The following is a 71060-nucleotide window of genomic DNA, read 5'->3' as shown; positions in this document are numbered from 1 at the left end:
CACCGTGGTAATCCTACTCCCCCATCCCACCCCGCGCGACTCACTCCTCCAAAAAAGAAAATCAGGAGGGGGTGTTTGCACATGTTTTAGATGTTTCAGAAGTATGTTGCAATTGTTTCATCTTGATGTTGCAAAAGTAGATCGGGGGATGTTTGCAAATGTTGCAAATGTTGCAAGTGTTTCAGATGCATGTTGCAAGCATTTATTCAAAATGTTTCATCTGTTTCTAGACGTATGTTGCAATCATTCTGATCTGGATGTTTCATATAATTCACACAAACGTTGCAATAATATGTTCCAAATGTTTCTGTTATTTTAGTCTTATGTTGCAGTAAGTTGTTCCATGTTGCAAGTTGCAAGTGTTTTATTTGAACGTTTTATGTTGTTCGGCTAGGGGCGAGCCGGGGGCCGGCGGACAGGGATGCTGCGGTCGGGGGTGGGGGCGTGCTCGTCGCGCGCGTGGGGCGGTGCGAAGGCGGACGCAGCAGGCTGCGGGGCGAGCTGGGGGCGCGCGGCACGCCGGAGGGCTAGCGGACGGGAGTGCTACATTTGAGGGGGCGTGCCGCGCGTGGGCGGGGGCGAAGGCAGGACGCGAGCGGGCTGAGCAGACGTCCAGACGCGTGCGGCGTCAGAAGTTCAGACACTAGCCGTGCCGTTGTCAAAAGGGACGTACCTCTAGCAAACATTTATTGCCCTTACATTTATGGACATATTTTAGATCCTAGATGACATTATATTTGTGCACAGATAGGGGTATAATTATTGTCGGGACCAATATTAGGGTACCCGAAGAGGATGAGCTAATGACCGTCGAACATTGATTCATCCGCGCAATCAAGAGCATGACTACACCGCTTGCCGGGACTCCTCGTCCGTCCACCGAGACCATGGGACCCCACCTCGCCCAACCCCCGAGGGCTGGCTCCGCCTCGCTCGACATCTAAGGGCAAACTTCGCCTCGCTCGACCACCGGGGGCTGGCTCCGCCTTGTCCGACGTCTGAGGGCAGACTCCGCCTCGCCCGACGTCCGGGGGCTGGCTCCGCCTCGCCCGACGTCTGGGGGCAGACTCCGCCTCGCCCAACGTCTGGGAGCAAACTCCACCTCGCCCAACGTCTAGGGGCAGACTCTGCCTCGCCCGACCCCCAGGGGCTGGCTCCGCCTCCCCGACGTTTGGGAGCAGACTTCGCCTCGCCCGACATCTGAGGGTTGGCTCTGCCTCGTCCGACCCCTGGGGGCTGGCTCTGCCTCGCCCGACGTCTGAGGGCAGACTCTGCCTCGCCCGATGTCCGGGGGTTGGCTCCGCCTCGCCCGATGTCTGGGAGCAGACTCCGTCTCGCCCGACGTCCGGGGGCTGGCTCCGCCTCACCCGACGTCTGCGCGCTACTCCTTCATAACTACACGCGCAGATAAGGCAGGGCACTCAAGTCAACCGCAATACCGAGGACCATAACCTACACATCTGCAGGAAGGTACCGTCAGGATATGACAAGACATGTGCTTTAAGGCCCTTCTGGGTATGTTAGAGCCCGAATAGTGTTGTGTGCGCCGACATTTGTTTTATAGTGTTGTGGGCGTCGCCATTGGCCCTCGGGCACGGATCCTGACGAACCATACGACAACCACTACGGTCCAACTCGTGTCCTCTACAGTGACGGACGTGCAGTCACTGCGTCGTTCGCTCCCTGTAGGGTTGCGGATCAACACACAGGTCCGTCGCGTCGCCTGCCGGGACAGGATGGGACGTGACCACTTGCTGATCAAGCCAGAGCGTGGCATCATCAACAGACAGACGCCCAGCATGGAGCTATCCTTAACACTGTCTGCCATGTCAACAGGGCTAGCTCAGAGGAAAAGGAAGACCCAGCACCTTCGAATGACCTTCTTTGCCTCTAGTTTTTCTTCTGTCTCTCATCTGTAATCCCCGCTTCCCCTTCGTCTATAAAAGGGAAGACAGGGCACCCCACTAAGGGGACCAATCAATAGAACACACCACGCATCACATAACACACAGTTGAGCAGCAACCAAGCTCTTAGCGTCCTTTCAACCTTTCCATCAGAGACTTGGGACCTATCCCTCTCTCGCCCATTTGTAACCCCTACTACGAACCTTTCAGTGCTAATAACACAAATAGCAGCCGCAAACTAGACGTAGGGACGTTCTGCCCGAACCAGTATAAACCTTGTGTCTTTTAGCACACCATCCGGGTCAAATGCGTAATAATATAAATTTGCTCGTTGGTGTTTACTCGAAACACCGACAATTATATTGCCTTATATCTTCATCCAAAACTTATACTCACGAGATACACTAAATCATCCACATTGTTGTTACGATATGCACTAAGAAAAAGATAGAACATAGAAATTTTCACAAAACATAAAGAACATGTTGTCGTAGATTCGGTAGATTTTAATGGCTATTGACAATAATAGCCAATGAATCTATTTTTATAAAAAAAATATTATGGATCTATTTTGCATCAGCACGGATTGAAAGACAAGTTTATTCTAATGATTACAGCCATTAAAAGAAAATTCAAAGTTTGAAAGACTAGTTTATTCTAGTGATTACATCCATTGCAAGAAAATTCAAAGTCAGGTCAGTGCCAATGCCATCCACAAAGTAATATTTTGATGGTGCTAGTGCTTGTCAGTTGTCACAAAGCAGTTAAACCAACAGTGTTTTCCCCCAGTCCCCATACCTAGGAGATAATATTCAGGAATAAGAATGTGCTGATTGGAATACACGATGGTCACTTGTAATTGACCCTTCATGATAAAATAGCCTTGTAGGTAGCTTTATTACCCACTAACACAGAATGATAATGAGCTGGGAAACCGGGCTTCTCTAGTAAAGCTGTGAAAAATGACCAAACTGTGGGCTTAAAAGACCTGTTTTACAACACCCCTCCTCCCCCCAAAAAACAATAAACATGAATAGAAGAGAGAAAGTGTCCTATATGGATCTTTTTTAGGGGAATCTCTCTCTTTTTTTAGAACCAGTGTCTCGAAAAATTTGGCTTATACACTATCCATTTCATTCGTCCTAAAATTGCCTAGAAGTTGTAGAAGCGATCTCATGTTCGGTTGAACTGTTTATCAGCGATAGAACAGTGTTTTCTCTCACAACAAATCAGCATCAGCCGACTTATCAGTCAGAGAAACCATCAGGCAGAACAACACATGTAGTGTATAGCGAGCACCAGTTACTTATGCATCGATCGAGCCATGAACTCATTTGCATACTCCAAAAACCGAAGTTCTGACATAGTTGTTGTAGGAATAATATGCATCACTATAGCAAAAGGTTTATTTTCTCTCTCCAACCTAAATTAAACTAGCAAATAGGAGAACACTGTTCGGATGGTATGGTTCTGGAGGAATTTGGATGGTTTGGAGGAATTCTGGAGGAATTTGTGAGAGGAAAACACTGTTCCGGATGAAAAAAGAAGCGGATCAAGCCGGGTTTAAGGGCACGCGAACGGGGCCAAACTAGTGAAGACAGGTTTCAAGGGCTTTCACTAGCTTCTGGTACATTAGTGCTACATTGCGCTACCGTCTCTGTTCGCCTAAACGTCTGTTTCATCTGTATAACAACGTTTAAATGGGGTCACCCACGTCGTTTAGGTCTTAAACGGTGAATTAAACAGTTAGACCGTTTAAAAACCGTCTAGACATAACGAAGTTAAACATAATTAAATGAGCAAAACAACCATTGAACTCCCCATTTAATTGATAGGAGAATTACAAAAAACAACATTTAGCACCCAACTGATTAACATGGTAAGTATATGAGGTAGAGTGGGATTCAGATTTCTTCCCAAAAAAATATTTGGTAGAATAATTATCATTTTACATGCGTAAGCATGCATGCATTCTAGCATAGGAGTATTTGATTTTGAATACAAAAATATATGCATATTTTAGTACTGTTTAACTTCGTCTAAATAGCCTAAAACGCTAAACAAAAAATGACGGATTGTTTACCGTTTAGAATAAAGCCGAAGTCCCTGCCAGTCCCACCAAAAGAGGCCTGGAACTGGAAGTGAATCATCAGCCTTGAAGGGCTGTTCTAAACTAGGCAAGCTTAACTGGCATATGCACTCATCGCTCAACTGGAACTGGAAGTGAATCATCAGCCTTGAAGGCTCCCAACTCAAGTACTCAACCACCCACCTAAAAGCTTTGCCGCTCAAAGAAACGCCCCAGACGTGGGAAACACAAATAGCTGGATACCTGCGCATTGACAACGTTAGCAACTGTGGCAAGAGATCCAGACGCATGCACCCCACGCCCGCGTCACGGGCTCGTGGCCTCCCGGGATCCCGGGTTGCAGCTGATGGATCGCATCGGCTGCTGCGTCATCGCGAGACGTACGTACGCTATCAGTATCAACAACAACAGATCGATCGAGCACCAGGCGTTGCCTGCGCCGAGATGCAGAGTCAGAACCTGGCATGCATCTCTTGGACGATAATCGGAGATCGATCCATTTGTTTATTTGTATATATATATAATATCTTCTTCAGTTCAGCAAAGCAGGATCGGAGATATTGCTAGAGTATATCAATTTGCAGATACTACAGATTTTGCACGGATAGATTTCCTGCAATCGATCTTCATCCATTAGTGAGAGCTAGTGCCAGCCTGCGATCTCCATCCATTAGCTAGTGAGAGCTAGTAGCGCTGCCTCTTTAGTCCTTACTCAACAATTGCCACATTAACAAATTCCCTCCACGGATTCGCCTCTTTTTTCTCCACAAAAAAGAAGGGGAAAAAATTCATACCGTCAGGCTCATCAGGCACCTCTCTCCTTTGCTCGACTCAATTCCTGCACATCTCTCTCCTCAGCACAATAGCGACCACTGTGAGCGGCGCCTGCCTTTTCTTCCCCTCTTTCCCATTTCCCTGCTCCTTTCTCGCCCCCTGCCTCTTATCTTATATAAAGACCTGACCACACCCAGTTCTTCTCAGCCTCACTCCAAGAGCGGCATGAACAATGCTGTTGCATTTGGTCAGCTACTAGATAGATCAAACGAAAACCCTCCCCTTCACTAGCAAATTCAAGGGAGTGAGATCGACCTTCAGCCATCTTTCGTCGGAGTGTTTGGTTGATAAGATGGAGAAGAAGAGCTTAGAGTTTGAGGTTGCCGATGACCACGAGGTGTGGGTGCAAGACTCCTCCGTGGATCACCGCGGGAGGTCTCCCTCCCGCGCCACCACCGGATCGTGGAAGGCCGCAATGTTCATCATCTGTGAGTAGTTGTTGTTTAGATTGAGTTTCATGCACGGATCAGTTATCGTGTTTTTTTTCTGAATCGGTGGCGTGTGTGTGTTTTTTTTTCATGTCCGTGCAGTGATCGAGTTCAGCGAGAGGCTGAGCTACTTCGGCATAGCCACGAGCCTGATGATATACCTCACCAAGGTGCTACAAGAGGAGATGAAGGTGGCGGCCAAGAATGCCAACTACTGGATGAGCGTCACCACGCTCATGCCCTTGCTCGGCGGCTTCCTCGCCGACGGCTACCTCGGCAGGTTCTCCACCGTCGTCGTCTCCACCGCCGTCTACCTGCTGGTGAGAGCAGCAGCACTGAGCATCGCCTCCTCTCTTCACATTTCAGCAGCTGCTTCACATTTCCCCCTCCTCGATCTCTTCCTCACATGCACCATGCAGGGTCTGACGGTGCTGGCGACGGCGCAGCTGGCGCCGGGGCTGAGGCCCGACCACTCGCCGCGACTGCACGAGGCGCTCTTCTTCGTAGGCCATCTACCTGGTGTCCGTGGGCACGGGCGGCCACAAGCCGGCCCTGGAGAGCTTCGGCGCGGACCAGTTCGACGAGGCCCACGCGGCTGGAGCGGGTGCAGAAGATGTCTTTCTTCAACTGGTGGAACTGCGCGCTCTGCTCGGGCGTCCTGCTCGGCGTCACCGCCATCGTCTACGCGCAGGAGCGCCTCGGATGGGGCGCCGCCACCGTCGTGCTCGCAGCCGTCATGGCCGCCTCGCTCGCCGTCTTCCTCGCCGGCCGCCGGTCCTACCGCTACAGGGTGCCCGAGGGCAGCCCGCTCACACCGCTGCTCCAGGTCCTCGTCGCCGCCTTCAGGAAGAGGCGGCTCCCGCTGCCGGCCGACGCCGCCGAGCTGTACGAGGTCAAGCCGCCGCAGAGTGGCAAGAAGAGGCTGCTTTGCCACACCTACCAGCTGAGGTAAGAAAGAAAGAACTCACGTTGCTTTCCATTCCCCGATCGAACGACCTTTATTTTTACCTTTCACGATTGATCGGCTAAACATAAAGCGATCGCGAAATGCCGATCGCTCCCTAGAATTGACGCAACAGTCGCTAGTGCCTCGTGATGCGATCCGAGTTCATCCATTTTTGCTGCTCCTGGGCCAACAAATCTGGAAGAGATCTCCCAAAAGCAAATAAAAGGAACATATAGTCGAGGCATGAGCGGTGGACCGGTTGTTGAGCGTGACGTATGGTACGTGCTGCAGGTTCCTCGACAGGGCGGCCATAGTGGAGCCCGGCGCCGGCGAGGACGCTTTCGGGCCGTGGCGGCTGGCGACGGTGACGCAGGTGGAGGAGACGAAGCTGGTGCTGGCGATGGTGCCCATCTGGGTGTGCACGCTGCCGTTCGGCATGGCGGTGGCGCAGGTGTCCACCTTCTTCATCAAGCAGGGCAGCGTGATGGACCGGCACCTGGGCCCGCACTTCGAGCTCCCGCCGGCGTCCATCTTCGCGCTGTCCGCGATCGCCATGATCGCCACGGTGGCGGCCTACGACAAGGCGCTGGTGCCCTACCTGCGGCGCGCCACGGGAGGGGAGCACGGGATCAGCATTCTCCGGCGCGTCGGCATCGGCATGGCGTTCGCCATCGCGGGGATGGGCGTGGCGGCGGCGGTGGAGCGGTGGCGCCTGCTGTCGTCGGGGTCGGCGCTGCCGTCGGTGCTGTGGCTGGTGCCGCAGTTCGCGCTGATGGGCGTGGCCGACGGGTTCGCGCTGGTAGGCCTGCAGGAGTACTTCTACGAGCAGGTCCCCGACGGCATGCGCAGTCTGGGCATCGGCCTCTACCTGAGCGTCATCGGCGCCGGGAGCTTCCTGAGCAGCCTGGTGATCACGGCGGCGGACCTCGCCAGCTCCCGCGGGGGGCGCGCAGGCTGGTTCGCCAAGGACCTCAACCGCAGCAGGCTGGACCTCTTCTACTGGCTGCTGGCGTGCATCGGCGCCGTCAACCTGGCATTCTACGCGCTCGTCGCCACCAAGTGCTCGTACAAGCAGACCGTCAGGGCCGGCAGGGTCGGCGACGACAAGTCCGCCGCCGGCTTCGTCGCCGCGTAGGTACGGTGTGGTCATGGAACCAAGCATGCATTCACATGCCACTAGTACGTAGCTAGCTGCAGGATCATCGTGTTGATATTATTATTAGCGGCTAAGTAATTATATCTAGGTAAGAAGTGTATGTTTTTTTTTTTGAAAGATCCGGTTATACCGGCTTGTATTAATAAGTAGAAGATAGAGTTCAACATACATGCGCAAGCTGCGCCATCCCAAGTGGCAGACCGCCACCTGGGATGTTAAGGTTCTATGCTAATTACTCATTGAATTCATCTCAATCCTGAGGAAGTGGAAGGTCCTCCCCCTGCTGACGTCCAATCGGAGTACTCATCCTTGATCTTGGCGAACAGTGCCGGTACGGTGCTATGGTTTTGTTGGAAAACAATAGCATTTCTTTCCTTCCAAATATGCCAGGTAGTCAGCATTGCTAGTGAGTGCGCTGCTTTCGTTCCGATACTTGTGATTGCAAAGAACCACTCTTCCATGTCGCTGTAGTCGTTCCAACCCTCCGGCTGAAGGTTAAGGCAACTGCTCCATGTTGCTACCATCGTCCAGACTTCTCTCGCAAACGGGCATTCCGTGAATAGATGGACGGCAGTCTCCAAATTCCTTTCACACAGAGCACAAAAATAGTTGTTTTCCCATCCCCTCAACTGCAGCCTGGCTGCTGTCCAGACTCGATCTTGCAGGAGCAACCATAAGAAAAATTTGATGCGGGGTGTCGCCCATGCCTTCCAGATCAGTTTTGAAAAATTGGAGAAAGTCTGACTGCAGAACTGAATTTCATAGGCCGACTTGGCACTGTACTCGCCTGAGCTCTCAAGAGTCCAAACAATAGTGTCCTCTTGCTCACATGATTGGTCCAGATGCAAGGTGTGTATAAGTTTCCACAGCTCGACAAAGTCTCTCAATATCTCTGCATTCAGATTGTGTGCAATGTCATGAATAAGCTTACCATCAAAAACGGCCTCGCGCACTGTCCTTTTCTTCCGCTTTACATGCGTGTACAGGCTCGGGAAAAGGGAGGCCGGTGACCGCCCCCTGATCCAGCACGAGGTCCAGAAAGGCGCTCTCCTGCCATTGCCTATGGTTACTTTGGTTGCCGCCGAGAAAAGGGCGATGTACTTCTCATCCACAGGTAGCTGCATCCCAGCCCACGGTCTATCTGTACTGCTCCACGTTAGCCATAACCAGCGCAGTCTTAATGCTCTACTGAACCTCTCCATATCTATGATTCCGAGGCCTCCATGGCGGATAGGTCTTGAAACCAAAGGCCAAGCCACCTTGCATTTCCCACCTGTGATTTCTCCATCTCCAGCCCACAGGAATCGTCTTCTTAGCTTGTCGAGATCTTCCGGTAGTTGTTTTCGACTAGCTTGTAGTAGTCGCGTCGATCGATCGTGTTGTTGCTCTAGTGTGTCGTGTCGTGTAATACAACTCACAAGGATTGTTGTACGAGTACGACTGGCTGGCGCGTCGTGGAATGTACGTGTACAAGTGCTGTCTAGTTCGTTGTAGCAGCGATTTATCACATGCATGAGCTTAAGTGATTACTCCTTCGAAAAGAAGAATGGCAAACGTACGTGCGCGTCGGCACTCATCTCCTGCTCGGCGACGGCGGAACGGCGGAGCACCGTGGTCTATGACGGTGCTCCATTCCCGTATGGCACCGGCACCAGCAATGAAAATTTGCCGCGGGTGGCGCCGCCACCGCGCCGTGGCGGGCGTCAGGTTCAGGACGGGCCTTTGGGCCTTGGGGTGAGAAACTGACAATGGGTTAAGAAGAAAAGGAACCGGAGGAAAAAGGCCACCGAGTCGTTGGGCTGGAACACTCCGTTCATGGGACGAAACTAGTTTCTCAGTTGGACTGGCGCGCGAATTTGCTGAGATTGCTGGGCTGAGTAAAACTAGTTAGAAACTCCAACTAGTTAACGGCAAGCGAGCTCAATTCTTCCGTGAAAGAAAAATGATCTACTTTTTTACCCAAACAACATCTACCTAGGGACGGATCCAGAGGTGGGGTAGGAGGGGGGCTCAAGCCCCCTACCGCTCATCCCATGGAGCCCCCTCGGCCCCCTACAGCCATCAATCCAGCGATGGGGTGGACGAGGCGTCAAAGCTAAAATGGTCCCGACCCCCTACCTCCAATCAAAACCCAAAACCCTAAGTGTCGCCTCGCATTTCCTCCTCTCTGCTCCATTATTACCTCACAACTCCCTCTCTTCTCCACTCCCACTTCTCCTTCTACATGCTTCGCCTCTCCAAGCCGCGTTCGCTCGGTCACGGCCTCCGCCGCCCCCTCCGCAGAACCACGCCGCCGATCCTCGTCACTTCGTTGGTGAGCGTGTTTGCTCGCTTCGTTTTTACTACCACCCTAAATGTAATAGTACTACTACTACTTTGATAAGGGTTTTGGGTTTTGGGCACGGTTTTCCTTCCATGCCTGTCACCCTATGACTCTCACGTGATGGCTAGGGGCGCCATGCTACATGCGAGGATTCCCCCGGATTCCTTTGCCCAGGGGCAGATCCAGCGGTGGGGCAGGGGGCTCGAGCCCCTACCACCAATGATCACATAGAGCCCACCTCAACCCCCCAAGAGTTGTCACCATGGATGCACTGGGAAAGAAGGTCTGAACTCTTGAAGGAGGGGTTGAACTCTAGTCTGAAGCAAGAAGATGACTCCATGGCCACGACTTGGGCTATGGGCTTGCTTCTTCTTTTCCCACACATTCCCACCTAGCCTATTTGATTTGTTATAGCCCAATAAGGCCCATGCATTGTGGGCTTGAGGCATCTTCTCGTGATCCTGGTGCAGCGACTGTGCAAGAGCAACTCCCGATTCCCGTCCTCCTCGAGACTCATGTCATCCAAACAGGAGGGCTAATAGATGAGCTAATTTTTTAAACAAGTCTTCAACTAGTTATTAACCAACTAGCTAGCCAATCTTAACTAATTTGAGCTAATTTTTAGCCCAACTAGTAACTAGTCATAGACTCATAGCTCATCCAACAAGCCCTAAGTTACTAATTTTTGTTTTTTTCTCTGATACGTGCTTGTCTTGTTGTCTGTATTTGTGCAGCATCTGGCTCACTGGGAACGGCAAACATCAGTAACCACGGCACCACGTCAACCAGACCAATCAAGGCCCGAAGGCTAAGCAAAATAGCAAATGCTAGAGAAATTGGCCAGGTATATAAAATATTCAGGGCCGTTTTATTATGGCCATATGCAATTCTCTGGCATTTTATTATGGCCATATGCAATGGTGACAAAGCTGCGTGGCAATTCTGTTGTAATTACTAATTAGCTTCTGGTAATTGCTTTGAGCGAAATTTAGTCCACATTAGCTGAGCGTCACATTTTCAATTGAGATTGTCATTTGTGATGAACTCAAAATGTGAGAAACTGAAAAGAAAATACATTTTCCTCTCCAAATCATTACTTGTTTGTAGTGGTTTGTCATGCCATTGCTGGAGTCATGTGTTGGTTTTGGGTGGTGATGTTGTACAGTGTCTATTGTTTTCTCTTTTTTTTTTGTACTCGTTTACTCCTCCTTTATTAATACATAGACCGGCAGTTTAACCAGCCGGCTTCTCTTCAAAAACATTACTTGTTTTCATATAAAACCGCTATAAACTACTACATCTTTGGACAAAATAGACTTATGTTGGTCTCATCTTGCACTCTTTTAAAGCCCTCCTATACATTTTTTTCTGGATGCATCACTGTCTCCGCCGAAGGAAAAAACCCAACGTGGTCCGGACAAAGCACGACACCAGAATTAGCTAAACACTTCTGCGTTCCTATGTCTTTGAGAAACACGAATACGGAAATATAATACGGCTGGCTAGTCGCGTCGATCGCGTTGTTGCTCTAAGCAGGGTACATGCGTGTCGTGTCACAACTCACAAGGATTGGTGTACGTACGTATACAAGTGCTGTTTGTTTCCTTGTAGCAGCGACCTATGATTTATCACATACATGAGCTTAATAAGTACTAGTAATTAATTCGTAAAGAAGAATGGCAAACTGCACGTCAGCACTCGTCTCCGACTTGGCGACGGTGGACCGGCGCGCGAATCTGGCGAGCCTTGCTGGGCTGGGTAAAAAAAACTAGTTAATGGCAAGGGAGCTCACTTCTTCCGTGAAAGAAAGTTGATCTTGTTTTCGGCCCAAACCTTCTTCCGTGAAAGAAAGTTGATCTTGTTTTCGGCCCAAACTACGATTCCATGGGCCTTCCTTTCCCCTGTGCGCTCCAGGCTAAGCAGTCCCATGCGTCATGCGTGCGTTTGCGCGTGCTGATACGCCGACACGGCGATACGACAAGCAGCTGGACGGTGATCCCCTAAAAGTTTTTTTTTTTTGGAAAAAAATGGAAGAGTTGGACGGAGAGGTGGTAAATTTTATATGACTTTGATCTTGACGAAAATAGGAAATCGAGTAACAAGTCACATGACACTCCCCTCGTGGTTGTGGATGGGGACCCCAGCCAGAACAAGACCACTGACATGCACCAACAGGCCAGGTAACAAGATTTTTTTTCGTTTTGAAAGATTCTTATCAGGGCTCTGGCGAAATTTTTTGGGAAATAGTACTGTAGCACTTTCGTTGTTATTTGGCAATTAGTGTTCAATCATAGTCTAATTAGACTTAAAAGATTCGTCTCGTGAATTTCGTCTAAACTGTGTAATTAGTTTTATTTTTTATTTATATTTAATGCTTCATGCATGCGTCTAAAGATTCGATGTAACGGGGAATCTTGAAAAGTTTTGCAAAATTTTAGAAACTAAACAGGCACCAGATTCGGAGACGCACGGGAAAACGTAAGGCCCTGTTTCCCCGCTAATAGGCTGGATGCAGGTAATCTTCAGTGTCGATTCGGTTCCCTCGATTATTGATGAAATTCGGTTCCTAGAAAATGGTAATTGATCGGTTCTAAAAAAATTAGGAACTGAGCATTTCGGTTCTCGGTTCAGTTTCGGTTCTAACCGAACTAACTGAATTTTTTTATAAGACCTCAAGACAACAACAAATATACGTGTTCTATGGAAAATTTGTGCAACACTATATTTATTTTTAATAATAATAATAATGCATAAGAAAACAATAGCAATATAGTAACAAAAATATATAATAGTTCAAATATAAAACACTATACATAAACTAAACATAATCTTACAAGATATAAGTAAGTGAATTGTAATTCGGTTATTTCGGTTAATTTGGTTAACCGAGAGTATGAATCGAATTTTGTTCGGTTATTTCGGTTCCTCAATATCAGGAACCGAATTTTTGGTTCCGGTTCAGGTTCTTTCGGTTCGGTTTTCGGTTCTCGGTTAAATTTGCCCAGGGCTAGGTAGTATGCCACATCAACCATTTTTTCCGTTTCAACTTTGCTATGTACTCCTTCCTTTTAAAATTATAAGTTATTTATAATTTTCTTAGAGAGTCGATGCATTTCAAGTTTAACTAAAATTATAGAAAAAATTATAAGAACCTATATAAAATAAACGTACTATGAAAATATAATTAATAAGAATCTAATAATATTTATTTGATATCCTAAATGTTATCAAACTTGAGATGCTTTTACTTTCTAAAAAGTTAAAATAACTTATAATTTAGGATGAAGGAAATATATAAATCATAACGACTTATAGTTTAGAACTGAATAAAATATATATTAGTTAACGGTCCAAACTGTATCTCATCTAATTTTTAGCAGCAATTTTTTTAGGTCCGCCGCATCTCTACGTTCCCGCGTAACCACGACTGGTTTAAATTTAACAAATTGATTGAGATGAGGCGACGAACCCTAGCTGGAACGTGGTCCACATGCACATGCCGCCGGGGTGTTTATTTCTTAAACTTTGCATTACGGCTGCTAATATAATGCCAAGCAGTGGTGGGCAAAGCCATGGTGGCAAAGGGAATATCCCCTCCGACGATCGTGCGGACCGGAGGAGCACGATTTTCTTGCCTCCATTCTTCAGGTCAAGTCAAATACGTACGTAGTCCCTCCATCTCAAAACAATACAATTCTGAAACAATGTCATATACAGACAACTTTGACCAATTATAAATAAAAAGATATAAATATTTATAATATTAAATAAATATCATTAAATTAATTATGAGGTGTGTTTTTATAATAAATTAATTTAGAGTCATAAATGTGAATACTACTTACTATAAGTTTAATCAAATATGACCCACTTTACGTGACACGCAACCGAGAGTTATACTTGTAAGCGTTCCGTCCTGTGTGGTGATTTCGGTTAAAGAGAAAAGTATTGTAAAAGCGAAGCAAGTGGAGGAAGGGAAGGACGAAGGAGCACTGTGGCTGGAAAGGAAATTGGGAATGCGGGAGTATGTGGCCGTCCATATCCTCTCTCTTGGCCCTCGTTTAGTTCGGCGTGGAATCGGCGCCGTCAGAGTTACTGTAGCCACAGTAGCTACTGTAGCATCCGTTTGTATTTGATAATACTTGTCCAAACGTTGACTAATTAGGCTCAAAACGTTCGTCTCGTAAAGTACAACCAAACTGTGTAATTAGTTTTTGATTTCGTCAATATTTAGTACTCCATGCATGTACCACAAATTTGATGTAACGGAGAATCTTCTTTTTGCATAGTGCTAAATTCTGGAAATTGGGGAACTAAACACCCTTGGTTGCAAACATTTCCTCGTCGCCGCGGTCCCGTTCCCCGATCTTCTGCGCGCTCAGCTCAGTAGCCTCCCGTTCACGTTGACGTTGCATGGAACTCTCACGCATGCATGCACAGTTCCACCTCATTTGGAAAACCCGTGGATTTCCTAGAGCCGCTTACCATTAGAAAATCCAATATCTAAAAATACAAGTATGTTAAGTCGTTTACATGACCCGTTTCATTTATTTTTATATTAAATAAAAACATTTAAACAACTTTAATTTAGCCTGCTAACTATGGATTTAGCTTAGATCTTAGAGCTAGAGCCATGCCAAATGAGGTTCAACCCTATGAACACACGTACACCACTCTCACATCCGAACAACTGAGTTGATATGTCTCGAGATTGAGAGAGGTAGTAATTAGTTCCATGGATAGAACGGTCCTAGGTTCAAAGTCAGCTAGAGACAGGATGATCTCATTAGGGATACACCCTCCTTGTGATCTTGCCTCAACTCGCCCCTAAAAATCTCGCGGATAGAGTCGTCCCAGGTGGGACAAACATTGCACGCATGCTTGAGAGGAAGAAACAGGAGTGCGAGCTACACTAGTGGTGCTCCGGGAGTCACGAGCACATGGGGGAGGGAGAGCCGCGGGGCGATGTGGCTGCATTATTTCGCAATGGGAGAAGGAGAGGGAGCCACCACCGATCCGTATGAGAGAAAGAAAGGGAGCCACGAGCGCGGGGAAGAGGGAGCCACAACTTGCGAGAGCAACACCGATCCGTTGTCGCCAATTGGTGATTCTCCTGTGTGGTGAAGAAGAAACCAAAGTTGGGATGAGAAAATAAAACTCTGGCCGACTAGTGGTACCCATGCATTAGGTGTCTAATCCACTTTTGTTGTCTTAAACCAAACATAAAATAGAGACGGGCCCATTCCACCTAACCAAATATTAGATTGGATTGTTCCATCTCTAAAAACTAAGACATGACCGTCTTATGCCACCCTATTTCCGAACTAAACACAACCAAAGTCACCACATGCGCTCCATCTAATACAACATAATTCAAGCTAACATAAATATATGCCGATTACTCCCTCCGTCCTTAGATAAATTAATTCTCGTAATTGTCTTAAGTTAAACTTTTTTTGTGTGTTTGGCTAAATTTATATAAAAAAGTAGTAAATATCTATGACACTAAATGAGTATATTATAAAAATATATGTTATGGTGTATCTAACTTAATGATACTAATCTTGTAAATTTGTGCATTATGTTTGATGCAAGGCAGTGTCGTGTGGCCGCCGGCGTAGAAGATCGGGATGAGTGTTGCCATTGCCACTACAGCAAACATGGATGGAGGATGGACAGGTCGGCATGGGCCCATGAAAGTGGCGCTTTACTTATTTCCCTCCATCTTATCATCGGTGACTCATCTCCGCATGTGCACGGCCACGACACTCGGACTTATCATCGGTCACCCTATCTTGGTGGCTCTTTTGCGCGTACCCCCTCGAGTTTCAAATTTTTTATCCTCACATAAGGGCACCTCCTTTATCTACAAATCCAGAATGATGGAATGAGGCCCAGGTTTTAAAGAGTTTCATGGTTTTGTTGTTCCATTAGGGCGAACATTCGCCAAACCAAGGTGCAAGACAGATAATTTTACTTTATCTTTTTTTACGAAATACAATACATACACACACTCACCTTATATCATCTTTACTCGTACGTCGAAAGATGAGATGGTATTGGTGATGATATTAATAAAACGATAATGATACTGTCCGAGCGTTCATTCTGTCCGGACGAACCCAAACAACTCGGACCGACTCGTCCTCATCCACTCCCGCTCCATCTCCTTCATCCTCATCCCCACTCTGCGCCTCCGCCTCCGCTCGCTCCCTCATCCCCACCCCGGCTCACTGTCGTGACGCGCTTGACAGACGCCACGCCTGTGCCAGCTCGCTGTCGCCTCGCCCGTCCACGCTCCCTCCCTCCCCCTCTGCTACCTCCATTGCCACGTGTCACTAGGTTAGCGGTGCAACGTTCGGTGGTCACGGATCTTATGACTTATGGTTGCAACACTGTTGAAAGACAAGCAATTGTGAAAAAGACGGGAAAGAAAAACACCATGGGAGAGGAGAACAAGGGCGAACAAGAAACATAGGCTCTGTTCGTTTCTCTTGTAATTCGGTTTTTTTGATTTTTTTTAGTCACAACAGTGTTTTTCTCTCACAACAAATCAGCCGGAACAGTATTTTGGTTTCTTTTTCCAGCAAAACGAACGGGGCCTATAGATCGTGCCCGGCTATATTTTTTGTTTATTGTGGTTGTGGGTGTGGTGACATTTAATTCTCTCTCTAGCACTGTAGCTACTAAGTACTTGGCGGTGGCTGATGCAATTAGGGGCAGCCGATTATACTGATAAAACGTAAGTTACTCCTTGCCATCATCATGGGATAGACCAGCTAAGGCCCTGTTTAGTTTCCAAAAATTTTTACCTCCTATAGTAAAAGAGCATGTTTGGATATATGCATGGAGTACTAAATGTAGACGAAAAAAAACTAATTGCACAGTTCTCGGCGAAATCGCAAGACGAATCTTTTAAGCCTAATTGGTCAATGAAAAACCTCAAATGCTACAGTACCCACATGCGCTAATGACCGATTAATTAGTATCATTAGATTCGTCTCGCAGTTTCCTGATGGGTTCTGTAATTTATTTTTTTATTAGTATCAAAAACTCCTCCCGACATTCTTTCGACACATCCGATATGACACCCAAAAATTTTCAACTCCCCAACTAAACACACTCTAACCCAAAATTAAAATTTAAATAAACATATGCATAACAATCGTAGTAGAGGGTTTTTTCTCCAAGTTGTCTGTTTATCTGCCACCACTTGCTCGCTAATCAGGGGGCGGCGACCCAGGGGCGCGTGGGGCCCTTGTCCCCTTGCCTCTGTCCGCTGTCCGGACGGGAACGGGACGGTTTCTATAAAGAAGGCTTCTATTAGCCGCGTACAGATAGACAAGCAACTCAGTCCAACCAACCAAGAACAGCAACCTGAAGAGAAGAGGAGAGGAGGCTCCCCGGTCGCAACCAATTCTCGCAGAGAGAAGCAATCAGACATGAGAACCCAAGCGCTGTTCTTCCTCACATTCGCCCTTCTCGCCGTGCTCGCGCAGTCCAGCAACAGGCACCACCACCACCACCACCACCACTCCCATGTTCAAAGCAGAGGTAGGCGGCCCGATTCCTCCTCTGCTCTTGCCAAAAAGTCCCCTCTTATTTGAGGTTTTCCGACCAGTGAATCCAAGATTTTTTTGGGTTTTTTCCCCACTGGTTTCGGTAGGAAAGCTCAAGATTCGCTCTTTTTTGTTTTCCTTGTTGTTCAGTCTGGCTCACGCGTTCCGAATCGATCTCTGGTTTCAGGGCAGGGAGCAGGAGGAGGAGGAGGAGGGGAGCTTGCGAGCCGGGGCAAGGCGGCGGCGCGAGCGTGGCCGTGCTGCGACAGCTGCGGCGGGTGCACCAAGTCGGAGCCGCCGCGGTGCCAGTGCCTGGACGCCGTCCCCCGCGGGTGCCACCCGGCGTGCAGGGATTGCGTCAAGTCCAGCCTCAGCGCCGACCCGCCGGTGTACCAGTGCATGGACCGCGTCCCTAACTTCTGCCAGCGCCGCTGCACCGCGCCCGCCGCCGCGCACTGACTGGCCGGCCGCCCAGCCGAGCCGACGACTGATTTCTGCTTGCTCTTACCAACCGCTCCAACCTTTTACCCACCCACCCGCCGGCGGATCCTGTGTCTCAAGGCCAGCTGTGGATTAGGATTTTTGTGTGTGTAAAGACTACATAGAGATGAGGAATCTGTAACCTGATGAGCGAGCAACCAAACCAATCTTGGACGCTTCACGTCTGTGGTGTCCTTTTTTGTGTATTTTGAGTTCTGCTCTGTATCTGTATGGTTGACTCTTCTTGTCTATGAGGAGCTGAGCACGGTGAATCACCGAGATTGGAGAAAAGACACTGGCTTTTCTTGCCGTTTATGAGCTTTCGACAGGGAACACTCGACACCGTCCACGGCTTGGTGTGGATCTTTCGTCTGGATTTTTTTTTTCGAAAACATGCCTTGGCGTGGATCTTTCGTCTGGATATTTTGGGAGGCTGGGGGCGCTCGTGCCTGTAGATGATGGACCTGGACGCTAATCCGGTTTCCGGCGGCAGGCTCATCCACCGATACAGGAAGGTTGCTCTGCACCTCAAAAAGGAAAAAAAGAAAAAAAAAAGTTGCTCTCACTGATCCATGCCCGACGACAAACAATGAAACAAAGCAGTCACTGAAAGTGGACTGGTTGTGGAGAGGCTCCAGCAGCGACTCCGCGCGAGCGTACACGCGGCGCAGGGCGCACTCACCCTTCTGGGTCAGTTTCACAGATGCGCATTTCTCACGCGGATATGCGGCAATTGTACGCCGTCTCAAGTTGCAGAGGCAGGCTCACGGAGCCAGGGAACATCCCAACAAAAAGCCTTCTGGTTTCTGAACAGGTATATTTCGTCGCTGAAGAGTGAAAAGCGCTTGCCTACTTTTTCAATGAATAGTATTTTTTTCTCCCAACAAATTAGACCACAGTGCTTTCAGCCATGGCCAAGCGAACAGGGCATAGTGCTCTACTGCCTGTATGACATCAAAAGTTCAAAATCTCTCTTTCATTATGCCTAAAACTTTCTGATGATCGATATCCTATGTTCACCTTCTAGTCTAGTAGATAAGATTTACAACACCTAATCCCCTAACTATTTGCTTTTTAATTCCAACCAAGCATCCTACGCACGGCAGTACAAATTTATAGTTTAGTGACAAGAGAATTTTTAATTTAGTGACAGTAAGTTATTTATTTTCAATTTATTAGTGATGAGAGCTGAATAGCTGATGGTGATGGCAGAGCTCAGCTGGAGATTAGCTGCTGGTGCTCGGCGCTGGAAGGCGAACAAGGTGGCGGCGTCGTGGCGGCGGTGATCTCGAACGTCGTCGGGAACACGTTGACGAACTCATCGAACGTCTCGTAGCATCCAAAGATCCTGCCGCCGGCGCCGCCTAGATCCTCCGGCGGCGTCTCCGGCACCGGCGCAGCGCCTTCCAGTATCTGCACCACCTGCCTCATGCTTGGGCGGCAGCGGGGGTCCGGGTGCGAGCACAGCAACCCGAGCTTGAGCACCAGCTCGAGATCGTCCTCGTCGCACTTGCCGATCCGAGGGTCCCTGGCGTCTTTGATCCTCCCTGCCTTCCAGCGCTCGAGGACGCTGTCGACGAGCCCCGCGGGGTCGCCATTGTTGCCGAGTGACTCCATGGGCCTCCGCCCGCAGGCCACCTCGAGCAGGAAGGCGCCGAAGGCGAACACGTCGGCGCTGGGAGTGGCCTTGCCCGTCTTGATCATCTCCGGCGCGAGGTACCCCAGCGTCCCGATGACGTGCGTCGTCCGCGAGTCGCTGCCGTGGTCGTGGAGCCGCGCGAGGCCGAAGTCGCTGAGCTTGCCGTTCATGTCGGCGTCGAGGAGGACGTTGGCGGACTTGATGTCGCGGTGCACCACCACCTGCTCCCACCCCTCGTGCAGGTACAGCAGCCCGGCGGCGACGTCCCGGACGATCTTGGCGCGCTGCTCCCAGCTCAGAGCCGGCTCGTTGCCGCCGGCGCCGAACAGGTGCTTGTCGAGGCTGCCGTTGACCATGTAGTCGTAGACGAGCAACAGCTCGCCCCGCCGCCGGCAGTAGCCGAGGAGCTGGACCAGGTTGCGGTGGCGCAGCCGGCTCATGCTGGCGATCTCCGAGACGAACTCGCGCAGGCCCTGCCGCGAGCCGTGGGACACTTTCTTGACGGCGACCTCGACGCCGCCCGGCCGCGGCGGGAGCACGCCGCGGTACACGACGCCGAAGCCGCCGCCGCCGATGACGTCGCAGAAACCCCTGGTCGCGGCGTGCAGGTCCTTGTAGCTGATCCGGTGAGGGCCGTACTCGACCTCCCAGTCCTGCTCCTCGGCGAACCGCCGGCAGCGCCAGACGACGAGTCCCGTGACGGCCGCTGACGCCACGAGGAGCACCACGACGGCAAGGAGGACGAGTGACACGAGCAGCGGCAGCTCCGTCGCCTTCTTGTGCCCAGACGGCGGCGGGAGCCGCGGCAGCTTGGACAGGTCGAGGTCTGGCGCGCGGCCGCCGCCGAGGCGGAAGCTCCAGCCAAGGACGTAGTGCGAGCTCGAGGCGGCGCCGTTCGCGGCCGAGAACCCGACGTACGTCTGGTCGGCCACCGCCGACGAGAGGTTGACCTCGCAGGACACGAGCGGGACGCGCGGCCTGGGCACGCCGACTGCCGCCGTCGACACGGTCACCTCGAGGCGCGTGGTCGCGCCGTCGTACTCGATCCAGACCTGCAGGAGCTTCCCGCTGGCCAGGGTGACGTCGACAGACCCGCCGGTGGCGGTGTCGACGTACCCCGCGGGCTTGGACGCAACAGACTTGAGGCTGTGGACGTCAACGCCGACGTGGTTGTCGTTGATGTCGTCGAACTCCGCGTCCAGCGCCGTGTCGAGCTCAACGGCGACGACCTGGCTCGTCGTCCCGTTGCCCACGTTGTCCGACGTGTTGAACAGGCCGAGGTACTTCCCCGCGACGGCCCGCGCCGGGCCGGCCGCGGACGGCGCGAGCGCGAAGGCGAGCCCGTGGCCGTGCGCGTCCGGGTACCGCGGCAGGATGGCGGCGACGAAGGTGGTGGAGAAGGAGAGCGGCGCGCCCGTGGCGGCGTCCTTGAAGCGCAGCGGCGCCGGGTAGAAGGTGTGGCCGAACACCCAGTTGGTCGCGTTGGTGAGCTGCAGGAGGCCGGCAGAGGTGACGGCCGCGCCGCTGGTCGTCACGTTCTCGCGCGCGAAGCCGGTGAACGTGAACTCGACGGGTGCGGCCGGCGCTGACCCGCCGCCTCGAGCCAGAGCGAGCAGCAGGACGGGCACCAGCACGCGCACGGCAGTGACAGCCGCTGCCGCCATGGTGGAGCTGGAACAGGATGGTGATCTCGCAGGTCAGCGCAGCACAGCAGCCGGCGAACTCAGGCTGTGCTCGGCTTATAGTTATGGCTTCCGTGCCGGCTGCAATAAGTCATGGATCGGGGTCTACAGCGGTGAGCTAGCGCATGGGTTTCTCGTGCGCCCGTGTAGGGAGGGCAGGGGCGGTCCGCGCCGCGTGCGGGGGAGAGGGACGTGGGAGTGGGAGTGGGAGTGGGAGTGGACGGCGACGGGAACGGCATCGGAGGGGCGCGCTGGTTGGCTGTGTTATAAAACGTGTTGTCAGCTGTTAGGATATTTCTCAGTCCGTCTCTTATCGTGAACATGCTAAATGAAAGTAGAAGAATAAATAGATATAAAGTAGGGAGACTATTTATTATTTCTCTAAATATTGGTGATTACAACATAGATCTCTTACGTATATATAGTCTTACCACGGTCTAAGAGTTTAGTAGGAGCCCACATACAAACGGATTAGGATTAGGATTTCTCCTTTTCCTTTCCTCGTAGGATAGAGTCCGTATGTTTTACAACACTCTCCCTTGGACGATTACCATAATATGCACATGCCTCATTAAAAACTCCATCCAAAAACCCAGTGAGAAAAAATGGTTTTTGGAAAAAAAGAGTACATCGCATTCGTTAATTGCATTGCACATGTTGTCTCATTAAAAACCTTACGTGAGAAACCTTCAAGTAAAAACTCACATAGGGAAAAAGAGTACAACATTTAATCTTCTTGGTCATGTATTCTTCGGGATATTCTATTCTTCATGATAGATATTGATCTTCATGATCTACGCATAAAATTTAGTGTTTTAGCAAATATGATCTACTTGATTTTTGTAATTCTAGTGGTTTACCTTCAAGGTAGATTCAATAAAAACATGCTCCCTCTCATAAAGCCAAATTTTGAACTTCACTGTTCAAACCACACTTTTCATAAATATTTGCTTAATTAATGGTATGCAGTACCACAATACTATATCTTTCAAAAGTTGGCTCATAATTCTTCTATGAATTATATGGGAATAAACAAGAGCAGGTTTTCATAAAAAGTTGGCTGAAGAGTGAAAAGCCGTTTTTCGTCCTGTTCGCTTGGCTTATAAGCCATACTTTTTCAGCCAACGAATAATATTTTTCTCTCACAATAAATCAGCCAACAGTATTTTTAGCCATGCCTTATCAGCCAAACGAACAGGGCATTTATTGGAGACCACGGATTCATGGCAAAAATCGACAAGCCGGTGGGCTTTTGTCTTCAACTAGCAAAACTTGTTGGAATAAGATATTATATCATTGTTGGATGTGAGTGAGTTGTAGCATGTATTGTGAGTTTGAGTCAAAAATTAAATTAATTTAGTGGTAAAAATCTTTATTTCTTATAATAAGGAGTGAAAGATGAAAATGGTTCTATTGTTTGTTTTTTACTCTTATTATATTTATTAGAACACAAAAAACCAGGTGGAGAAAACCATGAAAAACAATGAAAACAAATTCAGAAAAGACGAGCCGGTGTAAATTTACGTTGTTGATGATTACAATTATGTAACTGATTTTTTTATTTGTTTGGTTTTCATCAATAGCAGATATTAATAGTAACAGAGCACGTCAAAATATAGTACTATATGTGGATGCATCTTATTTCTGTAGTACTACACCAAAACAACTAGAAAGTAACTTCAAACGCATACCTGAACAGGATTTGCTACCACTAGCAAGCCGACAACACGGCCACCAACAACATGACCATCTCGGGTCGCAAGAGCGCTCACCCCACCTTATCGACTTCATGCTCTGCTCCTTTCTGTTGGCATAAAGGACTAGACAAGGACATGAACTCAAAGCGTCCCTACAGCCAAAAACAAGGCATGAGATACATGAGGTCCTGCTTTCTTATTTTTTTTTGTTTGAGGGGGGAGTGGGAAGGGGGGAGGGGTCATGAATTATTTTGTCACTGGCTAATATGCAATGATCATATATACCAATAAAATAGAAGCTGAAGAAACACTATCGAACTGACGGAGATTGAAAAATCCAACACCTGAAGCTTTGGTGCACACCTAAAAACCAAACGAGCAACTCCTAATAAAAATTGAAAATGCAGAGCAGTAGCTATAGAACAATTGTTCTAGAACTAAGGGCCAAAATGAAAATACACTAGCCCTGGTACTGTTGGTTTAACCAGAGCTATATATGCAGCCATGCAGTCAGTCAGAGAAGAGGATACTCGTTTTCGAACACCACATCCATGCATGCCTGACGACAATACAAACTGACTGACACTGAATCGAATTCAAGTTTGAAAAAACAAAGCCAGCTAGAGGAAACAAGACAAACAGAGTACATCTATTCCTAGAGAGTTTGAGTAATTAGAGAGAAACCATGATCTGCATATGTATGATATCAGAATGACAGTAGCATGACAGTAAGTTCAACCAAAGCTATGTTCATGAAAGGTAAGTGCAATTGGTTGATTGACCAGCAACTAAGCCTCACAACAACACCCTTTGGAGAAGAGGAGCAGCTGTCAAGCATTCATGATTACTACCATGGTTTCTTTCAGATTGCAGAATGTTAGCCATTCTCAAGTATAATAAGGACACATGCAGAAGACAAGGTATCAGGCATGTAATTCTTAATAAAGGGTAGGTATGCTTATCTCTATTAGGCATGTAATTAGATCCTTTTCAGTGAAAAAAACAGCTCATACGTACAAGACCTGAAAACATTAATATCTACCTACTACTACATAGTTTGAATGTTTGAATTGACATATTTAGAACAAAAGTGTCTATCAGAAAATTATCTAACCGATATGGATTTCAGTTCAGCTCACTTAGCCATAGGTGCCTCACCGACATGCAGATGCTTGTTGATCGAAGAACCCTAGCTTGCCTTCTTCCTAGGCAGGTGTGTGCACCAGTGATCTCCGTCTTGTGCACATCCAAGAACAGTGTTCAGACTTTAAATCTCCGTCTTTTCCCCTTCTAATTTTAAATTGAATAGATTTGAAGGAATGGGTGCAGTACTCCAACTGCTCCTTATAACAGGTGCTTTGGCAACTTGACACAGATAAGGCCCTAGCATGACAAATTTACTACTTATAACCATCTTAGGTGCATCTTAATGAAGTTTGTCTAGCTTTGAACATTACAAACCACAAATAGGTGGGTGTAGTTAAACTGATGACATGCATAAAGGAGGTTCCTGAACAAAATCTAGTCCAATAGTTAAGCACCCTCACATAATCTGCAAAAATAGAAGGTAAGACTTGAGTTGGTTCTAGCACCCTCACATAACTATACTGTATATGTATATGTATATAATTAGAAAATTCGATGGCAGCAGACTTGACAAATATACACAATAACAAACTAGCTCTAGCAGCAAACAAGGATTCCCTAAGTATGGAAGATTAGTAGGGACAGTGACAATCTACAAAATAGTACAAATCTGATCTATACAAGAAGATCCTGCTAACCATTCTTGCATGATCCTGTCTATATGTACATGTATGAGCTAACAGAAGCACATCCTTCCTACATCAGTTGCGACACCAGATGGCTCAATCAACCCCCCCACACACATACACCACACCGCATCCTGCTCCCCAACAATATACTAAAGGACCAAAACTAATGCAATAAACTGTAGAGAAATGGTGCAAAATTAAATACCCATTATCTAACAGATAGCTCGTGGTCTTAACAAATTCCACACATATTATCCTAGGGGCTAAGGGTATTCATCTCTTGTGAATAAAAGATAACAATTAATCAATAGATACAATGCAGATAGTGTTGACACTTTTAACCACCCTACAGTAGACAACAAAGAATAGCAGCATCCAGGTACTAATAATGGTGGCCTGACCTGTCCTAATTCCCCTTTTGAGGAAAATCAGTACTGATGTATGCTAAAAACAATACCTATCAGATTGTGCATAGAAATTTTATATCAAATAAATTATCCTTAAGAAGCTTGGTAGAAGTGTCATACTAAATTTACTGGACTAAAATATATGTTCATTTCCAGAGAGTAGGATGCCATGGCACATGAAACTATAGTCTATATATCATCAGCAACCACACTGGTTCATCAATAAAAAGACAAAGTGCCCATGGACAAAATGGAGCCCAAACTTTACACCCCTGAAAAATCAGGAACACATTCAAACTGAAAGTGAACAAGCACTGCATCAAAATCAGGCACTACATGTCTCATGCACCTGCTACAGACATTGAATACTTTCATCCATGTAAATAGATTAGCTAGCAATGCTTCTAAATTCATTCAGAGAATGGGTTGTAACTGACTGTAAGGTACTCAAATCAACAAGCACTGCATCACAAAACGAGATCTATAGATAGAACGTGGGGGCGCAAAAAATGCCCTGGCAGTTCCATCCGTGGTGCTAGCGGCCTCATCCAAACCTTGCCATGCTAGATCCCAGCGCAGAAGCAGCGAAGCAGGTCTCAACAACTGCTCGCACAAGCACCAGGTCGCTCGGCGTCTACCACGGCCACGAAAAAACGATAGGCCGACAGCACCAATGGCCCGTGCAGGTGACGCCGACACGGACAAGGTTCGTCGTTTTGTTCAGTGGGGATTGTGATGTGCTCCACGAAATGCCTCTACAGAAATCATGAAACAGTGCCGCTACTCCACTGCTGACTACCACTAATCCGACCACGCAATCCGCAATCTAGCAAAGCACCCAGAGAGAGCACGAAGCGGGGAGAGCGGCGCCCGAGTTCCTCACCTGCCCGATGACAGCAGCCAGGTGAAAGGTCCGTGTTGGTTTTGGTAATTGAGTGACAACCTAGGTGGACTAATTGTGTTTATGTAAGATACACAGGTGATTAGTTCACAGGTACATGTGTGTGAGCAACATATGCCATGAAGGTGAAAATGGCTTAGAGATGTTGCAAAGCTCACACATGTGATGATGAAGGAGCTTATTGCACATGAGACATGACATTGAGTCATATGATCAAGGTGGAGAAGATCAAGACATGACTTGGCTTGATGGACCGGTTGCAAGCGTGAAGGGCAAGTCGAAGGCTTTGGAGTGATGGACCGCGTGGCGGTGAAGCTTGAGCAAGACTTGGCGCCGATGGACGATGGCAACGGTGAAGAGCAAGTGGAGTCAAGATCGATGAACCAATATGATCATGTGATGATATGAAGTGGATCATATCATTGTTGATCGTGTTGGTGCATGTGTTGCATCGACATTGAAGGAGATGGAATGGAATGCGCAAGGCAAAGGTATAACCTAGGGCATTTCATTTCACCGGTCATAGGTGTGTAGAGAAGTTTATGATCGGGTTTAGGATAGATGGCCGTACTATCAAGAGGAGCAAACTTGTTTGCATATCGGTCATCTAGTGCCACTCGAGTGATCTAACTTTGCATTGTCGCTAGGATCGAGTGGCGTGGCAAGTTGAGTGGCTAACATCCTTTGGGAAATGATTGTGAAAATACTAACACACATACACATGGTGGTGTACACTTGGTGGTGTTGGCACATTTACAAAGGAGGTGGTGTTTGCAAGGGTGAGATGGGTTTGGGTCCCTCTCTCCCTCCCGCCGAGCTTGGCGGGTGATGCCAATTAGCCGCCGAACCACCAAGTGAGCGGTCGACACAACGGGGACTAGCGTGTTGGCAAACACGTGAACCTCGGGAGAAAAATCATCGTGTCAACCTTGTTCTTCCCGTTGGTTTGCATCCCCATTACACAAGCTTGCAATTACTTTTATACATATTAAGCTTGTGTAGTTGCTCTTGTAATTAGATAGCTTGTGTAGCTTGCTAATTACCTTCTTGCTTGTGTAGCATAGAAGTAGCTCCCTTGCGTGGCTAATTTGGTTTGTGTAACCTTGTTAGTCACATTACTTAGTTTGTGTAGCTAAGTATTTGCGCTCTCTAATTAGGCATTGGTTGCATTGTTATTGAGCTTTGCTAGTGAGCTTAGTTGGCTTTGTGCTTTTGCTTACTAGCATGTGTAGGAGCTCCCTTGTTGCTTAAAGTACTAGTGGCATAGGTTTGTGTGACCTTGCTCCTAGAATTGTTTAGGAGAGCTCTAGCTAGCCCGGCACCTTAGTTGCATAATTGTTATCTTTGCAAGGTGCTAGTGAACATATATAGTGGGGTGTAGTCCTGGCTAGACCGATAGTTTTAATTCCGCACTTGTTTCGGTTAGCCAACGTGATTAAGTTTTAAAAATGACTATTCACCCCCCCTCTAGTCGCCATCTCGACCCTTCACCAGGGGAAGTTCTCCCTCCCGTACTCGCACCGCTCTTGGCCGCGGATGGGGCTGGCGCCGTTGGTGGACTCGAGGACCCCGGAGGTCACGAGTGCCGCGGCCGCGAGGCGGGAGTCCCGTAGCCAGACGTTGCGGGAGGGGACGGGGAGGGAGATGGTGGCAGTGGCGGAGGGGAATGAGGTAGCGCGACGGGGCGGGAGGTGCAGGAGTGAGTGGAGAGCGCGGTGGCCGTCGCCATGGTGGTGGTGAGGGCAAGACGACCGATAGACACAGGGAGGGACGGAGCGGCGACGTCGCCACTGGAAATGAATCGATGTCTCCGACCAGGAGAGCTGCCGGAGGACGAAGGCGATGACGAAATGGGGATTCACAAATTGAAACAGTACTCCTAGAGCGGGCCCAACAAGTCAGGGACAAAAGAAAGCTGAGCGCGAGGAGACGTCGATTGTTGATCGGACAGACACAAAATTCGTGTGTTGAGAAGGGAAAAAACACACGTGTGACGTATAGCATTTCTCTAAAAAAAATATAGTAGTATACATCTTGTGTGGTGTGTTGTTTGGCCAGGCTATTATTAGCAATTATAAGAATTATATAGTAGTATACCTACAGAGGGGCCATTCGATTTTTGGGGGCCTGGAACGACAAATCCCTTCCTGTGCGTGTTCAAACTCTGAGGTCTCCCAGTCTGATACGATATTAGGCCTCGTTTAGTTCGTGGCAAAGTTGACGTTTGTACCGTGTTCGATGTGACGGCGAACACTGTAGCACTTTTGTTTGTATTTGTGAATTATTGTCCAAACCTTGACTAATTAGGCTCAAAAGATTCGTCTCGTAAAGTTCAACCAAACTGTGCAATTAGTTTTTGATTGCATCTACATTTAGTACTCCATGCATGTACCGCAAGTTTGATGTGACGGGGAATCTTCTTTTTGCATAGTGTCAAAGTTGGGAGTTTTGGAGTAACTAAACATGGCCTTAATGTCACTCCACGTTTTCAGCTCTGCTTTAAGTTTTTTTTAGGTAAACAGGTGTGGAACTGCTCCATAAACTCTGCTACGTAAACTTTACCGCGAAGCAGCTCCACAGAAATAGGAGTTTGTGGCGCATCTCTTTACGTGCTCTCACAACTCCATCTTTTTTTTCACGAACAGAGTGCATGGAGCTAAAACCGTTTGGCTAAAAAACGTGAAGCAGAGCTGAAAAACGTGGAGCGAGAAAAAAATAGAATTGTGAGAGCAACTAAGGGGGTGTTTGGCATGGCTCTGGAGCTGAACTCCAGCAACTCCAGCCAATTTTTCAGCCAAACACCCCAACTCCAAAACTCCATGGAGCTGCCAACTCCATGGAGCTGTAGTGCAAATGGAGGTGGAGTTTTGGAGCACCTCTTTTGCAGCTCCGACTCCACCTAGAGCTGGCTCCACCTAGAGCTCCGACTCCACCTAGATCTGGCTCCACCTGGAGTTCTGGAGTGGAGCAGCTCCACTCAGAGTTAGAGCCATGCCAAACAGGGCCTAAAGGGGTGCTTCATAAACTCTAGGTTTTTGTGGAGCTACTCCACGATTTAGTTTGTGGGCAGAGTTCGTGGAGTAGTTCCAAACACAACCTATATATCCGTTATTATACCAAATCAACCCAATACGAAACTACCCGATGATATCAAATCTCGATTACTGCTCACGCGTCCGTCCTATCTAATTTCAGTACAAAGACCGGACCCCACGCGGCCGCGACCAATACAAAATCCTCAGAGCTTATGCGTCTGCGTCCAAATACTGAGGTTTAGTAAAAAAATCATGATCTCGGTGCAACGCACGGGCATATATCTAGTCCATAATAATAAAGAGGTAAAAATTCCGGCTATGTTTTTGTCCATCTCCCTCTAGCTATCGAACCATAGAGAGTTTCTTCTATCCGGATTTATATATATAAACCGTTTAGAATAGCTCTTGTCTAGCGTGATACGAAGTCCGACTGCAAAACGTATTGGATAGTGTATATGACCCGGGTTCATAAACCGTGCTCATATGTTCGTCCTGATATATGATTAATTAGTGTCAACGAGTTCAAATAGGAGTGCGTGTGTGGTGCTATTTTAGTCATTGAGACAACGTAGGATTCCTAATCCAAGATTTCTCTTATTTTTAATAGTCTGAATGGGAATCCAAATCCAAACACAAATAGAAAAAGACATTGAGAGAAATTATTATTATTATACTCTAATATTAAACCACAGAAATTTGTTCCTAATATCAAACCAAGGTAGTTTTTATGTCTTTTTTTTCGTTTTTTATTCTGTGGTCGTTTTTTATCGGGGTACACGATTCGAACTCTGTTTTCCTCTGATGCATTTTCTATTTGCTCCTTTTCCTATTTTCCATGTCCACTTCCGGTCTTTTCCTTTTTTTCTGTGTCTGTTTTTTCCCGTGTCCGATGGAGTTTCTGGTTGCTCCGTTTCTGTTTTGCATGCGACCATGTACGCTCCCGATTTTCTTTTCCTTTTTCTGTGTCCGATGCGGTTTTCCGATTTGTTGGTTATTATCTTTGGTTACGCACGTCCTCTCTTCTGGTTTTTTGTTTTTTTTTTCTAAATAACAAATAATAAATATAATATTATGAGCCATTTGAGCTATTGATTCTTTTCTAAAAAAACAGAGATTACTACAACTAAATTATTAATGTAGTTTTGATTAGAAACAAAATTTATTTTTATTAAAATTTGGATCAGTTGATTAATTAAATGATAAACTGAAATCTTGATTACATTTGTTTGCAGTGCTATTTTAGTTCAGATATGTCCGCTACTTCCCTTTTTTTGGTCTGTGAGTCTACTTAGGAGTTTGTTGCTATTTTCTTTTCATATTTTATTTTGCCTGCAAGTCAAATCCAACTCTTAGACTTCTTATTAAGTCGGCTACTTCCGTAATTCTTCACTCCCATCGTTCCTTCTTCAGAAAAATGTAACGTGGACAAAAAAAAGGACGCAAAGAAAAGGAAAATTTATAGTGGAAAAAAACATACGTGCGAAAAAATAGAGGAAAGAAAAAAAAAGAAACCAGGATGGACACGGCACCACGACTCCCATAGACGGAAAAAACAACCAGTTTACTATGTATTTAGACATAATGAGTATATAGAAGCGTAGTAACATCTATGTATCTAAAATGTCCAAATAACTTAAGATTTGGAACAATGGGAGTACTTTAATTCATTAGAATTAATAGGACATTGTCATATTATTAACAATATTAACTTTATTGTGGATGTCATGATCATAACAAAATAAATTATAGCCATTAGAATTTATGACAAAGGTAAAATATAAATAGATATATAACATTTTTGTCCTTATGTTCTATTAAGGTCTGATAGTTTTTTCTTGTCCCGTTACAACGTACGAGTATATTTGCTAGTAGTATCTATTCCTCACAATTTTATAGAGTCATTAATTCAGAGGCAGTACCCTTCATCATATATCCCATGATTCCCGCCGCGATTGCATCTTGTTTCTTTGGCTGATCTGTACTAACTATACGTCTATACTAAGAACAAATCGTTGGCCTGTGATGAACTGATGATCTAGCTAAAAGAAGAGTTGTTGTGTGCAGTTGCTCGGTTAGTTTTTTTTGACAAATTTAACAAAACGCATGCAAATGCATAGTTCTTTTTTAACTGCAAATGCATAGATTTTTTTAAACTGCAAATGCATTGTTTTGACAAGCTTGAAACCGTGTCTAAACTTTGGTTAGCAGCAAACGCCGTGCACGGGTGAATATGTTCACTTCAGTGGCCTCATGGACCATATGGGAAATGAAGGAACGCTATATATATATTTTTGTTCTAAAATAAGACATGAGAAGGACTGCCCACGCACGTGCTAAGACAAAGAGCAAAAAGTCTCGCGGCCCTTTTTCTAGTTCGGAGCAGGCCGGCAACACGCTGGATCGTCCCGATCTGTGTTCCCCACTAATGGAATCAACGGCCCGCAAGGAAAACAGCCCAACCAGCCGCAGCCCAGGAGGGGGGGAGGATTCTGGATTCGGCGGCAGAGCGGAGAGGAGCACGGGCACTCCTCCGCTCCGCTCCGCTCCCATCCCACGTTTAGTACCACCTCGCCAGCGGAAGGCAGACGCACCGCGAGCTCCCGCTATAAGACGAGCGCCCCGTGCGACGTTGCTCCATACTTACCTGGACGGGGTCGACGGGCGATCATGAAGGCTCGTGGCCTAGGCCAGTGGCCCTCATTGCACTTGGAGGGTTCGCTGGCTTACCATCTCCCCAAGTGGGAGAGTGGACGTCATAATTTGTGGTAGAGGGGGGTTACGCGTTCGCGCGGCCCCTGCCAAGTCTAATTATTTAAATTTAATGAATTAATTGAAAATTTAGTTTAATTAAGTAAAAATGATTAGAATTTAATTAAATATAATTAAGGCTGTGTTTAGTGTGTGAATCATGGACTAATTAGGTTCTTTGTCTCGTAATTTTTAATAAAATTGTGTAATTAGTTTTTTTTCGTGATGGCTATAACACTTTTTGGAACAAAACCAGCACTAAATAAAAATGAATTGTCTTGTATTAGTTAGATGTCTTTTCAAGTTATATTAATTCACTGTAATCATCTCAGGTTTGGTGCCCTTCTCTGCTAGAGTTAGTTAGTTTTGAATTTTAAATTTCAATATTGTTCGAATACTGTACTAATAGACCAAGTTAAATTTTAACGAGTGATGATAAGGACGTCGCGGTACACGTGCAAAACCACGCGGACGAAGCTGACCCAGTGACCCAGCAATGGCGTCCCTCGGCCTCTTCCCCTCTTCAGTCGCCGCATCCACCGCCATTCGCGCCCCAGCCCCAGCCCCCGCCGCGCCGACCAGCGCCAGCAACCGCCAACCGCCGCACGTCCGCCGCCTCCCAGTCCCAGCCCTCGGACACCGCGCGCCGGCGATGGACGCCCTCCGCGTGTCGGGGGCCGCCGAGCCTCTCCTCCGCCCCGTCGCCGCCGCCGCCGGGGGGCACCCCAGGCTCCGCGTACGCCGCCCGCCCGACCCGACCCTACCCCCTCCCGCCGCGGCTAAACATAGCCCTTGCCCACCCCTGCTATTCTGGGGAGGGAGGCGGCGGCTCTCGATGGTGGTGAAAGGTCTGACGGGATGGAGGATGTGCAGGTGCGGACCCATGCACAGGGCGAGGGCGGCGCCGGGCGTGGCGCCGCGGCGGAGGGGGACGCTGCCTTCTCGTGGGCTCCCGTCATCATCCCGTAAGATATTTTCTCCGCCATCCTCTCGGATTGTAGCGTTCTCTTGGGGGATTTGTCTGGAGTGCGCACTGGGTGTTGAATTAGGATGCGTTTCTAGTCCGATTCAACCCTCCACACCGTCCGATTGTATGTACAATGTTGTGGAATTAGGTAACCGATCCACTGTGAAATTGTATGTACAATGCTGTGGAATTAGGCAACCGATCCACTGTGAAATTGTATGTACAATTGTGGAATTAGGCAACCGATGCACTGTGAATTGCTTGTTGAGTAGATGTTCACTTGTTCAGGGTACTGATGAGCATAGTGCAATTGGCCTGCTGTACACTTCATCTCAGCAAATATGCTAGCATTTTCAAACTGTGATCCTTCCATTTCAAGCAGTCATAGAGTGCATGATGATATAATTTAGGATCTGTCTTATATTTTTGTAAATTCTGAAGGAATTTGTTAATTTGGAGCTTTGCTTCAGCGATACTTGTCATAGCATTGCTGCTTGGTGTAGACATTTGAAAATAAACAAACAAAAAGGCGATAATTGGGAAGCCTATCGAGCTTGCAAGCTCTCAGTACTGATGATCACTGTTTGGAACCTAGGTTCTTCTTCCCTGCGTTGGGCGGTCTCCTTTTCGGCTATGACATTGGCGCAACCTCTGGAGCGACCATCTCTGTGCAAGTTAGTCCATGATTTGGTTGTTTTTTTGTGAGTTTTTTCTAGTCGGCATACGGTCTCACTGCCACTGGTGTATTCCTCTTCAGTCTCCTGATCTCAGTGGCACCGATTGGTTCAGCTTGTCATCTTTGCAACTAGGGCTTGTGGTAATCCAAATTTCTAATTTGCCTATGCTTTCACTTCTCCTTTCATATATCAGTTATCAAGATGAAAATGAGCTTCCTTTCTTTTTTATTCAGGCCAGCAGTTCACTTTATGGCGCTCTTGGTGGCTCTCTTCTTGCATACCGCATTGCAGATTTTCTAGGTGAATTAAAAAGCTACACCTTTTTTAATTGCCCTTATCATTTGCTTGATAAGGATGTGAACAACTATCATCTTGATGCAGGAAGGAGAATAGAATTGGTCACCGCAGCTGCATTATATATTCTTGGTGCTTTAGTCACTGGATTTGCCCCTAATTTTGTAGCGCTAATCATAGGTCGTGTCTTGTATGGGATTGGTATTGGTTTGGTGAGTATCTGCAGATACACGTGCACAGATGTTTTTTATTTTTTTTTCTAGAATGGTCCCAGGTAATTGTTATTAAACGAACCTGATTTAGGAATGCATATAGGAAATGATTTTCTGGGGACACATAGCTATACATTCACTCAAGCTGAGGAACACAACATTCACTGATATAAACTTATAACGCCGTGATGTCTGATTGTAGTTCTCTGATATGTACTCCCTCCGTCCCTAAAAAAAGAGTCGCTATGGGAATCGTGCTGGTCAAACTTTCTTAACTTTGACTAGGTTTGTAGAAAATGCGTGCAACATTTATATCTCCAAATAAGTTTATTATGAAAGTTTATTCAATGATCTACCTAATGATACTAATTATGTACCATAAATATTAATATTTTGTTAAATATATTTGGTCAAAGTTAAAAGTTGTTGACTTTTTGGGAAGCCGAGAATGACTCTTTTTTAGGGACAGAGGGAGTAGTCATTTGCTGAAGTGTGTAACATCAAAACTAGTTGGCTGATGTAGCTTTATGGTCATGTTCTGATATAACTAATTATAGAATAAGTAGATATAAAACATGCTTGCACTTGATTTTTCTGATATTTCGATGATGGGTTAAACAAATATATTGCTGTTGGTTTGAAATATACTGTTTGCTAAGGTATTTAATATAACTTTCTGCTTTAATTTCTGAGGTAGTTGGCACAAGGTTGTTTTGCATGTAGCACTTTACAGTGGCATGTTTTCCACCAACTTTTAACATCCACTAGCATGCAAATTGTCCAATGCTCCATGTGCTTTGTTTAAAAGGGATTGATATGTCTCGATGAAACATGGCCCTCACCTGTGTCACTGATAGTGGCAAATAAGGGATTATGCAAATTGCAATGGTAGGAAAAGGATTTATCCTAGTAACAATTGAAGAGGAATAGAATCCTAGTAACAATTGAAGAGGAATACAATTGCAAAGGAGCAGTGCATATTCAGCTAGGGGTCTGGGAGAGTTGGTGTTATGCCACTGAACCATTATGGTGATCTGTGCCAGGCAATGCATGGTGCCCCTCTTTATATTGCGGAGACTTCTCCTTCACAAATACGTGGAACATTGATATCTTTGAAGGAGCTGTTTATTGTGTTAGGAATATTGGTAATTACCAAATCTTCCATGTGTTCTAACTTCATATACCCATTTCATGCTTGCTGACCATTAAATAATTTTGTGCAGTTAGGATACTTTGTAGGAAGTCTTGAAATTGACAATGTAGGAGGGTGGCGGTACATGTTTGGTTTTAGTGCTCCGCTTGCAGCTATTATGGCTATTGGTATGTGGACTTTACCATCTTCACCAAGATGGCTACTTCTCAGGGCAGTTCAAGGAAAGGCTTCTATGGAGGATAATAAAAAGAAGGCAATTCAAGCCCTTAGAACACTGAGGGGTCGCTCAGCAAGTGACAAGGTTTTGACAGATGATGTTGAAGATACAATTGTCTCTATTAAGGCTGCCTACGCAGGACAGGAAGCCGAAGGAAACGTTTGGGAGGTATTTGAGGGAGCTAGCTTGAAGGCCTTCACTATTGGCGGAGGTCTGGTTCTGTTTCAGCAGGTATTTTGTTCTCCTTAACCCATGTATATGCATCTATATCTTGAAATACGAATGCCTGTTCTTTTTGAGTGGTAGTATGGACATGCTGGATTGGTATTATCGAGCTAAACTCTTATTTGGCAGATTACAGGTCAACCAAGTGTTCTATATTATGCAGCTTCAATACTTCAGGTACCAATATTTTGCTCTGAATTTTTTGGTGGTATGGTTTTTGTATAGAAAGGAGAAGTAGGATACTGTTATCTGCCCTTTGCATTTCTTGAATTCACACAATTCAACATCTCCATCACTAAAGTATGCCATATGTAGACTGCTGGGTTCTCAGCTGCATCAGATGCTGCCAAAGTAGCAATTTTGATTGGGTTGTTCAAGGTAATGCAAAGGATCTACATCAGTACTAATATAATAGCTATTTCTGTATCAAAATGTGTATGCAGAAATCTAAGGATGTTATGTTTCCTTTAATTTTGAGTGTGTGTAACAAATCTATTCTTCTCAGTTACTAATGACAGGTGTTGCGGTATTTAAAGTCGACGACGTTGGAAGGCGCCCATTATTGATAGGAGGTGTTGGTGGAATTGTGAGTATTTATTCCTTCCTTCTACTTTTGATTAAGCTCTACATATTTCGTGGAAAGTGGTGCATACACATACTCAAATTTAGTCTGCAATCCCACTTAACATGAACACTAAACAATACTGGTGTTTTAGACACTGTATTGATCTGGATTAGAATGAGATACCTGGTTATCTTATTAGTAACTTTATGCATGTTCTATCAGGCTTGTATTCCTACGTTCTGACTAAAGTAACCTGATTTTTTCTTTAACTTGTAAATGCAGGCTTTGTCACTCTTCCTACTGGCAGCTTACTACAAGATTCTGAACGGCTTCCCCTTCGTTGCTGTTGGTGCATTACTTCTTTATGTCGGTGCTTACCAGGTCAGGGCTTCAGTTCTGTACAAGGAGCCTGACAATCAGAACCATTTGTTTCTTCAGGAATCCACAAGCTTATTATGTGCCTTTGTATTTCAGGTCTCATTTGGTCCAATTAGTTGGCTAATGGTGTCTGAAATCTTTCCACTCCGAACAAGAGGACGTGGGATCAGCCTTGCAGTACTAACAAATTTCGGCTCGAACGCTTTGGTGACATTTGCATTTTCACCCTTGAAGGTATTGCTTCTCATAGTTGCTACCACATGTTCAATTTCATGATGCTTAGCTCCTTTGAGTGGAGACCCCAAAATAGTAAATTACATAAAAAAGATAAACGTGCCAAATATCCAGTAGTTGTGCCCGTTTATCCTTCGTCATAGAGAAAACTCTTGTACCTCTTGTATGGTCAAAATTCAGCCTCTTGTTAGTCAAAACTCTAGACTAGTTTATTGTGACTATCTATTCAAAATAATGATATCAAACCTTTCTTTTTATTTTGCACAAATATGAGAACAAACTGTACTGCTGTGGTTTTGTCGACAATGAATACTTCTCTGTGTGCCACAGGAGTTCCTTGGGCCAGCCAATATATTTTTCCTGTTTGGCGTCATAGCAGTGCTCTCCCTGGTGTTTGTGATCCTCGTTGTTCCCGAGACCAAAGGACTGAGCCTGGAGGAGATCGAGTCTAAGATCCTGAAGTAAAATCGTGCCGTCATGGCTCTACAGCCCCAGTTGGAGACCTGAAATATCAATGCCGTTTTCAAAATGGATGCTCACTCGTAGGATCAGAGTCCGTCAAAGTTTGAGAACTTGAGTACATATGCATGACACGTCTCGGTGTAAAGCTTGGACATCTTTCTCCTAGCGTAGTTAATATTTATCAACATGCTTAGTATATCTGTAGCTGAGTCATAATCACGTCCCTGTAGTCAATTGTGACCTCGTCCCCTGCTGCTGTAAGTAATTTCAGTGTTGATGTGTCTATCTATGCTGTAATTATCTGCATGTCACTAGTAAAACCTGGTCAGATGCCGTGATCAGGAGTTCAGGACGTCCCAGTTACTCCTACATGTTTACGCATTAGATTGCCGTGTTTTGTGAGTGAGTTTTCCTTGTTCTTGTTTTGCCTTTCTTTAATCTCTTTTAACCCAAAAAAGAACAAAGAAAGGCATGAGCTGTGCTATTCATCTTTTTCAACAGGGAGAATGCGATAACCACTTCACAGATGGATGCATCTGCACCTAGACTTTATTTAGCATCAACATCACTGGACTATACATATAGTATCACAATCAAGGAGCTCATCAAACAGCAATGTGACAGGCAATGGAAGTCTGACCACCACATTTAATACCTGCTTATTATTATTTAGCATTGGTTAAGCTCGTCCATGAGACAAGGGTTTTAGATAGTTTATTTGGGTGGTGACGAGATGGCTTGCCCTGACGCATCTGGCCCATATTGCGTCCTGTGGGGGAACGGGACCGTGCATTGGATAATATACTATATGATCTTCTGATTCATCCAAGTACACCTACATATCGATGGAAGCAACGATAATGCTAGGACAGGACGTCCGTCCGGAAGGCCCCTGTGGACGGGCGGCCTAGGCAACCGCAGCAATCCCTTTCGTCACTCCCGTCTGGATATTTCAACGGCCCAACTCTCCTATTCTGGATTGTTCCGCCGCCCCAACGCGTCTCTCCCGTTCCCCTCCGTCCTCCAGGGCTCCACTGCTCCCCCCGTCTCTGACCCGCGCAACGAACCCGCGATGGCACGCCGCCTCCTCGCCACCCTCCTTGCGGCGTCACTCCTGCTTGCCCGCCCGAACACCTCGTCACCGCCCGCCACCACGACGTACGACGAGCTCCACCTCCGGGGCTTCCCGCGCGGCCTTCTCCCGGCCAATGCGTGTGCCTACACGTTCGACGCCGGCTCTACGGACTTCGCCGTCGACCTCCGCTCCAGCTGCCGCATCGTGCTGCCCACGGGAGGCTACCTCGCCGCCTTCAGCGACCGCCTCACGGGCTGCCTTGACGACCGCCGCATCTCGGGCCTCGACGGCATCCACGTCAGGGCCTTCTTCCGTTGGTGGTCCATCACAGGCACCGGCAACCTCCTTTCGCTGAAGCGTATGTTTCAAGTGTTTCAGTTGTTTAAGAGGTATGTTGCAAGGGTTTCGTATGGATGTTGCAAAAGTAAATTGGGATGTTGCTTATGTTGCAATGGTTGTACACTTATGTTGCAAACGTTTGTTCCTAATGTTTCATATGTTTTATTTAGACGTATGTTACAAGTGTGGTTATCTGGATGTTGCATATGTTTCACACATATGTTGCAAGTATTTTATCTGGATGTTGCATATATGTTGCAATGGTTTTCAAGGGCTTCATGTGTTTTTTTTGCAAGTGTTTCAGATGCATGTTTCAAATGTTTCATCTGTCTTCATGCGTATGTTGCAGGTGTTATTGTATCTGGATGTTTCAAAAGTACTTCGGATGTTGCAAGTCTCTCATCGCCTTCTCCTGCCCCGCCTCAGTGTCTCCTCCTCTTTCTCGATGCTGGTGATGTTCGGGCAGCGTGGGCCCGTATGGGGGCGGGCGGCGTGGGTGGGGCGCGAGTCATGTGAGTGGCGCAGAACCCGAGCGAGCGGGACGTGTGGCACGGAGCAGGCGCAGGGCACGGGGAGCAATAGGCGGCATGGGCCCGCATGGGGGGCGGGTGGCGTGGGTGGGGCACGAGTCGTTAGAGTGGTGTGAAACCCGAGAGAGCGGGGCGTGCGCCACGGAGCAGGCACGGGGCGCGGGGAGCAGCGTCCGGACACAGGCCTATGGCCGGACGTCCGGGTGCTAGCCTATCCGTGGAAACAGTCCAGACCAATAACTATGATCCGGATCTGGAAACGGACATTTATTTATAATGCAAATGCAGATCAAATTTCCAATACTAAGTACTATTCCTACATGTCCAAATTATAAGATCTTTTGGCTTTTGCAGATACATAACATTTGCTATGTACTAATATATATACATTATGCATAGATACATTAATAAGGTATCAAAACATCTTATAATTTGAAACACATAATAAAAACAATATATCTAGAAAGAACAAAACATCTTATAATTCGAAAAGGAGAAAGTACATTACTAGCTAGCCAGTACACGTTAACCACTGTCATTGTCTAATACACACCCACTGACCCACATCCACATGCACGTGTACTGCTACTAGATGAAAGACGACGATGTAATGTACCTGGCCGGGAACATGGATTCGTACGTGAGAGAGAGAGAGAGAGAGAGAGAGAGAGAGAGAGAGGCTCAGCGAGAGAGATTATTCCAATCTTTCGTTCAGCTGCCTGCCATTCAGTTGCGATTCAGCAGAACCGGTAGGTATAGCGAGAGTGATTTTTTTACTCCACCAACAACTCAAGAAGGCAACCAACGAACGAGCGAGGGGACATGCATGTCGTGCCGATTTGGGGCCAGTTTAGTTCCATTTCATTTTACAAAATTTTTCAAGATTCCCCGTCACATCGAATCTTTGGACGCATGCATGAAGTATTAAATATAAATAAAAAATAAAACTAATTACACAGTTTAGACGAAATCCACAAGACGAATCTTCTATGGACACTAATTATCAAATAACAACGAAAATGCTATAGTAGCATTTCGCCAAAAAATTTGCAAACCAAACAGGCCCTTGAATGCCTCTGTCATGACAGCAGCAGCAGCAGCAACACATGCAGTAGTGGTGGCCACTGTACTGGCTAGTATGAAGCGGAAGCGAGACCGGTGACCACCGCGTGAGAGCGAGACCGATCGACGCAGGGATGGATTGGTCGTGGCAGAGACCTCCTGTGCTGTGCATGGCCGGTGGTCATGGTCATGCCAGGGGTATACGTGTTTCTGTGCAGGCCCAGCGACGCCCGTACAGTATGTAATGTATGTGAAGCTTGGACCTGACCATCTGAAACTTCAGTAGCTCTGGATTGCGATTGCTTGCAAGCATGCATGCAAAGGGGCAGCAGGCGTCAGCGTCAGTACGTCCGTCCGTGGACGATGGATCGTCGTCCATCACTAGCCAGCCAGTACAGTGTGTGACACCGACGGCCGACGGGTGAAATGGGTTGGGCGTACTGGGGGAAAGCACAGGCTGACCGGCCGTTTGCACGCAGACGCAGCTGTGGCATGTGTGCCCACTCGCCATTGCACGCTAAGCATGCCTCTACATACCTACTACTACCAAGTCAAGCACTTGCATTGCAGCCTATAACTACAAGTGCATGTGCATGCACCCACAGGCACACGCACACACGCGCTACACGTGCATGCATGCAGACTACTCCAACCACGAACCAAACAATCAACATGTTCGGTTGACTGGAGAAGTACTTCTGGCTGGTTTATTGAAATAGTGTTCATATGAGGGGGCTGGCCAGCCCAACCAGCTAGCCAGCCCCAGCCGAACCCGGCGAATGTCTTCTTCTTCTAGCTTTATTGTTGCTACCAGCCATGGGCCATGGCATTGGCATGCAAGATGCAAATCCATCGCGCTCGCGCGTTGAGACTGGTGGCCCGCCCTAAGCTAAGCATGCATCCCGCCAAATCATACAGCTCATCAAATTAAAGGAACACCAAAGTGACTTACGTACGCCGTTAAGTTCTTAATGGCAGACAATGATCTAGGACAACTACGTAGCACAGTACGTGCTTATTTAGCATTGGCTAGGCAATTAATTACTTCCTCAGACGGGTTCTAATTAATTTTGAATCTACTAGCTAGGACAACTATTTGCTTGGTCAATGGTCATGAGATGGCTTGTGTAATGTATCTGCCCCATATCGCGTCCTGGTGGAGGAATCATGTACAGCATTGGACTTATTAGAGCAAGTATAATAAGAGGCGGCAAGCTGGCTAAATGCTGAGGTGAAGGAGAGAAGGGAGGAGAAGCGGGCTGTAAGCTTACAGTCGGCTTGGACACAAGAACCAAAGAACTCTGTGAGAGAGACAAGTGAGCCATGTATTAACAGTGAAGAGCTAACTACTATATGGGTGAGCTAAAAGAAGGCTGCAAAGAACCTTATATCCAGCAAACCGGATGTATTATTAGCCTTACTCTTAGAGAACCGAATAGTACTCCTCCTAGTGATATTTCTTGATCATAATAATGGTAGCGGTGTTTAAATTTTTTAGAACAACACAATACATGGTACTGTTATCACCAATGGTACGGCGATTAGTGTCTACTCGATTGACAGCCCATCTTTGTTTCTGTTTTTTTTTGTGTGAATTTGTAGGATTTTTCATAGTGTGCCTCATAAGGATTGATTAATAAGTTGTAGCCTCCAATTAGTAATAGAAATAAGATACTTCCTCTATTTTAAATTTTAAGATATTTTGGCTCTTCACGATACATTGTTTTTTTTCTCTATATATCTAAAAAGACAAATCATATTATACTTTAGAATGGGAGGAGTACAAAGATACTACTCGATATATGACCTGTTTATTCTCGAGTGAAAAATACTTCAAATAGAAGAGCACCTGTTCCTAAATGAGAGAAAAAAAATACTTCTAAGTAAGCTATAAATAGAAGAGCAGTTGAATTATTTTTTAAACGAATATAGAAGAACTACCGATTATATTAAAAAGATGAAGTCTACACTAGACAATATAATAGATCAACAGGACCCCAAGAGGGTCAAGCACATGGATGAAACAATAATCCCATCTGCAGGAAGATCCATGGTAGCATGACCAGTAGCAGGAAGCATCAACGAGTCTCAGGTGAGAGCGGGATGCATGGACCGCTCGATTATACCCTATCGGCAATATGTCCCCTATCGGCCACTCACTGGCCGCCATGTTGACGTGGCAGCCGACTGAACGGTAGCGCGTACTAATCGGTTGGAGGATTGCTGACTGGACGCTTCTCGGCACCTGGCAGGCCGATGGTACTATCGGCTCGTGGTGTGCCGACAGGGCTTCACCAACCTTTCCAATGGACTTTCCTTCTTTTTTTTTGAGTCTCAGGACTGCTCGCTGGGCTGCCTGCCCAACGAACGCCGGCCGGCCTAGCTAGATCTCGTCTTGTCGTTGTCGTTCGTCAAGGCCGGTACGGTACTGCAGTACGCCGGCGACCACACCACCGCCCGTCTACGGCCGGTCGGCACGCGTCTCCGCGTTGCGTTTGTAGACTCGTAGTCGTACCCATGCATGCGGGCGGTGTTCTGTGTTCATGCTACCAGGGCGGGCACGTTGACTTTGAGCAGCGCAGTGACTGATGGGTGCAGTGCCCCGGCCCGGTCGAGCAATCACCACAAGTACTCTCTCGTTTTTTTTCACTCGGACAGTGGAAAAATAAGCTAGGAAGGGCTTATCTTCTAATCTTTTATTTTTTTATAGAAAAGAAAATATATTAATATCTCAGCTTCGACCAATGCATATGACCATTCCTTATTACAGACTAGAGTAAAACAACCCAGGGAATCTCAAAAACGAAGTTTTGAGCCATAGCGAGAACAAAAAGCGTTTCCAAAAACCTTATCGCGGCTGCCTCAATAGTATTGCATCCTATCTTCATCATACGACGATCCTTCTCCTTCTGTAACAGGGACCAAGACCTAGTCCAGTAAGTCTCCCCGAATAAAACCTGCAAGTAAGATGGTGCTAAGACCTTGTCAAACACGATATCATTTCGGGTTAGCCATATTACCCAACAGATGGCACTTGCACCAACAAGAATCTGAGATTTTAGTTTCCTATTTATTCCTTCCAACCAATCTGTAACCAAATTATGTACACTAATTGGCGGTATTAAATTAAAGAAAACATGAACAACTCTCCACATAAATTTAGCAAAATGACAGTCAAAGAGTAAATGTTATATAGACTCGTCTGAAGAACAGAAACAACACTTCTTATCGCCTTGCCACTGTCGTCGTTCTAAATTATCCTTCGTTAAGATTACTCCTTTGTACAAATACCACATAAATACTTTGATTTTGAGAGGTAGTTTAAGTTTCTAGATTAACGTATTATGAGGTAAAGCTTGTGCTCCTAATAAGGCTCTGTACATAGATTTAACTGAAAACAAACCATTCTGATGTAGCCCCCACACAAAGCGGTCTCTCTGGTTTATTAGTTGTACATCTGCAACCATAGCCACCATATTGTGCCACGCTTGCAAATTAACACCCACCAGAGATCGATTGAAAACTACATTTGACGGTGTCGTAGATAGCACTGATCTTACAGGCACACTTTTTTTCCTCACAATGTTATGTAGTGCAGGAAAGAGCAATTTTAGTGGGCGTGGTCTGATCCACGAATCCTCCCAAAATCGCACTTGAGGCCCATCACCTAGATCAAACTCGCTGTTGACGGTAGTTAACAACCAATTTAAACCGTTAATTAAATATGTATAAGGGTATAAATATAATCACCAATGAAGGCTTAGGGGTTTAAACTAATAAATTTCACGAGTTTTAGTGAATCTATGTTTCCAGCAGGGTTTAATTAGAAAACCACCAAGGATGACCTAATTGTCAAAAGAAAATACGGAGTTCCGTCACGGTACCTACGTGGGAAGACTCTAGAAGGGTCCAGAAGCCACGTCACCGAAGCGGAGGGCCACCCCCTGACAGGTGGGGCCGCCCGGCCCCCTTGAGCCCACCTGTCATCTGGCTTCGTATGTCGGTCTCTCACCGCCTTTGAGGATGCATCTAGGTCGTTGATTAAGTCGGTTTGATCCAAAGGCTCATGTTGGACCCTTAGGGCTATATAATCCAGCCCCTACCTCCCCCCAGGCATCATAAGTCATCAAGTCATTTGAGAAGGCAGAAACCCTAATCTCCTCAGAGCTCCTCCTCTGTAGCATAGCTAATTAGGTTAGATCTAGAGGGAGGCAAGCATGACTTCACTTGGATTCCCGATGTTATCAAGAGCGTGGTTCAGTATAAACTTTGTACCCTATCTCTCTTTTGTTTCTCTATTATTTTTATATGCTAGTTACAATTGTTATGACAATCTCAGCGTTCATCTTATTCATGTTCTTCATTATGATGTTCAATGTCTACTTTGATTATATACTTAGTATATCTAGTTTATCATTGTGTTTATGCATAAGTTCGTATAGCGCTCACTTTGATGTACACGGGGTGGGTGGTCGATATTGTGTAAGCATGGTGCTTTTACGTTGTTTACCTGCGGATACACCCTATATTCTGGGTCATGTGGTAGATCGCGGATGTAGCACTCCCATTGAGTCCTTTGTAGTCAACTCCCCGAATATAGGTACATGTAGGGTCCGATTACAAAGGTAGAACGAGCTCTGCCCTCAATCTTCCTTAGTAATATCCCTTAGGTGTAGATATGATGATGATCTTAGCCATGATTACTAGGTATAATTGCACTAATCAAATGTATGCTTTGACTTATAATTAAGAATGACTTAGGAATTATTCCTCTCATATTCTACCTGACCATGCTAATGCTATAGAAAGGAGTGCTCTGAGTGATTTATCATTATTATTACTTATTATATACATATCTTATCCTATGACTTATCCTTGTTATGAGTAGAACATTGGTTATGGTTTATTTCTCCTTCAATAGTATAAGTTATCAATACATATCCATGCTAGACCTTCCCAGTGGTAAAAATATAAATAACGATATCTAAAATACTCTCGGGTAAAATGCCACAATGGTATATTATCTATGCGCTTGCGGACACTTTTCATTCATAGATTTATATATATTCTCTCTAGTCATATAATTAATAAAGAATTGCTTAGTGTTATTCAAGTAGTAATACTATGTAGTACCAACAAATATCTCTGCATCAACACTAGGGATGACAACCTAGTAAAGTTAAGGATATAGGTTTATGATAGGTGGCTAAGTACTTCAAACAAGTGACACGTTAAGAAATACCAACACTTGCCCAACGAGAGGAACTCCCCCTTGACCTTCATGAGGCCAGCCCAAAACTGAGAGTCTTTGGGCATGTATTGAACCCGTGTTAAAGTTTTATCCCTTAGATATTTATTCCTAAGCAATTGTTGCCAAATTCTATTTCCATTTAACAATTTAAAAAGCCATTTGCTTAGGAGACACTTATTATGAACATCTAAATTCAGGACTCCTAACCCTCCCTGGTCCTTTGGTGTACATACTACCTCCACTGAGTCAATCTATATTTTTTCTTGTGTTCGTCACTCTGCCAGAAAAACCGAGATCTGAAATAATCCAACTTCTTCAAAACCCCTCTAGGCATTTCAAAAAAGGACAACATGAACATGGGAAGACTACTCAAAATAGAGTTAATTAGAACAAGCCTCCCTCCTACCGATAACATCTTACTCCTCCAACAACTCAATCTCTTTTGGAACCTTTCTTCAACATGTTTCCAGTCCTTATTTATGAGCTTTCTATGATGCATCGGTATTCCCAAATATCTAAACGGGAATGACCCCACATTACATCCAAAAATTTGTGTATACTCAATTTGATTGGCTTTGGCTGCTCCATAGTAGAACATTTTGTTTTTATGGAAATTAATCTTGAGTCCTGATAACTATTCAAAAGCACAAAGTAAGAGCTTCATGTTTTTTGCCCTCTCAAGATCATTATCCATAAAGATAATAATGTCATCAGCATACTGAAGGACCAAAAGTCCCTCATCTATCAAATACGGAACAACCCCATGGATTTGTTTAGCCTCTTTAGCTCATGAAATAAGGATAGCCAACATGTCAACCACTATATTAAACAGGATTGGAAATAACGGATCCCCCTGACATATACCTTTCCTTGTTTGAAAATAGTGGCATGTATTCTCATTGACATTTACTGCAACACTCCCTCTAGACATGACTTTTGAAATCCATTCACACCAAGTTGGTGATAATCCTTTCATTCTGAGGACTTGTTGTATAAATGGCCATTTTAATTTATCGTAAGCCTTTTCAAAGTCTAGTTTTAAAATCACACCATCTTGTTTTTTCCTATGCAACTCATGAATCGTTTCATGTAAGATCACAACTCCTTCCATGATATAGCGACCCGGAATGAAGGCCGTCTGCGATGGTCCTATAAGCTTATCTGCCACTTTTTAAATTCTATTATTTAGCACTTCATAAAAATCTTAAAGCTCACATTTAAAATCTTAAAGCTCACATTTAAATTCTATTATTGTATCTGGACCGCATAAAAAATCTTTGGTAATAATGTAATTATCCCAAAATTTAGGCTGTGAATAGGCAGCCTCCAAGCATGGAATTCATAAAAAAGGCTCATCAAATCTGGCTTCACAATCTCCCAAAAGAATTGGTAAAATTTCGCTACGAAACCATCCGGACCAGGTGCCTTGTTATGTTCCATATCGAAGACAACCATTTTAACCTCTTCGTCGCTGAATGGAGCTGCCAATGCCGCATTCTCCTCCTCTGATACTTGAGGTATGTCATGCCTCAAACTCTCGTCCATTGAGAAAGAATTTGTGGCAGAACCGTCCAAAATAACACACCTCCGGAGGCGTTCGTCTTCCTCCAGACACTAAGCACCCCGAAAGCCTACTATATCGGGCGGATTTCATTGAGCACACCCCAGGGGAGAGCTCGAATAATCCACATTATTATAGTACTTAGAATACATTATTATAGTACCATTTCATACAATCATAGTTTATAATACTTAGTCCATTTCATACAATCATAGTTCTTAGAATACATTATTATAGTACCAAATTCAGAGTGCGGAAATTAAACAGTGGAATGAAAATAAACATCTATGGAGAATATACAAGGATCCGTCTGTGCCCACCAGAAGAATCCTTCACACAACAGCTACTCCTCAAGCTGCACCTGCAACAGGGGTAAATAAACCCTGCATACACAATGTACTCGAAAGACTTATCCGACTAGTGGGAATAATTTCCCGACTCCAAGGGATATGATAAGCTTTATGGTTTGTTGGGTTTCCTTTTTACAGAACACAATACTAATAGTGCATCCTTATGTATGTTTATTATTAGCAGTCATGATTATCTCATTATCTAACCATTCTATGTAAGCGCCTGTTCTACTTTCAAGCAGGTGTTGAGCAAACAGTTCCATTTCTCCACCTTTCATCTTTTAGTTCTTACTACGGTGCTAGACTATAGACAAGCCGTACCAGATCACCGGCGATTCGTAAATTAATGTGCCCAGCTAGGTACCCCGAAACACACGCTCGCTTGTACCCTAGGCACAAGCAGGGCCAACGTACCACTCTCCTATCATGGGGTCTAGGTCCCCGTCTAAACTTGGACTCCAAGCCTTCGCTCCTAAGTCCTGGACTCAGTGCTGTACTTAGACTTCCACTATCCCTGCCTCCAATCAGTCGGTCTGGAAAGAGCCAGAACCCACGACAAGAGAGCAACAAGCCTTCCCTGCACCCATACACAAGTATGTGTTCGGGATAATAAGTCTGTGACTTGCCTAGAACCCAATACAACGGCCGGTCCTTAACTGACACAGATAGGGAAACTGTGTAACCAAGCTATGTCCTATTGGCCGTAGGACACAACCTCTTACACCCACCAATACCCAAACTATATCCTTGCCTGGTCTCCATTTTCCTTTCACTAGTTTCATCATGAGTGATAATAATAATCACTATTGTGAGTAAAGGCAGGTTACTCACGCTACTGAAACCCTAAGCATAGCAGCTACTCGACCTATGCTAGTAGGACTCATAGGTATGTATATCTATGCATGTAGTTTCCATAAAATGCCTATAACGTAAATGCATATCACACACATATATATATATATACCAGTGATCTTTTAAAAATAGGGGTTATGCACCGGGGCTTACCTTGGGTAGGTGGGGTGTCAGCAAAGTCAGCAACAGATGGCTCTAGGGCTCCCTCCTAAACGAGAATCTCCTCCTCAGACTCCTCGATGATCTCCTTGTACTCCTGCTCACCCACAAGCATGAACTCTACCAACTCGTTATCAATATGCATGAAATGATGATGCAACACTTAACAATACGGCAACAGCAACTCTTAAAATAAGAATACATCTATCAAGCTACTAAGCTAGCTCTACCAACTAAGCCACTAAGTTACTTATTATGACTACTTAACAAGTATGAAGCATTTCATGTATTATCTTAGCAACTAAAGGCATCCTTATTCTTAATATCAATCTACTATATATATGATAAAACAAGGAGTACTAGCTACCATACTTATCAACCTATTCTAAGGCTATAAAAATTATAGTGAGTACATAATAATCTAATGAACCTACTGTAAAAATTCCATGGCTAAAGCTATTACCAATTTGCCACAAAAATTCCTACAAATAGTAAGCTAAATATTGCTAAGCTTCCCTAAATGAATTAATGAATCTATCATTTTTACAGATAACTGTAAACTAACTACACCAACAGATAGATCACATTTTTGTGAATCTAACAAATTTATTTCACAATTTTTGGCTACTTATATGAATTAATATTAATTTCCAAAGTTCAACTTAGAATGTAAAATATAAAGCTATTTCTATCTTCAATAAAAATGAAAAACAAATTTCACTCGCACGACCCACGAGCGAGCGATGCGGCCCACAACCGCGCAGCGCGCGAGCGTACATGACCCATTGGTGCGGCCCATGCGGAGCGCGGCCCAACCGCGCAGCCATGGCCTGCGACGAGGAGGCCCGTGCGCTGGTCACTTATGCGAAAACACCCTTGATCTAACTGCTATTCCCTTAACTACTATGCGGCCTATTCCCACAATCAAGACTTAAGCAAATTAGCCCTTAGAACAATCCTTCTTCATGACGGCTAGGTCCTCAGGCCACCCCCGCGCACACCGGCGCGGCGACGATGGCACTGGGCGGTCACGTCGGCCAACCAAGACCCGCTCCGACCAAAATAGCGAGCCGAACAACACCTACCACCCTAGAGCCTACCCTAGCCATGTTTACAGGGCCGATGGAGCTCGTGGAAGCAGCGACCACGGCGCGTGGCCATACGCGACGGTGGCACAACCACGCCGGCCACCCTAAGGCACCATGGGGAGAGATGTCTAACTCTAAAGCACTACTAGCGTACCCTGGTTGCTGCTGTGGTGATGGTTTGGCCAGGAACTCTCCGAACCAAGCTGGCCACGTGCGATGGTGGGATGCGACGGCGCACCGCGGTGACACGGTCACGCCAGCGACCAAGGCAGGACAATAGCGGATAGGCTGAGGTATGCGGGGTGGAGGAAGGACCTAAGAGAAGGTAATGGTGCAGCTAATTGGGCAATGAGAGATGGCATCCACCCGGTCAGAGAGGAATAGCGTAGCACAGCGTAGACACGACACAACACAACACAAGCCAGCAACACCATGAAGCAGAGCAGCCAGGCGGCAGCAGACCGGTCAGGGCATCGGTCCCACGACGGCAACTGTAGGGACACGGCAAGGCAGAGCGGCTGGGCCAAATGACCCCCTAGTGTCCCGCCAAGCGTGGCGGTGTGAGTGCGTGCGTGCGTGCCAGACGGCCGACTGTAGGGTCGAGATGGCAGACTAGAGGGGGGTGAATAGTCCTTTTGAAAATTAATCACGTCGGCTAACCGAAACAAGTGCGGAATTAGAACTATCAGTCTAGCCAAGACTACACCCCTCTATCTATGTTCTCTAGCACCTTCCAAAGATACTAATTAAGCAACAAAGGTGCCAGGCTAGCTAGAGCTCACCTAACTAATTCTAGGAGCAAGGTCACACAAACCTATGCCACTAGTACTTTAAGCAACAAGGGAGCTCCTACACATGCTAGTAAGCAAAAGCACAAAGCCAACTAAGCTCACTAGAAATACTCAATAACAAGGCAATCAATGCCAAATTAGAGAGCCCAAATACTTAGCTACACAAACTAAGCAAAGTGACTAACAAGGTTACACAAACTTAATTAGCCACGCAAGGGAGCTACTTCTATGCTACACAAGCAAGAAGGTAACTAGTAAGCTACACAAGCTAACTAATTATAAGAGCAACTACACAAGCACAATGTATATAAAAGTAATCACAAGCTTGTGTAAAGGGGATTGCAAACCAACGAGAAGAACAACGTTGACACGGTGATTTTCTCCCAAGGTTCACGTGCTTGCCAACACGCTACGTCTCCATTGTGTCGACCGCTCACTTGGTGATTCGGCAGCTAATTGGCATCACCCGCCAAGCCCGCACGTCAGGCACTGCAAGAACCTACCCCAAAAGTGAGGGTAGCTCAATGACATGCTCAACTAGAGTTGCTCTTCGTGGCTCCCGTGGGGCGAGCACAATGCCCCTCACAAAGCTCTTCTCTGGAGCACCGCACAAGCTTCTTGCGGGCTTCAATGGAGACCACCACCAAGCCGTCTAGGGGGTGGCAACCTCCTAGAGTAACAAGCACCACCGGCTTGCAACTCGATCACCTAGTGCCACTCGATGCAACCTCACAATGCAATCGCACTAGAATAGCTCTCTCACACAATCTAATGATCACTATCAACTATATGTGAGTGGAGGGCTCCCAAGCACTACTACACAAGCCACCAAGGCTCTAGTGTGCTCAGCTGCCGGCCCAAGGCCAACCATGACTTCTATTTATAACCCCACGAACAAATAGAGTTGTTACCCCTTCATTGGGCAAAAGTAGGGACGACCGGACGCTCCGGTCCGATCGACCGGACGCTGGACCACAGCGTCCGGTCATGCGATGCACGCCACGTGTCCCCTTCTTCAAATGCTGATCACTCGATCTCAATGGTCATCTATCGATTGGACGCAGCAACCCTAGTGTCCGGTCGTTTCCAGTAAGGTACCAGACATGACCGGACGCGTCCGGTCGATCGTGATCGGACGCACCACCAGCGTCCGGTCACTTCCAGCTTCTCTGCTCTGCCTATGTCACCACACGTCACCCTGACCGGATGCACACAGCTAGTGTCCGGTCACTTCCAGCGCCAGTGTTCGGTCGATGACCGATGTCTGCACGCTGTCGGCCGCCACTGACCGAACATAGGACCCAGCATCCGGTCACCATGTGACCAGCGTCCGGTCCACTCTGTGAGACCCTATCTTCTCTGAATAGGGCACCGGTGGCACCATCGGACTATCCTCACTCTACAGGTGGACACTCTGCCGATGGAGTTTCGAACCCTTCTCACCTCTGTTCCATCGCCGAGTTGATCCACATCAACTCCAACTTCATCTCCTTTATAAATGTGCCAACACCACCAAGTGTACACCACTATGTGTATGTGTGTTAGCATTTTCACAATCATTTTCCAAAGGATTAGCCCCTCAACTTTCCACGCTACTCAATCCTAGCGACGATGCAAAGTTAGATCACTCGAGTGGCACTAGATGACCAATATGCAAATAAGTTTGCCCCTCTTGATAGTACGGCCATCTATCCTAAACCCGGTCATAACTTCTCTACACACCTATGACCGGTGAAATGAAACGCCCTAAGTTATACCTTTGCCTTGCGCATTCCATTCTATCTCCTCCAATGTCGATGCAACACATGCACCAACATGATCAACAATGATATGATCCACTTCATATCATCACGTGATCATATTGGTTCATCGATCTTGACTTCACTTGCTTTTCACCGTTGCCTTCATCCATCGGCGCCAAGTCTTGCTCAAGCTTCACCGTCACACGGTCCATCGCTCCAAAGCCTCCGACTTGCCCTTCACGCTTGCAACCGGTCCATCAAGCCAAGTTATGTCTTGATCTTCTCCACCTTGATCACATGACTCAATATCATGTCTCATTTGCAATGAGCTCCTTCATCATCACACGTGTAAGCTTTGCAACATCTCCAAGCCATTTTCACCTTCATGGCATATGTTGCTCACACATATGTACCTGTGGACTAATCACCTGTGTATCTCATATAAACACAATTAGTGCACCTAGGTTGTCACTCAATTACCAAAACCACACAAGGACCTTTCACCGATGCCATGACACTGAGTGCCCGAGGCACGGTGACCGCACCCACGAGATGAAACCGACCGGGAACGTGCCATGCACGCTTTTTAAAGCATCCTTAAAATCCAAATCATTGATTCAATCGCTGGATCACGTATGCTATACTTAAGAGGGCATGTTAGGTTACTAAAATAAGCCCTCAAACTGCACCACTCCTTAACCCAAATACTCTACAAAAATTGTCAAACTTAGCTTTATCAAACCATTTTTCAGTCTTAGAAATTTGACAGTCTTGATTGGATTTGCATCAAATTCGGTTTCCAAGCTATTAGATATTAGCTAGTGAATTCATTATTCGACCGCAGGTATTTCATTGTCATCTACAAAGTTTATACTTCTAACTTTATTAAAGCTCCATATATACGTTCTATGGTGTTTTTGTTCAATAAAAATTCGTGAGCATCCTTACTTGATAATTTCATAAGTCACGAACAACCTTTCGTTATGCATTTTCGTTGGTCATTTTAAGTTTCGTGAATTTATCTACACCCTATATTACATACATTAACACATAAATATGATGCTCATGCAGTGTTTTAGTAAATGATTTACAGTCTAACTCCGAGGGTGTTACAAATCTACCCCCCATAAACAAAATCTCGTCCTAAAATTTCATGTGCCTAAGGTGGGAAAAGAGATAAGAAGGACATTTCAATGTAAACAACTACCTCGATGAACCAGAAAGAAGGTGGGGGTAATGCTTCAAGATATGACTTTCTTACGCCCATGTTGCTTCATCCTTCGAGTGGTTTTGCCACTGAACTTTGTAGAATTTCACCACATTGTTCCTAGTCACTCTTTCTTTCTCATCTAAGATCTTGATAGGATGCTCAATATATATCAAGTTAGGCTGGAGGGGAAGCCCTTCAAATTCCACAGCTTCATTAGGGACCCACAAACATTTCTTCAACTGAGATACGTGAAACACATTGTGTACCGCCGATAAAATATCTAGAAGTTGGAGACGATAAGCAACTGGGCCACACTGCTCCAAAACCTTGTAAGGACCCACATATCAAGGGGCTAGCTTGCCATGGACACCAAACCGATGCACCCCTCTCATAGGAGACACCTTGAGGTACATATGATCCCCTACTGCAAACTGCAAAGGCCTTCTTCGCTTGTCCGCATAAGCTTTCTGTCGGCTCTGAGCTGCCTTCAAATGACTCTGAATAATAATGAATTGCTCTCGAGCTTCTTTGATGAAATCAGGCCCAAAATATCCATGGTATCCCACTTCAACCTAGTGAAGTGGTGTCCTACATTTCTTTCCATACAGAGCTTCAAAGGGTGCCATACGAATGCTTTCTTGATAGCTATTGTTGTAAGAAAACTTAGCTAAGTTCAAGCATTCATCCCACTTCTCAGGAAAGAAATGGCACAAGCTCTTAACTTGTCCTCAAGTACTTGATTTACCCTTTCTGTTTGGTCATCAGTTTGTAGATGATAAGCTAAACTTCAAAGGAGACTAGTACCAAGACATTCCTAGAGTTGCTCCCAAAAGCGAGAGACAAAGATTGTCCCTCTATCAGAGATGATAGTAAGAGGAACTCCATGCAAGGTCACAATCTAGTCTAAATACAACTTGACATACTTTCTGGCTGAATATCTGGTATCCACCAGAAGAAAATGAGCTGACTTGGTATGGCGATCCACAATGACCCAAATAGAGTTATAGCCTTTGGACCTGCAGGGTAAACCCACAATGAAATCCATGGAAATATCTTCCCATTTTCAAACAGGAATAGACAAAGGCTATAAATATCCCAGGGTATGCATGTGGTCTGCCTTAACTCTCCCACAAGTGTCTGTCGATGTTTTACCACCGATAGCCTGCCATGGGGGTACCCGGGACAGTTGTTCGGGCTTCGGCGAATAGCGGAATTCGGCGGTTATGCAAAGAGACTCACGATTTATACTGGTTTAGGCCCTCGACTTGGTCGAGTAATAACCTTATGTCCAGTTTTGGCGTTAGCCTGTTTGCGTTGTATTGCTTTGAGTATCAGGTATGCGTTCTCCTCTTACAATGGGTACCCTCACTAGCCCTTTATAGTCCAGGCGCTGAGAGGCGTTGTTTGTGTCCTATTCGGATATAAGGTCAGAGTCCTAAGCTATGCTTCGGGCGCCTTTCCTTATATAGTTTGCGTTGGAGTTTTGGTTTTGCACGTTGCTTTGCTCCATGTTCTTCTTGGCGATTGGGCTGTAGGCCTTGTTACCAAGGTCTACCTCCCTGTAGTATGGTCCATGGGGGCCCGTAGGGTTCCCCATCGACAAGCCCTTGAGCATTTCATGATTGAGCTTCAAGGGCTGAGTTGTTGTAGTCTTGATCCGGGTCCTTCTTGAAGTGAAATCTTGAGATGGTCTTCTTTGATTCTTCTTTTGGCTGATGTGCACTTTTGCTTGATGTCCTCCGGGTTCTTTTTCCTTTGAGTGCAGCAAGTGCAATTTTTTTGGTACAAAAAGCTAGAGGGTCAAAAAATTTGAAAATATGTTTTTCTGTGGTAGGTACTTGCAGCCCCCGAACCTTCTCGGGGTTCTTTTCTATTGAAAAGAAGCCGAAAGAAGGGTCTCGATTTGTACTCCTTTGATCTTTGTCTTTTGCTGGTCACGGATGGGTCTTGTATGGCCATGAGTGAGCGTCTTCTTTTACTTTTTGTCAAGAATCTTGCTTTTGGGTACTATTCGCCTTTGTTGCTTTGCTCTTTTGTTCTTTTCCTCTTTCTTTCTTGTGATCTTGAGCCTTGTTTACCTCTGGTTTGCTATAAATACCTTCTTTGTTGGTTGTGGTTCTTTCTTGAGTAGGAAAATTCTTCTTCAATTCTTTCTTCATTCGTAGATATGTTGGTGTGTGAGGTTGAGCAGCCCCCGGGCTTATGCTTGGTCGGTAATGATCATGCTGCTCTATCTGTTCTTCTGCGTCAGAGCTGCCGCTGCTGTCGCCACTAGATTCCTTGTTGCAATATTTAAGAATCTTGTCTCTATCTTATGTCTGAGTTTATCCGGTCCTGTTTGGCCGTCTGTAACCTTTGTATTTGTCTTCGATCAATGAGATTTATAATTTTTCTCCATCCGAGTTCTTTTTCAACTGTAATCCTTTGACACTGTAATTTTGTATGTGATCCTTCACATGTCTCCGAGTTGTTTGTTCGGCTGCTTATTGCTGCTGTCATTCTGATTGTTGGAGAATTCAATGTGTCTTCACGGGTTGTATTGCTGCTTTGGAATATTCTCTTGGATATGCTTTATCTTGTACTGTGGTTGTTTTGGGTATGTACTATTCCTTTGTGATGGTCTAGTCACATCTAATTTTTTACTGAAGTCCTGGCTCTGCAGTGGTTCACATGGTTGTCCTTTTGGAGTTCTTTTTTCTTCCATGAGTCTGGCATATGTGCATCTGAGTTGTGCTATAAATATGGCTTGTTGCTGATACCCTGCTGTGTAGTTTCTTCTTCTTCTTTTTATAGTCATGGATATTATAGTTTGGGAGCTCGACGAGCTCCCGGGCCTATTCTCTTTCTTCTATTTTCTTCTGCTAGTAAATGGTGTAGGTCTTGTGATAGAGACTAGTAGCAGGCTAGTCTCGAGGTGGTATTTAGCTGTAAGGGATATTGAGGCAAATGGTGTAGGACTTGTGATGTGAGTGATGCATGTTGCGTTGCCTCATCTTCCAGTGCCTGCCCTTTCTTTTTTGTTCTTCTTACAGGGATGATTGGCGCGTGTTCTAGCTTGTTCTTCGACAATCCATTGTAGATCAGTCATTATTCAGTCTTCTGCTATACCATTTAGGTTCAGTCCAATACAGATCAACACGTGTTGAGAGATGGTGCTGGGTTCTTCCATATTGACGTGGTTGTCGTTGTCAATCTTGGATTACTTGTGGGTGCCTTCTCTGTCACCTATAGCAATCTTGGATGTGCGCCTTTCCTTTGGAGAAAAGTACGTTCGAGTTGTTTTATCCTGCCTGGTAATATCGAATCTTGGTTCAAGGGTTACAACCTCGTACTGAATGATTTCCTTTGCTTTCTTCGTCGAATTCATCAGATCTTGTATTCTGTTGTAATCTCAATGTACCTTTGATGAAATGAAAAAAATATTCCTTTCTGCTCTGTGACCGAGTTGTTTATTGATGTGGCCGAGCTCTTTTGTATGTTTGTACTGTTGTGTTTTGTCATGACTGACTTGTTTCATCCTTCTTTCCTGGTTGCCTCCTTGTGAATGTGTTAATTCATCATGTATCCGTTATAGTCTGAACGGACCGTTGCCTTTTCGTTTTGTGTGCACGGTAATTGTGGAACGATAACTTTGAAGGGCCTCTTCGGGCAATCCGTGTGATTTTGGGCCTCGTGGGCTGCGTATTTTTCTTGTATAAAGATAACTGCTCTGTCACTGTTGACTTAACTTGCCTTTGCAGTAAAAAATTCCCCAATCTTAGCCAAAACCCTAGCTCCATTGTGCCTTCGATCTCCTGCTATTTCCGTCCAAATCTTGTCTTTGTTTTTCTGAGATGGTGGCAAAGAACAAGAGCAAGAATAAGGGCAAATCTGTCAACGAGGAGGCGTCGCTCAAGGTGATCGAGAACACTGAATTTGTTGCGATGCGGAAAATGCAGAGGCAACTCCCCAAGCTGTCGACTTCGGAGGCGGAGTTGGATCTGCTTGTTGCTCATGGCCTTCTTCATGAGAAATGTCTCTCTAATTTCTCTGGTCCTGGTGAGCACGATGTCCCTTCTCCCACTCTGAATCAATCTGTTCTTTTTGTTCCTTTTGTGCGGGCGAGGCTCTGTTATCCCCGTCCGATTTCTTGCTTGAGTTTCTTGGATCCTATGGGATTCAAATCCATCATCTTACCCCTAACGGGGTTCTTTTTCTTTCTACCTTCATGCATTTTTGCGAAGTTTTCGTTGGAATTCCTCCAAATCTTCTTCTTTTTCATCATTTTTTCCATGTGCGTTTGTCAGACGGAAATAATACTCCATTTCTCGGCTGCTGCCTTATCCAATCCCGTCAGGGAGTTTCTTTCCCTTCTCTTACCCTTTCTGATTCTGTCATGAATTGGGCAGAGAAGTGGTTTTATATTTCAAAACCTGCTCTTTCCTTTTCTCATGATCTTTCTGTTCTTCCTGTTCCCCTCTCTATTTGGAAAGATAAAATCTCTTCTGCTGAGCGTGCTGCTCTGAAGCCTGTACTCGCTCGAGTTGTAGTGCTTAAACAGGCAAGCTTAAGTGGCCATTGTATAGTTGCCAGTTTCTTGCGTCGCTGGGTGCAACCTCTTATGCGGAGGGTGCATTACGACTTTGAACATACTGGGCCCTCAGATCCTTCCCGACTTGTTCCTAATGTCGAGTTGCCTGAGGAGGTCATTCTTGAACGCCTGGGGCATATTCTGGGTGGGGTCTCTGTGATGCCTGCTCGTGTTGAAGAGTATGATGCTGCTCATCCTCCTCCTGAGGTAAGTGGTAATCTCCTCCGAGTTCTTTTGGGTTTTTGTAATTTGTATTCTGTTTTTGACTTCTTTCTTCTTCTCTTGCAGGGTTTTGGTCGGGCTTTTAAGCTTGATATAGCTGTTGCTGGTGGTGGCAGGGCTATTGTTGAAGAGCCCGCCAAAGAAGGAGATGAAGATGATGATGCTGTTGCCGATCCTGTGGTAGTTGCTGCTACCGGGCCAGGTTCTTCTTCTGCTAGGTTGATTACTGGCTTGTTTGAAGGTCACCACTCCTACGTTGAGTATGTTCCTGATCCTCGAATTGCTCAATATATCTTGTCATCTAGGAAGCGGAAGTCAGAGGTTGCTGCTAAGCATATTTTACCCAAGAGGCAACGTTCAATTCGTCAGATTGCCTCAACAGGTAATGTTCTCGTAGGTGAGCTTGTGCTTTCTCCTATGTTGTTTTTGCCTCTGTCTTTTGGTTTGCTTTGTTTTACTGATCCCAGCTTTTGTTGTCTTGATAGAAGGCCGGTCTGTTGTCTTGAGCGAGGTGGAGACTGAGGATGAGGTCCCCTTGATCACTCGACCGTAAGTCTTCCGCTGTAAATTTTCTTGTGCTTGTCTTTTTGCTCTTTTCCTAAATAACTGAATTGCTTTTTTCATTATAGTTGGAAACCGGCACCTTGTGCCCCTTCTATGACAGTTGTATCTGCTTCTGTCCTGGAGGCCCTCCCAATCCCCTCCTTTGAGGTGGTTGAGGATGATTTGTTCGATGTGCCTCTCCCGAATCTTGGCTTCTCAGGGGTGGCTGGAAACTTTAAGAAGGTTATCAAGTAAGTATATTTATCTTGTCTTCTGATTCGCCATTTTTGCTTTTGTCTCTGACTGGCCCGAGCTCTTTTTTCGAATGTAGGCCTTCGGAGGATACTTCTTCTTCCCTGGCTCTTGATGCTGGTGGACCTCTACAAGATTTTACTGCTGGTAAGTTATTTTCCCGTTTATGCTTGCTTTCTTGGTTTTTTCTTTTTTGTCTGATGGGTTGTTTTCTTTGTAGCTTCTCTTCCACATATTGCCTCTCCTGCTCCGCATGTTGAGGAGGAGGCTATTGGAACTCTGGTGTCTCCTCCAATGGAGCACCGAGTTGAAGTGAACTTAGGTAGCCCTTTTGCTGCTCCTATTCTGTCGACCGGGTTGTCCCTGTTGGACAACCTCGAAGCAGCTGCTCGGGAGGATGCAGTGAATGGGGAGCCGGCTGATAATAATCCTTCGTCTGTTGCTGCTGTGGATGCTGTTGGTACTTCTAGTGCCGGCCAGCCTTTGACTTCTACTCCAAGTACTCTCCTGTTAACTCAGGGTGGGGAGGAGTTGGTCCAACTCGGTCGTGTTGAGCAGCTGTTTGAGTTGGTTTCTTTATGGGAGAATTTCTCGGGCGCATATGGCGCCAAACTCAAGGTATTCGAGTTCTTTTTAACTTTCGATATTGGTTTTTTCTGCTGCTATCTCACATATTTTTGCTTTGCAGTCTTTATTTCAAGATCAGGATGTCTTGTTCGGTCCTCATGAGGCGCAATTTACTACCATTGCTGAAGCCAATTTGAAAAGAAAGGAAGATGAGCTGGCTCGGACTGAAGTTGTCCTGACTTAGGCGCAGCGTGCTCTGATGGAGTCTGCCCTCAATGCTAAGGTGCTTGACGTTGAGAAGGTGCGTGACTCATCTTTGCAGGCTATTACTGCTGCTCAAAATGAGGTCTCCACATTGAAGAAAGAAAAAACTGGTGGGTTCTCCTTTCTTTGCATACTTGCTTTTTCTGCCTTGTTTTTTCTTTCTTTCTTTGAGTTCTTTGTCTGCTTTCTTTTTAGCTCTTGTTAAGGATAAGGAGAGTTGGCAGAAAGAACGAGAGGAGATGGTCAATACCCTCTATACTTCTCAAAATCAAGCCGAGTCTGTAAGTTCTTCTGATATCAAATTGAAAGAGGCCCAAGATTTATTTGCTCAGGCCAAGCTGATTAGATCTGGAGCTGACCATGACCTTGTTCAGGCTTTGAAGTCAGTGCAAGATTTGCAGGAGAAGTTAGCAGCTGCCCATGATCAATTCCGGGCTCTCCGAACTAAGCTGATAGGTGCCCAAGATCAATTCCGGGCTCTTTATGAAGCTGTGAAGCCTATTATTGCTGCTGTTTGTCGCTAGGAGGACTTTGCTCAAGGGTTGAGAGGCATTATCCTGGTGTTGTCAACTCAATTTTTTGAGTTTGTCAAGGGTGGTTTTTACCGTTGTGTAAACAATGTTATATCCTTCATCCGGGTTGCCACTCCTAATGCTCCGCTTTAGCAGATTGTAGATCCTTCCGTGACTGCAGAGTTTGTGCAGCGATGGGATGAGGCGAAGGTGGAGCTTGGTGGTCTTACAGACCAAATCTTGGAACAGATGGATGTGCTTCTTGCTGTGCCTCCAGCTCCTTAGATGTTTTGTGTAATGAACTTGTGGTTTCTTGTAATATATACTTGTCTCTGAAAATATGATCAGGCTTTACCCTGCTTTTGAATTTGTCTTTGACTGAAATGAGCAGGCTTCGACCTGTCTTTCTTTTTCTTCTGAGATGTCTTTGAATAATATGGAAAAGTTTCACCCTGTCTTTCCTTGTGGCTTTTTTCTGCTTTGCCATAGCTTGTTTCTTCTTGTGATGTAGTAGAGTTGATGGAGTTGATTATACTTTTCTTAGGGTAATCAACCGGTTTGTACTGTAGATCGCTCCTTGGGCGAAGTAGTCGATCGTACCGCTCTTTCGGGTCGGCGACCGAGTTGTTTGGAGTGTTTGTGCCGCTCTTTGGGCGAAGTAATCGATTGTACCACTCTTGGGGTAGACGATCGAGTTGTTGGAGTGTTTGTGCCCCTCCTTGGGCAACGTAGTTGATCGTACCACTCTTGTGATAGGCGACCGAGCTGTTGGAGTGCTTGTGCCGCTTTTTGGGTGAAGTAGTCGATCGTACCACTCTTGGGGTAGGCGACCGAGTTGTTGGAGTGCTTGTGCCGCTTCTTGGGTGAAGTAGTCGATCGTACCACTCTTGGGGTAGGCGACCGAGTTGTTGGAGTGCTTGTGCCGCTTCTTGGGCGAAGTATTTGATCGTACCACTCTTGGGGTAGGCGATCGGATTGTTGGAGTGCTTATGTCCCTCTCTGGGCGAAGTAGTTGATCGTACCACTCTTGGGGTAGGCGACCGAGTTGTTGGAGTGCTTGTGCCGCTTCTTGGGTGAAGTAGTCGATCGTACCACTCTTGGGGTAGGCGACCGAGCTGTTGGAGTGCTTGTGCTGCTTCTTGGGCGAAGTATCCGATCGTACCACTCTTGGGGTAGGCGACCGAGTTGTTGGAGTATTTGTGCCGCTTCTTGGGCGAAGTAGTCGATCGTACCACTCTTGGGGTAGGCGACCGGACCCATATAGCACAACCGTTTCTGGGTTGGCTGTTTGTAGGGTAAGTAAGCAATCGTACCAGCTCTTGGGGTAAGCGATTGCGCCCGTATAGCAACAACCGTTTTCGGGTTGAGCTGTTTGCAGGGCTGCCCCTTTTTCCCCAACCTGATTACGGGTTGGTTCTGTCCGTTGGACAGGGCTGTCAGTCGTACCATCTCTTTATGGTAGAGTGAAAAATGCTAGCTTGGGTCTCTTTACCCAAGAAGCTATTTGGCCGTTGGCCATCAGTTAGACCATCTCCATATGGTTGAGTGACAAGATTGCCCGTGTAGCGCAACCGTTTCTGAGTTGGCTGTTAACAGGGAAGCCCCTTTTCCCCCAACCTAATTATGGGTTGGTTCTGTCCGTTGGACAGGGCTCATATTTGAAGCTGTTCTTCTTGAAGAATCTCTGTTTTATTTCTCTTGAAACTTGAGTACAATCTGTTGTACTTAATTGTAGAATCTTTTGAGCTGGCTGATATGCCAAGTGTTCTTTACAGGTATTTCATCTAGAGTCATCAACTCATATGTGCCGGGTCCTATTGCTGTCTTCACGATGAAGGGTCCTTCCCATGGACTGTGTAGTTTGTGTCATCCATCTTTCTTCTGGATTAGTCGTAGTACTGAGTCCCCTGGCTTTAGTGATCGGGGTTGAGTACTTTTGTCATAATGTCTTCGTAACCCTTGCTGATATCTTGCATTTTGTATGATTGCACTGTCTCTTATTTCTTCTATTGAATCAATTTCTAACCACCTTGTTTCTTCTGCTTCGCCTTCTTCATATTGTTCTATTCTTGGAGATAGCCATATTAAGTCGGCTGGTAGTACTGCCTCTGATCCGTAGACCAGAAAGAATGATGAGTATCCAGTTGCTCTGCTGATCTGGGTTCTTAGACCCCATACTACTTTTGGTAATTCGTTGATCCATTTTCCACCATAATCTTTCAAATCTTCATATAATCTTGGTTTTAAACCTTGTAATATGAGTCCATTTGCTCTTTCGACTTGTCCATTGGCCTGCGGGTGTGCTACTGATGCAAAGTCGATTTCTATCCCACAATCTCTTGCCCAGTATTGGAATTCTCTTGCTGTAAATGGTGAACCAAGATATGTGATTATTCTATTGGGCATGCCGAACCTATGCATGATGTCTTGTATGAATTCCACTGCCTTTTCTGCACTGTATTTGACCAAAGGTTTGTATTCAATCCACTTTGTAAATTTGTCAATTGCCACAAATATGTATTCGAAGCCTCCTTTTGCTTTTTTGAGTGGTCCAACTTGATCCAGCCCCCAGCATGAGAACGGCCAAGCCGGCGATATGCATATTAAGTTGTGAGCCGGCACATGTGATTGCCTAGCAAATATTTGGCAATTCTTGCATGTTCTGACGAGCTCTTCTGCATCTTTGAGTGCTGTTGGCCAATAGAAATCGGTTCTGAATGCTTTGCCGACGAGTGTCCTAGAGGCTGCATGATTTCCACATCATCCTGAGTGGATTTTGTCTAAGATTTCCTTTCCTTTATCTGTCGGAACACATTTAAGCAATACTCCTGATGCTGCTGCTCTTTTGTATAGTTTATCCCCCACCAAAATGTAGTTTTTGCTTCTTCGTACAACCCGAGTTGCTTCTGCTTTGTCTTCGGGTAGTTTCTTCTCTTTGATAAAATCAATGTATGTTTGTCTCCAATCACTTTGTATGACCATGATTTGTCTTGACTGGTCTGGTTCTTCTGCTTGATCTATTTCCATTGGATCTGTTGTCTCCTTCTCTTTTTATGTATTTCCGAGTTGTTTGATGGATGGGGCTGTGAGTTCTTCCACAAATATACCGGGTGGTACTTTTGCTCTATCTGATCCTAATTTGGCTAGCACATCTGCTACAATGTTGGAATCTCTTAGTACATGATGGATTTCGAGCCCTTGGAAATTTTTCTCCAATTTTCTGACTTCTGCACAGTACGCATCCATATTATCTTTTGTACAATCCCAATCCTTGTTGACTTGATTGATTACTATAGCTGAATCACCGTAGACAAGTAGTCTTTTGATCCCAAGCGAGCTTGCAACTCTTAGACCGTGTATTAATGCTTCGTATTCTGCCTCATTGTTAGTTGCCTGCCAAAGTATTTGTAGCACATATTTTAACTGTCTCCCTTCTGGTGATATGAATAGTACTCCTGCTCCAGCTCCTCCTAACTTTAGGGAACCGTCAAAATACATTTTCCAATGATCAAGTATTGGTCCGGGTTCTTTTTGATTGATTTCTATCCATTCAGCAATGAAGTCGGATAATGCTTGAGATTTGATTGCTGTTCTTGGTTTGAAGTCTAGGTTGAGAGCACCGAGTTCTACTGCCCATTTTGATATCCGACCTATTGCATCTTTGTTGCATAGAATGTCTTGAAGTGGAAAATTGGTTACCACTGTAATCTTGTGTTCATGGAAATAATGTCTCAGCTTTCTTGATGATATCAACACTGCATAAAGTAGTTTTTGCACGTGTGGGTATCTCACTTTTGATTCTGTTAGTACTTCGCTTATGTAATAGACTGGTCTTTGCATTTTGTATGCGTGTCCGGGTTCTTCTCTCTCAACCACAATTGCTGTGCTGACAACGTTCTTGGTTGCTGTAATGTATAGCATCATGTCCTCTTTGTCTTTTGGTGGTGTCATTACTGGTGATGATGCCAAGTATTCTTTTAACTTTTGGAATGCTTCTTCTGCCTCTTCTGTCCATTCAAAATTTCCTGCCTTTTTCAATAATTTGAAGAAAGGTAGCCCTTTTTCTCCTAGTCGGGAGATGAATCTGTTGAGTGCTGCCATGCATCCTATAAGCTTCTGTATGTCTTTAACTTTCTTTGGAGGTTTCATATCCATGATGGCTTTAACCTGCTTTGTACTTGCTTCAATTCCTCGGTTACTGACTAGAAACCCGAGTAGTTGTCCTGATGGTACCCCAAAAACACACTTTATGGGGTTTAGCTTCCACTGCCATGCTTTTAGATTCTTGAAAGTCTCCTTAAGGTCTTCTATCAATGATCCAGGTTCTTTTGTCTTGATTACTACATCATCAATGTATGCTTCTGCATTTCTTCTGACTTGACTCCCCAAGCAAGTTTGAATTGCTCTTTGATATGTTGCCCCCGCATTTTTTAGCCCAAAAGTCATTGATTTATAGCAATATGCCCCAAAGGGTGTAATGAACGATGTCTTGCTTTAGTCTTCTTCTCTTAAGGATATTTGATGATAGCCTAAATAGCAATCTAGAAAGGATAACAGAGCTGATCCTGCTGTCGAGTCGATGATTTGATCAATCCTTGGTGGGACATATGGATCTTTTGAGCAATGTTTGTTGAGATCAGTGTAGTCGATGCACATGCGCCATTCTTTTGAATTCTTCTTCTCTACTAGGACCGAGTTAGCAAGCCAATCCGGGTTGATTATTTCTCTGATGAATCCTGCTGCCATGAGCTTGGTGATCTCTTTTTTGATTGCTGCTTTTTCTGTCTGGAGCGAATCTTCATAACTTCTGCTTAACAGGCTTGGACCCTTTGTTCACATCAATTATGTGCTCAGCCAACTCCCTTAGGACCCCTGACATGTCTGCTGGCTTCCAAGCGAAAATATCTTTGTTGTCCTGAAGAAAGTTGGTGAGCATGAGTTCCTATTTAGGGTCGAGATTTGCACTGATGATTGCCATCTTCTCCGGATCACCAGTTAGTAGGTCAATAGCCTTGGTAGCGGCTTCTTTTGGTGGTGCGAAGTTGCTTGGCTTCTTAGCTGATATCTTAATCTCATCTGGGTTCATTTCGTTGGCCAGCATTGCAATCTCCTTTCCTTCCTTTATATCTTGTAATCTTTCAGATATTTGTACTGCTTGTACGTCGCAATCATGTGCTTTCTTTAGATCTCCTTTCAATGATAATACACCCTTTGTTGTTGGCATCTTGAGCAGTAGGTATGGATAATGTGGTACTGCCATGTATTTTGTTAAAGCTGGTCTCCCAAGTATTGCATGGTAGCATGATTCAAAGTCTGCAACTTCGAATTTAATGAATTCTGTCCGGTATTTGTCTGGTGTGCCAAAGGTGACGGGTAGGGTTACCTGTCCGAGGGGCATAGCTGCTCTGCCGGGTACTATTTCGTAGAATGGTGTGCTTGTGGGTGTCATTAGACCTTCACAATCCAGATTCATCCTTTTGAGAGTATCTGCGAAAATTATGTTAAGCCCGGCTCCTCCATCGAGGTGTACTTTAGTTACTGCTACTCCTATGATAGTCGGACCTAGTACCAGCGGGTAGCATCCTACGTTTGCTGCACTGGTCCATTGGTCTTCTCTTGTGAAGTGGATGGGGTACTCTGACCAATCTAGATATCTTGGGATGGCTGGTTCAGCTGCCATGATGGCTCTGTGAGCTAGTTTCTCTTGTCTTTTGCTTTGTGTGTTAGGAACACCTGAAAATATCACCGCTAATTGGCGTTGGGGTTCTTGATAATCTCCTTCAGCTCTCTTTTCCTCCTTCTTGGATTCTTCTTGCTTTGGCTCCTAGTTGTTTTGATTCCTGTTTTCTCTCTTCATGAATTGCCGCTGAAAAGTGCTGCATTCAACTAACTTGTGTCTGGCCCCTGGGTGTATGTGACACGGCATGTTTTCTATATTTTCCGGCGCTCTTCCTCGGTAGTTGTTACTCTGATAGTTGCTATTATTGTTGTAACCGCTGTTGTTACGGTTGTTGCTATTGTTGTAGTTGCCATTGTGATTGCCACCATTGCTATCATTGCCGTTGCCATTGTATCTTCTTTTGTTGTCTGTGGTTGCCACCATATTGTCCTGCCTTGGTCTTTTGTCTTGATGTCTATAATCGGGTCTTCTATTCTCTGGGTTGTCCCTAGCAAATCTGTGCCGAGTTCTTTCTTCTGACGAAATTAGCTTCTCAACAACCCTCTTGAAGTCTTCATTTGTTCTTGGGTTCTCATTGAAATAGTCTTTGTATTGCCAGTTTGCCCAGATTCCTTCTGCAAAGGCCTCTATCACCTCCCTATCAGTAATGTCGTGGACTTGAGCCCTGAATTCTCCAAATCTTCTATAGTATTCTCTTAGACTTTCTCCTCTCCTTTGCTTTACTCCTTTCAATTCAGCTGCAGTTATTGGATGGGTAATAATGCCTGCGAAGTTGTTGCAGAAAGCTTCTTGCAAGTCTTCCCAATACCTGATTGATCTTGGCCTCAATTTGTCAAACCATTGTAGCGGCATTGCTTTGAGGGCCATTGGGAAGAATAGAGCCTTGATGTCGTCGTCTCCTCCAGCTAATTCAATAGATTGGGAGTAAACCCTTAGCCATTGTCTTGGTTCGACTTTGCCATCATACTTGGAATGATTTGCTCGTTTAAACTTGTGCGGTAGCTTTAAAGTTTGTAGTCTTCCTGCGAAACAAGGGAATCTGTCGTATGGTTCCGTTCTTCCGTAATCTGGCGATCTTGCCCTTCTGTAATAAGACATGTCTTCTTTTAACTCAGACTCTCCGTAGTCATCTTCTTTGTCAAATCTTCTTGATATTTCTTGGTAGCGTTGGCTCAATTCTGGTTTGTCTCTTTCTTGTTGCTTTGAGTAGTGTTCCTTCCTTGCATTGATATTAGCACTTTCTACTGGTCCTATCCTTTGAAAATTCGATTTTTTGGGTGGCTGCTCCCTTTGTGGCTCCTACGGAATTTCTTCGCCGGGTTGTTTTTCTGATCCCCCGACTTCTTTCTTCTGGTCTTCCTTTGCTTTCCCGTTATTCATGAGGGTGTATAACTCCTTTGTTAATTCTTCAATTCTTTCCCTTTTTGTATTTTTTGTAGCTTCTTTTTCCGCCTTCTTTCTGTTGTATTCCGTTAGCTCCGCTTTGTATTTATTCCAGACTTGCTTCCTTTGTTTAGCCCGGTTCCTCCTTCCAGCTTTCAATTTGTTCTTCTTTAGCCTTGCTAGTCTTTGCTCATCATTTTCGTTGCTGTCGCTTTTCTCATCTAGCGAGATGTTGCCTTCTGATTCGTCTAAAGATTTTATATTTGGTGTCTGTGGTGGTTCCAAAGGTTGTTCTAACTGCTCCGCCATGTATATAGTATACCTCTTCCGAGCTCTTCTTGTATGGTATTCCATCCTTCATTTGGTTGAGCTGTCTGTAGCTTCTGAACTGGATCCGAGTTCTTTTCCCTCTTGATAAGGTAGTTCTTCAACGCGCGTGCCAGTCTAGACTTTGCTTGAGGTGAAAGAACCTGGCCAATGCACCACACAATCTTGCGGGGTCACTGTCATGATCATCCCTTCTTGTGCTCCCTCCAGGAGTATTCTTCTTGCTGAGTTTATCTTGTTTTGGGTAAAGTGTTGATAGACTGATGCCGCATTGCGTAGTCCGTAAGTTCCCAAGTTCTTCTTTGAGTTGTACGGGTCGTATCCCTTCGCGATCATTGTTGTGTCTCCGAGTCCAATTAGGCTTGGCTCTTGTGCCATGAAGATTGTCTTGGAATCGGGTTGTATCTCTTTTTTAGAGTCGGTTTCGTATCCGCTTTCTTCCTTATTCTGAGTTGTATCTGAAGTTGAGAGTTTTGTCATCTTCTCGGCGAGTTTGTATTGAACTTCGTCATCGAATTCTTTTTCTTCGCCGTCAGCCTTGCAGATCCAGGATCCGAAGACAAAGGTTGTTCTCGCCGAAAAGGTCATCTTGAGGTTGAGGTCCGCCGAACTCTTGAGAAAAAAATTCGTCGAAAGCCCCTACCTGGCGCGCCAGCTGTCGATGTTTTACCACTGATAGCCTGCCACGGGGGTACCCGGGACAGTTGTTCGGGCTTCGGTGAATAGCAGAATTTGGCGGTTACACAAAGAGACCACGCCCTTGCTCATCAATACTAAACTGAGGACCACGCCCTTACTATCCCTTGCTCATCAATACTAAACTGAGGACCACGCCCTTGCTCATCAATACTAAACTGAGGACCACGCCCTTACTATCCCTTGCTCATCAATACTAAACTGAGGACCACGCCCTTCGGCAATTAATTTCTTGATGTGAGGAATTTCTGAAGTGTCTTGCCTTTGCTCCATAATAATCTGCTCAAGTAAATCTGAGACTAAGGCAATGTGAGCTAGCACCTCAGCATGGTTGAGAGACAAAGGTGTTTCTTCAACCTGATATGACTTCTGGCTCAAAGCATCAGCTACCACATTAGCTTTTCTGGGATGATAATGAACCTCCAAGTTATAATCCTTGATTAATTCCAACCATCTCCTTTGCCTCATGTTCAGCTCAGACTGAGTAAAAATATATTTGAGGCTCTTATGATCCATAAAAATGTGTACTTTATTTCACAACAGATAATGCCTCCAAATTTTTAGAGTGTGCACCACGGCAGCCAGCTCTAAATCATGGGTGGGATAATTCACCTTGTGCTTTTTCAGCTGACATAAAGCATAAGCTATCATACACCCATCCTTGCATAAGCACACATCCCAACCCCATCTTCGAGGCATCACAATATATATCAAAAGGTCTGTTAATATCTAGTTGGGCCAAGACAGGAGCAGTTGTAAGAAATTTCTTCAAAGCTTGGAAAGCTTCTTCACAAGCCGGGCTCTAAACAAACTTGGTATCTTTCTAGAGCAGCTTGGTCATCAGCTGAGTTATTTTGGAGAAGTCAGGAATGAAGCATCGATAATATCTAGCAAGACCAAGGAACTGACAAATCTGATGCACTGACTTGGGAGATTTCCATTTTAGCACATCTTGCACCTTGCTTAGATCTACATAGATACCTTCAGGTGTCAGAATATGTCCCAAAAACTACACTCAATCTAACCAGAACTCACACTTGCTGTATTTGGCATACAACTTGTGTTCTCTTGATCGAGTTAGTACTATCCAAAGGTGTTGGGTATGCTCTTCCTTGTTCTTGGAATATATCAAGATATCATCAATGAATACCACTACAAACTTGTCCAACTCTGGCATAAAGACTGAATTCATGAGATACATGAAGAATACAGGAGCGTTGGTGAGACCAAAAGACATGACTAGATATTCATACAACCCATACCTAGTAGAAAAAGTTGTCTTTGATATATCTTGTGGTCTAATCTTGATTTGATGATAGCCTGAGCGGAGATCAATCTTAGAGGACACCTTGGTAGCAGCTAGTTGATCGAACAAAGTATCAATACGAGGTAAATGATACTTGTTCTTAATGGTTACCGCGTTGAGAGGGCGATAATCCATACACATCCGAAGAGTGCCATCCTTCTTCTTCACAAAAATTGCTGGACAACCCCATGGTGAAGAGCTAGGATGGATGAATCCCTTTTCCAACAACTCTTCTAACTGCTTCTTTATTTCAGCAAATTCCTTCGAGGCCATGCGGTACGGGTGCCAGGAGATAGGAGCAGTGCCAGGTTCTAACTCAATGGAGAACTCCACATCTCTGTCCGGTGGCAACCCAGGTAGATCTTCAGAAAAAACATCCCAAAACTCACATACCATAGGAATAGAGGCAAGATCAGGAGAAGCTTCAGCATGAGCAGCAATAGGTAAGGCTGGATCTGAGGGCATAAGAAGAGACATCCTATCCTCAGAAGAAGGAAGCCGTAACTCAACAACTCTCTGCTTCAGATCCAAGACTACCCCATATACATGCAACCAGTTCATTCCCAGGATTGCATCAATGCCTTGCCCAGGCAGCACCATGAACTAGGGACGGTAAGTGTGAGTGGCTAGCACAAACTCCATTGTGTCTGTCCGAGTATTAATGCACAACTACGCATCTAGAGTACTGATTCTATAGGCAAAAGGTATATCCATAAGAGGTATATTATGTCTGTGTGCAAATCCCATGCTCATGAATGAATGTGATGCACCAGAATCAAACAACACATAAGCTGAATGGGAATCAATGGTAAACACACCAGCCATCACCGGTTCATTCTATAATATTTCCTCAGCTTTCGTAAAATTAACTTGCCTAGGATGGCTTACTGGCACTTTTTTCTTGATAATTGTCCGCTTGATCAGGCGAGAGTTAGATGAGGGTTGAGCAGACTGGACATGTTGGTTTTGCAGACACTCCCACACATAGTGGCCTTTCTTGCCACACTTGAAACAAGCACCAGGCTTGTTCTCCTATCCTTGACGAGGTGAGACCTGCTGTCCCTAGGGCTACTGATGTTGCACTTGCCGAGTAGGTGCATGATACTGGGTGGAAGGTGCCTGATAGGTCTGCTGACGCTGTCAAAACAAATGCCCACCCAAAGACTGATACGGCACCCGCCTAACAACATGTACCTTCTGCACCTAGGGGTGACTAGAAGACCCAATAGCCACCCGCTTGCGCTTTCATTCTGCCTGAGAGTCACGCTGTAGTTCCTCCATGGCAATAGCAGCATTCATTATAGCCCTAAAGGTCTGGTAATTTCCTGTGTATAACTCCTTCTGCAGGCTCTAAGAGAGGCCACGATAAAAATGGTCCATCTTCTTCTCATCTGTATTGACGTAAGTCCCAGCATACTATGACAAGTGGTTGAACTTGTTGACATAGTCCATCACAGACATGCTTCCTTACCTCAGGTCCAGAAACTCTATCAACTTCCTATTTAGAACACCAACAGGATTGTAATACTCTCTGAAGGCCGCAGTGAACTCCTGCCAGGTCACACGGTGATCCACTGGCTGCATGGCATTGAATGTGTCCCACCATGCACTAGCAGATCTCAATAGTTGTTGTGCTGCAAAGCGCATCTTCTGTTCATCAGTTACAGTGAGTAGCAGAAACTTTTGCTCTAGAATACGAAGTCAATGCTTCGCATCCAGAGGCTCAGCAGTCGGTGTGAA

At 45.6% G+C, this 71060-nt stretch overlaps 4 protein-coding genes, 1 non-coding gene and 1 pseudogene across 5 annotated transcripts; 5 read left to right on the top strand and 1 right to left on the bottom strand.

The window, feature by feature from the left end:
• The first annotated feature begins 4990 nt into the window (after positions 1-4990).
• Positions 4991-7570, top strand: LOC136480259 (protein NRT1/ PTR FAMILY 5.6-like; annotated as a pseudogene).
• Positions 7571-17012: 9442 nt separating this feature from the next.
• Positions 17013-18033, top strand: LOC136493623 (Bowman-Birk type trypsin inhibitor-like). Its single transcript, XM_066489754.1, has 2 exons — positions 17013-17235; positions 17428-18033. The coding sequence occupies exons 1-2, from the start codon at positions 17124-17126 to the stop codon at positions 17697-17699; spliced, it is 384 nt and encodes a 127-aa protein (XP_066345851.1). The 5' UTR covers positions 17013-17123; the 3' UTR covers positions 17700-18033.
• A 276-nt stretch (positions 18034-18309) lies between these two features.
• LOC136493529 (L-type lectin-domain containing receptor kinase SIT2-like) lies at positions 18310-22519 on the bottom strand. Its single transcript, XM_066489658.1, has one exon. It carries the CDS (start codon positions 21021-21023, stop codon positions 18936-18938), a length of 2088 nt encoding a protein of 695 aa, XP_066345755.1. The 5' UTR covers positions 21024-22519; the 3' UTR covers positions 18310-18935.
• An 8973-nt stretch (positions 22520-31492) lies between these two features.
• LOC136511197 (U1 spliceosomal RNA) lies at positions 31493-31654 on the top strand. Its single transcript, XR_010772661.1, has one exon. It is a non-coding gene; the product is annotated as a U1 spliceosomal RNA (small nuclear RNA).
• A 403-nt stretch (positions 31655-32057) lies between these two features.
• On the top strand, positions 32058-37390 carry LOC136480249 (D-xylose-proton symporter-like 3, chloroplastic). The gene is made up of 14 exons (XM_066477850.1): positions 32058-32340; positions 32478-32569; positions 33167-33245; positions 33329-33388; positions 33482-33548; positions 33630-33754; positions 34798-34899; positions 34978-35355; positions 35479-35526; positions 35665-35727; positions 35855-35935; positions 36197-36295; positions 36389-36526; positions 36857-37390. The coding sequence occupies exons 1-14, from the start codon at positions 32101-32103 to the stop codon at positions 36989-36991; spliced, it is 1707 nt and encodes a 568-aa protein (XP_066333947.1). The 5' UTR covers positions 32058-32100; the 3' UTR covers positions 36992-37390.
• Positions 37391-38060: 670 nt separating this feature from the next.
• LOC136455214 (uncharacterized) lies at positions 38061-38857 on the top strand. The gene is made up of 2 exons (XM_066455341.1): positions 38061-38452; positions 38752-38857. Exons 1-2 carry the CDS (start codon positions 38061-38063, stop codon positions 38855-38857), a joined length of 498 nt encoding a protein of 165 aa, XP_066311438.1.
• The last annotated feature ends 32203 nt before the right edge of the window (positions 38858-71060 follow it).

This window comes from Miscanthus floridulus, chromosome 1 (genome assembly GCF_019320115.1).
Source record: "Miscanthus floridulus cultivar M001 chromosome 1, ASM1932011v1, whole genome shotgun sequence".
In the NCBI taxonomy this organism is placed as follows: Eukaryota; Viridiplantae; Streptophyta; class Magnoliopsida; order Poales; family Poaceae; genus Miscanthus; species Miscanthus floridulus.
This window is presented reverse-complemented; position numbering and strand designations above follow the sequence as displayed.

Excerpts from the sequence above, each read along its gene's own strand:
- LOC136455214 (XM_066455341.1), top strand. The coding sequence starts at position 38,061 with ATGGCACGCCGCCTCCTCGCCACCCTCCTTGCGGCGTCACTCCTGCTT. Across the intron at positions 38,453-38,751 it reads GTGTTTCAGTTGTTTAAGAG|GTGTTATTGTATCTGGATGT; the intron begins GTATGTTGCAAG and ends CGTATGTTGCAG.
- LOC136493529 (XM_066489658.1), bottom strand. The coding sequence starts at position 21,023 with ATGGCGGCAGCGGCTGTCACTGCCGTGCGCGTGCTGGTGCCCGTCCTG.
- LOC136493623 (XM_066489754.1), top strand. The coding sequence starts at position 17,124 with ATGAGAACCCAAGCGCTGTTCTTCCTCACATTCGCCCTTCTCGCCGTG. Across the intron at positions 17,236-17,427 it reads CTCCCATGTTCAAAGCAGAG|GGCAGGGAGCAGGAGGAGGA; the intron begins GTAGGCGGCCCG and ends CTCTGGTTTCAG.
- LOC136480249 (XM_066477850.1), top strand. The coding sequence starts at position 32,101 with ATGGCGTCCCTCGGCCTCTTCCCCTCTTCAGTCGCCGCATCCACCGCC. Across the intron at positions 32,341-32,477 it reads GGGGGCACCCCAGGCTCCGC|GTGCGGACCCATGCACAGGG; the intron begins GTACGCCGCCCG and ends GAGGATGTGCAG. Across the intron at positions 33,549-33,629 it reads CCGCATTGCAGATTTTCTAG|GAAGGAGAATAGAATTGGTC; the intron begins GTGAATTAAAAA and ends ATCTTGATGCAG.